The sequence below is a fragment of the Salmo salar genome, chromosome 07, assembly GCF_965601325.2.
Source record: "Salmo salar chromosome 07, fSalSal1, whole genome shotgun sequence".
NCBI lineage: Eukaryota > Metazoa > Chordata > Actinopteri > Salmoniformes > Salmonidae > Salmo > Salmo salar.
This window is the reverse complement of record NC_138297.1, coordinates 29,469,340-29,528,715: the sequence shown is the minus strand read 5'-3', so window position 1 is coordinate 29,528,715 and position 59,376 is coordinate 29,469,340. Positions and strand designations below refer to the sequence as shown.

Here is a 59,376-nt window from a genome sequence, read left to right as displayed (position 1 = left end):
TGGGAAATCACACTTTGCAATAAACGACGTGGTATGCCCAGAAAAGAAGTCTATGTTGGAGCCATCTTGGAACGATCAACCATCAAAAATACTATTGTAAATAATCCCTTACCTTTGATTATCTTTATCAGAAGGCACTTCTAGGGATCTCAGGTCCAATAATTTATGTCCCAATAGTGTTAGCGCGCTCCGAAGGCTAGTAAAAATGTACCGTGTGCGTCTGACTTGTCGTCAGGAATGAGCAAAAAAAATATATTTAAGTTCGTTCAAACATGTCAAACGTTGTATAACATAAATCTTTAGGGGCTTTTTCAACCAGGGCTTCAATAATATTCCATTGGGACGGTTGCATTGTTTTTCAAAACGTTTCGAAAAGGGAGAGTACCCATGGGCGCCGACGTCACAATGGTAATGGCCCATCCCCTGTGACCAAGGTAAACATCCTCTCTTTCAGTCAATTTTGATGGTAGGAGGCTCAAACCACTTTGTAAAGACTGGGGACATCTAGTGGAAGCCATAGGAAGTGCTAAATGAATTGCAAGCCCCTGTGTGTTTCAATGGCAAATGTTTGAAGTGATATCCACACATCAGATTTCAGTTTCCTGTCAGGATTTGTCTCAGGGTTTTGACTGCTATATGAGTTCTGTTATACTCACAGACACCATTCAAACAGTTTTAGAAACTTTAGGATGTTTTCTATCCAAAGCCAATAATTATATGCACATTCTAGTTACTGGGCAGGAGTAGTAACCAGATTAAATTGGGTACGTTTTTTATCCGGCTGTGCAAATACTGCCCCCTAGCCCTAACAGGTTAAAGTGGCCAGAGATTTGAGTCTGTATGTTGGCAGCAGCCTCTCTATGTTAGTGATGGCTATTTAACAGTCTGATGGCCTTGAGATAGAAGCTGTTTTGATGCACCTGTACTGACCTCGCCTTCTGGATGATAGCGGGGTGAGCAGGCAGTGACTCGGGTGGTTGTTTTCCTTGATGATCTTTTTGGCCTTCGTGTGACATCGGGTGCTGTAGGTGTCCTGGAGGGCGGGTAGTTTGCCCCCGGTGATGCGTTTTGCCTTGCAGTTTAGGGCGGTGCAGTTGCCGTACCAGGCGGTGATACAGCCCGACAGGATGCTTTCGATTGTGCATCTGTAAAAGTTTGTGAGTGTTTTAGGTGACAAGCCAAATTTCTTCAGCCTCCTGAGGTTGAAGAGGCGCTGATGGACCACTTCAGTTTGTCCGTGATGTGTACACCGAGGAACTTAAAACGTTTCACCTTCTCCTCTACTGTCCTGTCGATGTGGATGGGGGGTGCTCCCTCTGCTGTTTCCTGAAGTCCACGATCATCTCCTTTGTTTTGTTGACGTTGAGTGAGAGGTTATTTTCCTGACACCACACTTCGAGGGCCCTCACCTCCTCCCTGTAGGCCGTCTCATCGTTGTTGGTAATCAAGCCTACCACTGTAGTGTCGTCTGCAAACTTGATGATTGAGTTGGAAGCGTGCATGGCCACGCAGTCATGGGTGAACAGGGAGTACAGGAGAGGGCTGAGAACGCACCCTTGTGGGGCCCCAGTGTTGAGGATTAGCGGGGTGGAGATGTTGTTTCCTACCTTCCCCACCTGGGGATGGCCCGTCAGAAAGTTCAGAACCCAGTTGCACAGGGTGGGGTCGAGACCCAGGGTCTCGAGCTTAATAACGAGTTTGGAGGGTACTATGGTGTTAAATGCTGAGCTGTAGTCAGTGAACAGCATTCTTACATAGGTATTCCTCTTGTCCAGATCGGTTAGGGCAGTGTGCAGTTTGCAGTGTTATGGCAATTGCATCGTCAGTGGACCTATTGGGGCGGTAATCAAATTGGAGTGGGTCTAGGGTATCAGGTAGGGTGGATGTGATATGATCCTTGACTAATCTCTCAAAGCACTTTGTGATAACAAAAGTGAATGCAACGGGGCGATAGACATTTATTTCTGTTACCTTAGCTTTCTTGGGAACAGGAACAATGGTGGCCATCTTGAAGCATGTGGGGACAGCAGACTGGGATAGGGATTGATTGAATATGTCCGTAAACACACCAGCCAGCTGGTCTGCGCATGCTCTGAGGACGTGGCTAGGGATGCCGTCTGGGCCGGCAGCCTTGTGAGGGTTAACACATTTAAATGTTTTCCTCACGTTGGCCACGGAGAAGGAGAGAACACAGGCTTTGGTAGCGGGCCATGTCAGTGGCACTGTATTGTCCTCAAAGCAAGCAAAGAAATTGTTAAATTTGTCTGGATGAAGACGTTGACGGGGCTGGTTTTCTTTTTGTAATCCGTGATTGATTGTAGACCCTGCCACATATGTCTCGTGTTTGAGCCATTGAATTGCGACTCTATTTTGTCTCTATACTGACGCTTTGCTTGTTTGATAGCCTTGCAGAAGGAATAGCTGCACTGTTTGTATTCGGTCATGTTTCCAGTCACCTTGCCATGAACTTCTTACGACAACAATCCCGTCACCGGGACTGAGTTTGACAATAGCCAGTGAAAAATCAGAGCGCCAGATTCAAAACCACAAATCTAATCATTTCAATTTCTCAAACATAGGACTATTTTACACCATTTTATAGATACACTTCTCCTGAATCGAACCACGTTGTCCGATTTCAAAAAGGCTTTACAGCAAAAGCAAAACATTAGATTATGTTAGGAGAGTACATAGACACAAATAACCACACAGCCATTTTCCAAGCAACTAGATGCATCACAAATACCCAAAACACAGCTAAATGAAGCACTAACCTTTAACGATCTTCATCAGATGACACTCCTAGGACATCATGTTACACAATACATGCATTTTTGTTCGATAAAGTTCATATTTATATCTAAAAACAGCATTTTACATTGGCGCGTGACGTTCAGAAAATATTTTCCCTCAAATACTGCCGGTGAATCAGTACAACAATTTACAAAAATACTCGTCATAAACGTTGATAAAATATTAAACTGTCATTCAAAGAATTATAGATGAACATCTCCTTTATGCTAACGCTGTGAAAGATTTCAAAATAACTTTACTGGGAAAGCACACTTTGCAATAATCTGAGTACTGCACTCAGAAAAATACACTACGCAATACCGATAGCCGCCACTTTGGAGTCATCTAAAATATTAAATAGCATTAGAAATATTCACTTACCTTTGATGATCTTCATCAGAAGGCACTTCCAGGTATCCCAGGTCCACAACAAATGTTGGTTTCTTCAATAAACTACATAATTTATGTCCAAATAGCTCCTTGTTGTTTGCGTGTTCAGTTCAGCTACTCCAAATGTAGGAAGCGCGTGGAAAATGTCACGACAAAAAGTAAAAAAAAGTTATATTTACGTTCGTTCAAAAAAAAGGTGTAATACAAATATTTCCATAATTGCACATTAAAACATGTTTCATTTAAAAGGGTCATCAGGAAGAACATTTCACCATCCAGTGGCTTCATTATTGGGCAGACACACAAGCACGCACGCACGCACTCACGCACGCACGCACGCACGCACACGCACACACACACACACACACACACACACACACACACACACACACACACACACACACACACACACACACACCTTGTGGTGTCATCTATGAGAATGTGTGCACTCAACACTCAAGACAAATATTTAAACACACTCACACTCTCTCACACACTTACACCAACAAACACAGGCAAAGTTAAGACTTCTTTCATAATGCTACGTCAGCAAAGAGTAAATAAAACAAAAATCCTTGGGCACAAATAAATATGTAGGGGATGACATGGGTGTGACATGGTGAGGTAGGACCCAGGAGCAGAGAAGAGAAAGAGAGGAGGAAGCAGTGGTTAGAATAAACGTAAACACTTTACTGGAAAAAGTTCAACAGTAGGTACAAAGTAGAACTTTTGAAAACAACAAACACTCGATTACTCACTCAGGAGACAAATGCACATGTCAATGAAATCAAACTTCTGCAAAGAGTGACAGAAAACACATCTCTCTAAAAGGAAATCATAATTAGTAACAGAAAACTCTTTAGCGGCATTATAGTTTCTAGGAAGGTCTCTGCCGCCCTCTGGTGACAGGTGGAACCATGACAGTAACCCACCCCCTTCTAGGAGCGGCTCTAGCCGCGGAGTCAGGGCAACCACCACGTAGTTGGTTGAAGTCCCGAACAAGTCCCGGGTCCAGGATGTCCCGGGCAGGCACCCACGCCTGCTCCTAGGGGGCCGTAGCCCTACCCAGTCCATCAGGTACTGTAGGTTTCCCAGGACCTGACGAGCCTCCAGCAGACGCCGGACGGTGTTGGCCGGGCGGCCATTAACAAGTCGAGGTGGCGAAGGGGCAGGTGTGGGGGGGAGAAGGGACTGGTCCTTACCAGCTTGAGATGGTAGACATGGAAGGGTGGACAGACTTTCATTGACCTGGGGAGCTGGAGACGATAGGTGACCGGGTTGATGCGACTCAGGATCTTGAATAGTCCTACGTAGAGCGGGGCGAGCTTCCGAGAGTCCACTTTTAAGGGGAGATCACTGGTGGACAGCTACACCCGTTGAGCTGGTCGAAGGAGCCGAAGGGGCCTTTGGTGCCAGTTAGCCTGGTGTTGTTGTTGGACAGAGGAGCGAAGCAAGGAGGATCGCGCTCTGGTCCAGGTGTAGCGACATCGTCGAATGAACACCTCTGCTGAGGGCACCCCACTTCGGCCTATTGTTCAGGAAACAAGGGGGGGCGAACCCGAACTGATACTCAAATGGAGACAGTCTGGTAGACGAATTCGGCAGTGTGTTGTGAGCATATTCGGCCCAGACGAGGAACTTGCTCCAGTTGGTGTCCTAAATGGAGACAAAACAGCGGAGTAACTTCTTCAGCTCCTGGTAGACTGTGGGTGGAACCCAGAGGAGAGACTGACCGATGCCCCCAGTCGCGCGATGAACTGGGTGCCATGGTCCGAGACAGCGTCCCAGGGGAGTCCTTGTAGTCGAAAGACATGGACAATCATGAGATCGGCTTTCTCCTTGGCCGAGGCAAGTTGGGTAGGGCGAAGAATGAGAATAAAGATAGATAACATCAAAAGAGAATGAAGGTAGATAACTAACTAATCAAATAGCCAACAATTACAACGTGGGTAACAAATTGATTTAGCGCAAACTACTGGAAAATAGTGTGTGAAAACATATGCATGCCCTATTCTTCACTGTGAAAATGTTAATTTTGAATAACCAAATCAAATTCCCAGACACAGATTAAACCAAGTCCTGGATTAAAAAGTGCTGTCAATTGATAAACTCCACCACACTTAATCTGTGTCTAGAAAACTGGCCCAAAATGTTCAGTTGGCATTGACCCTGATTGCCTCTTTAACCGTTACTATTTCTCATAGACATACCAAAGATTGCGTTTACAGCAGAACTAGGAGGAGATGGCTATATACCGCCCTCTGTGAGAGAAACCAACCTGGCATTTAGCAATGTCTTCACAATTGTTGTCGACGCCTACAACCCTACATCAGGTAAAGAGTTGGAAGATACTATGGAAGAACTCTCAAAGTGGTTGCGAAAAGATTCACTACTCCCCACAAATGTAAAACCATTGGATTGGTGTAGGCATAGGCTAGAGGGAGTTTCCATATATTATTCTTATCCTTTCAAATCCATGAAAGGAAGTGAACAAGAGTACACTTTGGGAGAAAGAAGAGATTATTGGGATGCACCCAGTGTCTCATACTAACCACTAACAATACAACCCCTCCTTAGCACTATCAACATTGCGTGCTTAAGTTAACAACCACATGTTGACACTGACGCACTGAATGACATATCTACAGTAACAAAAGGCATACATCAGTTGCAAAGTTTTAATTACACCCATGCACAGTATAATGTATGTTTCTTGTTATAGTTGCTTCTGACCTCATCTCTCCCTGCTACTCCTCTGATACAGGTATCTTCTGACCTCATCTCTTCCTGCTTCCCCTCTGATACAGGTGTTTTCTGACCTCATCTCTCCCTGCTTCCCCTCTGATACAGGTGTCTTCTGACCTCATCTCTCCCTGCATACCCTCTGATACAGGTGTCTTCTGACCTCATCTCTCTTTGCTTCCCCTCAGATAGAGGTGTTATCTGACCTCATCTCTCCCTGCTTCCCCTCTGATACAGCTGTCTTCTGACCTCATCTCTCCCTGCTACTCCTCTGATACAGGTGTCTTCTGATCTCATCTCTCCCTGCTACTCCTCTGATACAGGTGTCCTCTGACCCCATCTCTCCTTGCTACTCCTCTGATACAGGTGTCTTCTGACCTCATCTCTCCCTGCTACTCCTCTGATACGGGTATCTTCGATGCACCAGTGAGACGAGTGTGCTACTTCATCTTCTCATCATTTGCCGAAAGAAGAACAATAGGCGCATGTTGTCTGAGTGTGATCATCAAATAGAGAATGACAGATCCAACAGCTACAGTAGGGTAATCCCCATATTGTTATTTTTTTGTTGTTGCTCCTTTGCACCCCAGTATTTCTACTTGCACATCATCATCTGCTCATCTATCATTCCAGTGTTAATTTGCTAAATTGTATTGTAAATTGAAAATTGGCCACTACCGCCAATTTATTGCCTTACCTCCCTAATCTTACTTCATTTGCACACACTGTATATAGACTTTTCTTTTGTGTTATTGACTGCATGTTTGTTTATTCCATGTGTAACTCTGTGTTGTTGTTTGTGTCACACTGCTTTGCTTTATCTTGGCCAGGTCGCAGTTGTAAATGAGAACTTGTTCTCAACTGGCCTACCTGGTTAAATAAAGGTGAAATTAAAAAAATAAATAAAAAATGTAGGGACTCTACATCTAGAACAGGGATATCACCAGCGACAAAAAACACAGCACATTCAGGAGCTTCTTGCTTTTTAGAGCATGAGGATAAATCCCACTAAAAAATGCTTAGGCTGTGTCTCAAATGGCACACTACTCCCTATATAGTGCATGACTTTTTACCACCTCCCATAGGGCTCTGGGCAGAAGTAATGCACTATATAAGGAATAGCAGGGTGCCATTTGGGATGCAGACATACTGTGTCAGCACTTTTCTACTATAATGATCAAATCAGTAGAACTAATAATAAATGATGACTTTATTTTGTCAGAAAATTGACAAGCAAATTTTTTCTAAATAACTTTGATGCTAATTAACTATTTGTTTAATACAGTTGCAATAAGAGTTCGGTTGTGAAAGTTATGTGGGGAAAAAAAGGATTTTAACTCTGTCCAAACCTTCGTCTGAGGAATGCTGTGTAATGTTTTAGATAGTAAGATTATACAAATTGTGTGACATAAAATATGGAATTTAACTCAAAACATGATGGAATAAATCAGAGTCCTAAAGGTTTGTGGGTATAATACTTTACACTACCCATGATGCAGGCCTTTTTACTAATCTTACAAATTGACATAGGCATTGTAGATGTATAGATTGGTCTTTGTCTTCGTTGATCATTTTGGTTGGGTAATTTTTTCTATACACTAGACAAGAGCAACTTGTTTCTCATGGTGGCTGCTGAGTTCCTATTTCACTGTCAAGGCCCTAATTATATGATATTTTATTTCAGAGAGCAGAGTTCCTTGGTTTCTAGGTCACTTAGTAGGTGTGGTTGGTAATGGTGCTTGAGACTAGCCCTTGATCATGACTCTCAGTTCCATTACATTACACATAAGTCATTGGACGAAGCCTCTTCTGTACTGGGGAGTTTTGTGAAGATCTCCGACGCTCGGTCTGAACATTAACATGCATCGCTTGTGGAATGATTTTGGAAGCATAAGGACCTTGTCTTTCATATCAGTGAAAAATATATATTTTTTAAACAAAAGGTTAAATTGATACCCACCTTTATAGGGTTAGGGTTTAGTGTTCCCACACGGCCATATCTCCATGTTACAGTGCTTGTTTACAGAAGACAGACGGAAGACAGAGGGACCACCTGTGCTAATTAGCATGCTCTATCTAGCATGCTCTGAACACCTGTGTGTAACGGAAGAAGGCCACCAGAAACGCGTTGTCACTGAAAGATTCTGTCGACCTGCAACTGTAATAAAGCCGATTAAAACAGTATACAGTAAGTGTATATTTTGCATTTGTGGAATTATTTGATGTGACATGAAAGTAACAGGCTTTATTTTTCTAGAATCGTATCGAAATTGAGAATCGATTCACTTTTAGATGGAGTATTTGGCTGTTTTGGCTGCCAGAGCCAGTCTACCTCTGAAAATAACATATGAGATCATTGGATCATTGGAGTAATGGTAGGCTCCTTAAGAGTACATCTTGGACTAGCCCCAGACATTAAAGAGCTAGGTATCAAGTCCCTACCATAAAGTAGGTGAGGCTATAAATCGGCATGAACACTAACAGCAACTATTGTTCTGTGATCCGATATCAAGTCCCTACCATAAAGAAGGAGAGGCTTTAAATCAGTGTACACTATACATCATCATGCACAGAGCTCAGTATCTTTGCTGTATCCGCAACTATTGTTCTGGGTACTCATCCTGCTTCATATTGAGAACTACCTCATAGGTACGTACATGTTTTTATTGATCAATTTTAAAATGCTTCTGCCGCAGGTGCAGCATGCCTTATTGATTACAGAGGGATGTTTTAGCTGTGACTGACAGATATTTAAAAAAGTGCAGATGCAACGCTTGCAGAGTGGTTTACCCGTAACTCTGGCCCCATCCAGAAACAACCTCTAGCCCCTACACTAGGCACTTCATGGATCTGACATAAATGGGTGAAGGCAAAATGCCCTCTAAAACACTATAAAGGGGTTGCCATGATTTTGACTTACAGGCAGCTCAGTGGAAAGTACAATTCAGTATTTTATGTTACAGTACACTTACTGCAATATCAATACGGTATCAAAGCAAGTACTGTGTAATGACACACAGTACAATACAGTAAAATGTATTGCATTTTACAGTATCAAATCAAATCAAATGTATATAGCCCTTCTTACATTAGCTGATATCTCAAAGTGCTGTACAGAAACCCAGTCTAAATCCCCAAACAGCAAGCAATGCAGGTGTAGAAGCACAGTATAAAAAAAGATCAATGCTAGCGTTATCAGAATGAATTAATGAGCGAATTAATTAATGAAATTCATTAAGGGTAGGACAATGGATTGGTGCAAGCAGGTTGCCTGCTAGGTAAAGTGTTTACGCATTACAACATATTCATTCATATTTGGTGTTTTATATCACTTGCACTTCTAGAGGCCTTAACAAAGGATTCCAAACTGGCAGCGACTACAAGGCAAAACAGACCCAAAGGACATAGTAAAATGCTTAACCATTTAATCACCTAGAGTCAATTGATGCACCGGTGCATCAACATAGGGAACATAATAAAAAAAATACCCATCAACCCCTCCTCCAACAGCTTAGACTTAGAGTGGTTGATAATTACTGCGATGGGGCACAATAACCACGTAGGATCTAAATTGTTACAGCATTCTCACTCACCGGTGCAACAAATATAGCCTCTTGCAAGCCACGCCTCAAAATATGTTAATGAGCCAGAAACAACAATAACATGTACCCACTAGTGGTCAAAAGATTTGTTGAGCTCCAAAGATACAGTATGTTACTGTATTCTGTGGGGTGGAATAACAGTACCATTCGAAACACAGCAATTCTTTCCCTGCCCAAAACATGTTCCCACTATGCACCTTAATTTACAGTATGATGCATTAAAACATTACAGAGTATTTTACTGTTGATAATACCCAGAATTACTCTATAAATGACAGTTTCCCATTACAGTGTAGGCTATGTGGAACTTTGGCCGTACCTATCCCATCCTTTCAGATCTACACAGATCCTAGGGGCTAGAGGTTGTTTCTGGATGGAAACTCTGTGTTCTGATTATAAGCAATAGATGAAAACGAGCCCAGGGCAAGAGGTTGGGTTGATGTAAGCTCCCCGCCATGCAAGCCCAATGAGTCTGAGCTTGTTCTCCTCACAGAGACCACTAGATGGCACTGCCCAGGTTGTCTCTCAGCATTCTGCTGACCTCACAGTTGACTCTAAATGCCGGGGGAAGCCTAGTAAATACATTAAAGAATGTTAGTAAATACATTCAAGAATGTATTGACTTACATCAAAGCATTGTAGAATTTCCAGTAGAAACAAAAATAGACCCAGTTTGGGGAATGAACTGTACAAAATTAAATGTTTGTTGTTTGTGTTCTTTAAGGAGGGATAGGGGCACAGGGACCCCCTGGTAATGTGGGGACAGCCAGACCTAAAGGGGAGATAGAGGAGTCGGGAGGTAAGCAGCAGCCCTTGACCTGTTGGGATAGTTCTTGTTGAGATGCAATCCAAAACATAGACAGTGACAGAGAAAGGTGTCGTGTTCTTTGAAATGCAGGCAGCAACTCCAGTGTGATCAGCCATTTACTCTCTGATATTCAGCAGCTCAAAACCAGACAGGCCAAGCTTGAGAGAGGTCAGACTTTCTCTTTTGCAAAATAGTGTTACGCAAATGTATGAATCGTTCAGACCACTTGACTTTTTCCACATTCTGTTACGATACAGAGATGTTCGGTTGGGTTCAAGTCTGGGTTCTGACTTGTCCTAAAGCCACTCCTGCGTTGTCTCGGCTGTGTGTTAGGGTTGTTGTCCAGTTGGAAGGTGAACCTTCGCCCCCAGTCTGAGGTCCTGAGCACTCTGGAGCAGGTTTTCATCAAGGATCTCTCTGTATTTTGCTCAGTTCATTTTTCCCTCAAACCTGACTAGTCTCACAGGCCCTGCCACTGAAAAACATCCCCACAGCATGATGCTGCCACCACCATGCTTCACTGTATGGATGGTGCCAGGTTTCCTTCAGACGTGACGCTTGGCATTCAGGTCAAAAAGTTCAATCTTGGTTTCATCAGACCAGAGAATCTTGTTTCTCAAGGTCTGAGAGTCCTTTAGGTGCCTTATGGCAAACTCCAAGCGGGCTGTCATGTGCCTTTTACTGAGGAGTGGCTTCCGTCTGGCCAATCTACCATAAAGTTCTGATTGGTGGAGTGCTGCAGAGATGGTTGTCCTTCTGGCAGGTTCTCCCATCTCCACAGAGGAACTCTGGAGCTCTGTCAGAGTGACCATTTGGGTTCTTAATCACCTCGCTGACCAAGGCCCTTTTCCCCTGATTGCTTGGTTTGGCTGGGCGGCTTGCTCTCGGAAAAGTCTTGGTGGTTCCAAACTTCTTCCATTTAACAACGATGGAGGCCATTGTGTTCTTGGGGACCTTCAATGCTGCAGACATTTTTTGGTACCCTTCCCCAGATCTCTGCCTCGACACAATCCTGTCTCACAGCTGGAAACATCGGCTTTTCAGGTGCATCACAGGACAATAGGGTTGAAACACATACAGTTGATCATATTTAATCCCTTTATATGTAGAATTACAACACATATTTGTTGAAATACCACAGTTAGAAAAATGTTTTATTTTGATCACAAATGATGACACATTTTGTTTTGGATTCAGAGGAAATAGTGAATGAAGACAGTGAATATGCTGGCAGGTACCCTAGCAGTTTGAGCATTGGCACAGGAATAGAAAGCCGCTTGTTTGAATAACTTAGCCGACAAGGTGAATACTCTGTTGATCTGCCCTTAACTAAGGCACTTATGCTTTTGCCGCCTGATGTTACATACACATAACAGTGTCTTTAAACACCTGCTAACGTGTCTGTAAACCATCAAAATATAAAATAACATCACTCTCTTCTAGATGAAATCCCAATAAACACCTTCGCCACCATCTGGTGGCGGATCTTTGTAAATACCAAACTGGAAATCTTCATTCCAAATGGCACGCCTCTGCAGCTTGGCAACACGGTAGTTCTTCTTTTCTGAAATTCAATGGATGCAAAACGCTCATTAGATGTCCAGAGATGCTTGAGTAAAATTTCGAATAAAAACATTCATTTTTGGCTAAGTATAGACGCTCTAAAAATTCACATTGTGTAAATGTAACATCAGGCGTTAAGTGATGCAAACCACACATTTTATGATGCTTTATATACAATTACATTGTTTTTATATCACGTAAATTTATGAAAACTTACATTCAGAGTCTGGATCTCTTTATTAAACATATATATCAGTGTTAACTGCCTATGGGTGTCACGTTCTGACCATAGTAAGTGGTTATTTTCTACGGTAGAGTAGGTCAGGGCGTGACAGGGGGTGTTTGTCTATGTTTTGTATTTCTATGTTCAGTTTCTAGTTTTGTATTTCTATGTTGGTTTTGTTTGGTATGATCTCCAATTAGAGGCAGCTGGTCATCGTTGTCTCTAATTGGAGGTCATATTTAAGCTGATGTTTGTCCCACCTGTTTTTGTGGGTGATTATATATTTTGAGTAGTGTTTGATTCTCTCTGCGTCACGGTTTGTTGTTTTGTCATTTTCAGTTATTTATGTCTTGCAAAGTTTCACGGATTTAATAAAATGTGGAACTACAACCACGCTGCACTTTGGTCCGCTCCTTTCGACAGCCGTGACAGAATCACCCACCACCAAAGGACCAAGCAGCTTGGTATGGATTAGCAGGACAAATGGACTTGGGAGGAGATATTGGACGGGAAAGGACCCTGGAGGCAGGCTGGGGAGTATCGCCGTCCTAAGGAGGAGATCGAGGCAGCAAGAGCGGAGCGGCGATACTACGAGGCGCTATATCCACCAAGAGGCAAGTGCAAGAGGCACCCCCCCCAAAAAATGTTTTGGGGGGCACACGGGGAGATTGGCAGAGTCAGGTTGGAGACCTGAGCCAACTCCCCGTACTTACCGTGGGGAGCGAGTGACCGAGCAAGCGCAGTGTTATGCGGTGATGCGCATTGTGTCACCAGTGCGCACTCACAGCCCGTTGCGCTCGGTGCAAGCTCCTCACCGTTGTCGTGCTAGAGTTGGCCATCAGCCAGGAAGAAGTGCGCCGGCTCAGCGTATCTGGTCTCCAGTGCGTCTCTTCGGCCCAGGTTATCCTGCGCCTGCTCTAAGCACAGTACCCCCCGTTCACCAGCACAGCCCAGTTCATCCTGTGCCAGCGCTCCGCCCTTGCTGGGCTCAAATAACCATCCAGCCAGGATGGGGTGCCAGCCCTAAGCTCCAGACCTCCAGTGCGCCTCCACGGCCCAGTATACCCTGTGCCTGCTCTGCGCACCCAGTCTCCTGTGCATCTCCCCAGTCCGGTGAGACCGGTTCCAGCTCCACGTAGGAAGCCTCCAGTGATGATCAATGGTCCGAAGCCTCCAGTGATGATTCATGGCCCGGAGCCTGTAGTGATAATCCATGGCACGAAGCCTCCAGTGATGGTCCATGGCTCGGAGCCTGTAGGGATGATCCATGGCACGAAGCCTCCAGTGATGATCCATGGCCCGGAGCCTGTAGGGATGATCCATGGCACGAAGCCTCCAGTGATGATCCATGGCGTGGAACCTGTAGTGATGATCCATGGCACGGAGCCTGCCGCGACAGTCCCCAGTCCGGAACCTACAGAGAGGCTCTCCAGTCCGGAGCCTCCAGCGACGCTCCCCAGTCCGGAGCCTCCAGCGACGCTCCCCAGTCCGGAGCCTCCAGCGACGCTCCCCAGTCCGGAGCCTCCAGCGACGCTCCTCAGTCCGGAGGCTCCAGCGACGCTCCCCAGTCCGGAGCCTCCGGCGATGATCTACAGTCTGGTGGTACAGAAGCAGAGGGATCAGCGGGTGGAGCGGGGGTTACGCCCCGAACCCGAGCCGCCTCCTCCACGGGGGGTTGCGCTGGATAAGAAGGTTCTGGGTACTGCACCTGAGCCGCCATAGACATTAGTCACCCACCCTACCCTCCGTTTGTGTCTTTGTTTTTTGGGGGGGTTGTTGTTTGGGGGAGTTTTGTTGTTGTTTTGTGTAGGAGCAGTCGGAGTCCGCACATTTGGGGGGGGGTACTGTCACGTCCTGACCATAGTAAGTGGTCATTTTCTACGGTAGAGTAGGTCAGGGCGTGACAGGGGGTGTTTGTCTATGTTTTGTATTTCTATGTTCAGTTTCTATATTTGTATTTCTGTTGGTTTTGTTTGGTATGATCTCCAATTAGAGGCAGCTGGTCGTCGTTGTCTCTAATTGGAGGTCATATTTAAGCTGATGTTTGTCCCACCTGTTTTTGTGGGTGATTATATATTTTGAGTAGTGTTTGTTTCTCTCTGCGTCATGGTTTGTTGTTTTGTCATTTTCAGTTATTTTGTCTTGCAAAGTTTCACGGATTTAATAAAATGTGGAACTACAAGGTCCTGTGTGGTTCAGTTGGTAGAGCATGGTGTTTGCAACGCTAGGGTTGTGGGTTTGATTCCCATGGGGGACCAGTACGGATAAAAAAAAAATATGAAATGTATGCATTCACTACTGTATGTCGCTCTGGATAAGAGTGGCTGCAAAACGACTAAAATGTACAACCACGCTGCACTTTGGTCTGTTCCTTTCGACAGTTGTGACAATGGGTCCCAATTTGCTTATGCAAAATAGCAAACTGCCCACCTTAACTGTATCTAATCACAAGAGGCTAGTGGCACCTTAATTGGGCATAACGGGCTCATGGTAATGACCGGAGCAGAAATAGTGGAATGGTATCAAATACCTCAAACACATGATTTCCATGTGTTTGATGCCATTCCATTTGCTCTGTTCTGGCCAATATTATGAGCCGTTCTCCTCTCAGCAGCCTCTACTGTATCTAATAGACAGCAATGCAGTTGGGAGTTTTGAATACAGCAACTAGCATTTGCATGATATGCAATGCATTTTCAGACTGGTTGAACAATGTTTGTGTACTAATATTTGCATGGAGTGAGCACTGTCTGTATACTCTGGCTGGCTGTATTTCATACATTATTCTGGTTCTCCTTGGGCAGTATTAATCACTGCTAAGTTTTAATGCAAAGAAAACTGTGTCCCTGTTTCTAAGGGCTAATTTGCTCCAGGGGTGCCACACTACTATGTCTGACCCTGTAAAACCACACATTTCACTGCACCTATCTGGTTGGTGTATGTGACAAAAAAATAATCTTTTTTTTTTTACTTGTATGTTATAGAGCCCCACAGTGGAGGTGTCATAAGACCCAGAGGTCAAACAGGGAAATAATTCCAATAGTTTTTCCACCATTCATTTTTCCCATGCGGGATTTTAGAAACACTTAAAATAAGGGATGTGTTTCGTGTAGGCTAACCCTGGAGTGACATTTTGATAACCATGTAAATCTCTTTCGGACAAGGTGACTTTTATCCCTTAGAAGGCTGAAGAAATTTGGCTTGTCACCTTAAACCCTGATACATTTTACAGATGCACAATTGAGAGCATTCTCTCGGGCTGTATCACCGCCTGGTACGGAAACTGCACCAATGCAGAAGGTGGTACGGTCTGCCCAACGCATCACTGGGAGCAAACTACCTGCCCTCCAGGACACCTACAGCACCCGATGTCACAGGAAGGCCAAAAAGATAATCAAGGACAACAACCACCCGAGCCACTGCCTCTTCACCCTGCTGTCATCCAGAAGGTGAGGTCATTACAGGTGCATCAAAGCTGGGACTGAGAGACTGAAAAACAGCTTTTATCTCAAGGCCATCAGACTGTTAATTACTATTAAATAGCCATCACTAGCACATTAGAGGCTGCTGCCCTTTAATAATGAACGGCGCTCTCTTTAATAATGTTAACATATTTTGCATTACTCATCTCATATGTATATACTGTTTTCAATACTTTTCTACTGTATCTTAGTCTATGCCACTCATACATTGCTCGCCCAAATATTTAAATATTCTTCATTCCATTCCTTTACTTTAGATTTGTGTGTATTGTTGTGAAATTGTTAGATATTACTGTTAGACATTACTGCACTGTTAGAGCTAGAAACACAAGCATTTCGTTACACCAGCAGTAACATCTGCTAAACACGTGTATGTGACAAATACAATTTGATTTCATTGTTTTTCTCCATTGTTGATGTGATTGTAACCTAGTAGCTACCCATAGTGGTGACCTGGAATAACCTCAACTTTCTGAGACCACACCTTAGCACAGGTGGCTATTGAATTGTTTGTCTACCTTACATGGCTGCGTTTCCGATTCTCTTCCCTTTTCCAGAAGGGTGCGCTTTACATTCCCTCATGCATTTAAAATAATTGGATTGGGGCAAGATTGGCTGAAGGGAGTTTCCACCATTTTCCTCCCACCAGTACATTCCTTATTATGCTGAAACACGTCGATTTAAAAAAAATATACGCTATAGGCCCAGTAAATAAAGCTGTTTTCAACATTTTCAACTTTAAACCCACGAGTGCCTGGACCGTGGATTCTTCAAACTATTTCACACTGTTATTTTTAATGATAAGAGCAACGGTGGAGTTATTTTTTTTTTCCATACCTGTAGCGCTCCCGGTACATTGTTATCTCACGCTGACGTGGCCTTTTTACTTTCTCCGCTATTGCCACTCTCTCAGCTGAAACGGACATGGGTGTTTATATAACACGAAGTAAGTAGGTGCACTTGTGTGTGGCACTCTGGCTCATATGAGTGGAGATCATATTTACTGGAAGACAGGCCAGCTAAGTTAAGCTTACACACATTCAAAAAGAGAAGTCCTGCGTTTCATGAACAATATAATGTATACAGTTTGTAGACTGCATTCCAAAACAATACATTTTCTAATGGGCATAATGTCTGTAGTTACAAGATAGGTTTTGAACATGACACATATCAACTCTTTATTTATGATTAAAATAGTACTGTAGATTAAATATTTGACATTGGAGTTGCCAATGACACCATAGTGAAAACCAAAGATGGGGAAAACACATAGTGTCCTTGAGAAGAAATATTTGTATTTATTATTTTTCAGTTTAGGGGGGAAGATGTTAGGGATGGTTTCCCAGACACAGATTTAAACTCCATTGAGAATGCTTTTTAGTCCAGGACTAGGATTAATATGTGTCTGGAACATTATCCCAATATGTTTGCAAGTTACCACAGTATGAACATAAAAACATTTTAAACAGAGGAGCTATTATGCTATAATAATATATCTCACAATATCATAAACTATGCATTTTTACAGATGATATAAGTTACTATGTAGTGATGGACCATTGTGAGGGCGGGAATCTCGCACAGAAGATCAAAGATGGGAAGGAGACAGGGAACCCGTTCTTGGAAGAACAGGTTTCTGAACAAATAATCTATTGGTTGCGTTCCAGGCTGACTACATTACAGAAGTTGCATTGAATCAACCAATGGTTGCATGCCAAGTCATCGACTGTACAGTTGGGCATCAGATTGCTGTATCATATCTTAGCTGATATGTTCACCTATCCAGGCATTGTGACATCTGGCAGGCGTCTGCAATGTAGTCAGCCTGGAACGAAGCTATTTATATTCATGACTCCATCAAAACTGTTTTGTTTCAGACTAAACTTAAATGATGCACTGGAATTCTTCCCAGATCATGGACTGGCTTGTTGAGATCTGCATGGCCCTGAAGCATGTACACGACCAGGGCCTTCTTCACAGAGACCTGAGACCACAGGTACACACTGGTCTGCTAAGTGGTTTTCAACCCTCTCCTCAGGGACCCCCAGCCATTCCATGTTTTGATCTATTCCAGAACTGCATTATGCAACGTCTGGGGGTCTCTGAGGAAAGGTTTGAGAATACTAATGAACTGGCGGATTTAATTAAATGTTGTACATATTAATTATCTACTTGAAAAAAGAAGTGTTAAAGGTCCAATGCAGCCATTTTTGTCTCAATATCAAATAATTTCTGGATAACAATTAAGCACCTTACTGTGATTGCTTTCAATTTAAATGATCAAAAATAAACAAAAATTGCTTCTAAGCAAAAAGCGATTTCTCAAGCAAGAATGGTGCTAGTACTATCTGGAAGTGGTCTGAGTGGGCAGTGGAAAACTGAAAACTAACTGTTATTGGCAGAGAGGTTTGGAACTCTTTCTTATTGGTCTATGATGTCACCAGACAGGCCAAAACTCCATCCCACCAAAACAGGCTGAAATTTCAGGCAGTCTTTTTAAACAGCTCTTACACAAAAAGGGCATTCTCATAATTTTCACAATTTCACAGTATTATTCCAACGTCATAGTGTGAAAATATATATAAAACACAGTGGAAGTTTTCCAGAATATAGCCTTTAGGTGGGACAATTAGCTGTTATTTGATGTGATATAAATAGTTAATTTCTTGTTTCTTTCACTCAACTAAATATTTTTTTTTTTTTCTACACTAGAATATATTCCTCACAAAATTTGGGACACTTTGTTTGGGACATTTTGGAAGAGTCAATGAAAAGCATGGTACTTTTTTGATAATAATAAACTGGTCAAAATGTATTTTAATACATGATAGAGTTACATCCTGTTTGATGACCGTGTGCTAATGTGTTTATTTCCTGCCAGTGCTACCGGTTCTTCAGGGGATGGAGCAGTGGCTTATTTAGGCCCAGAGACTCTGACAGGGGGACTTTATGAAACCACAAGGTAAATTCAAAATTACAACAAACAAACATATATTAAAGGGGAACTTCAACCCTGCGACGTCAAATGGTTGACAGAAGCGAAGACTCAATTTCTAATAGTGTTAGACATTTGCCTTCAATGTGAAATTACGATGGATAATGATTTATCAATGTACTTTGTTTCCTTTGCAGTGATATTTTGTCCTTGTGTGCTGTATGAGTTGTGCATGCTTCAGTGTGCAGTAAGTAACACCTCTATCTCCATATTTGCCTCTTGATAATGCTAAATGCTGTGTAATATTAACCAGTGTTTCTGGACAGTTTGCTGCAGCAAGCACAATCAAGCTCATCCCCAAAATATTGGAAGGTTCTTATCCATCTCTACCAGAGAGCTTCTCATCTGAGTTCTACGACCTCCTGTGTGACATCTTCCAACAAGACCCGACCATTAGGCCTTCAGCTGGTGACATCATGGCAAAACCCTTCATTATCAGTTTCCTCACAAAAAAGGTTTGTTATGCAAGACCATATGAACTTTTCATATAATTTGTTTGTTAATTAATTCATTAATCCATTCATCCATAAGTTCATTCATTCAATCAAATGATCTGTCTAAATAAATTTTCTATAGAGTGAGAAAACTATGGAGGAACTCCAGATCACCTTGTACAAGTTGAGAACTCTGGCAGATGGCTTGGAGAGTATGCACAAAGGCACCACCATAGGCAGTCTGACGGGAGGTGTTATTGGAGCAGCTGGAGGAATCACCTCTATAGTCAGCCTCATCCTGGCTCCCTTCACTCTGGGCGCCTCCCTGATCTTCACTGGGGTTGGCGTTGGGGTGGCTGTCGCTGTCGCTGGTGGAGCCACAGCAGGAGTATCGAACATCACCAACATGGTCAGTCAGTCCACCGACCGCCAAGGCGTCAAAAACATTAAACAGTCATATACACTGAGTGTACAAAACATTAGGAACGCCTTCCTAATATTGAGTTGCACCCCCTTTTGCCCTCAGAACAGCCTCAATTCGTCTGGGCATGGACTCTACAAGGTGTCAAAGGAGTTCCACAGGGATGCTGGCCTATGTTGACTCCAATGCTTCCCACAGTTTTGTCATGTTGGCTGGATGTCCTTTGTTGATGGACCATTCTTGTTACACACGGGAAACTGTTGAGCGTGGAAAAACACAGCAGCGATGCAGTTCTTGACACACTCAAACTGGTGCGCCTGGCACCTACTACCATACCCCATTCAAAGTCATTTAAATATTTTGTCTTACCCATTCACCCTCCGAATGGCACGCATACACAATCCATGTCTCAATTGTCTCAAGGTTTAAAATAACATTTTTTAACCTGTCTCCTCCCCTTCATCTACACTGATTGATGTGACTTTAACAAGTGACATCAATAAGGGATCATAGCTTTCACCTGGATTCACCTGGTCAGTTGATGTCATGGAAAGAGCAAGTGTTAGAAATGTTTGGTACACTCAGATTATATACAGATCTAGGTAAAAAAATTATATAATATTGCAAGTTGAATCAATTTGAAACTTTGCTTAAACAACCTGCATTATAATCAGTTTACTAAATTTACGAATTAAATCACACTGCCAGATTACAATGAGTTGTACTGTATTTTTGCACAGACTTAAACTATTTTACTCCATAAAAGTGTCTCCTGAGATGTTCTGTATACAGCTATTTCTGTAAACTCTTTCTTATTCAGTATCCCTTGTCCCTTACTCTCAATTTGTCTTCTCAGTTCATCCAGCAGGATTTGCTGTTGTTCCTCTCTGAACTCTGTAGTGTTGATCCTCAATGTCAAATCGTGAAGCTTCCTCTCCTGAAACGTAAAAAAAGGAATTTCAACAAATATGTAATAACATTTTTTTAGGCAGATCATATTTCATATTGCACAACAGCTGATGAAAAAAAAAATTGGATCAGTGTTGTTTTTTCCTGTCTACACAGGACCTTCTAATCAGCAGATTTGCATGGGCAAGAGTTTTGGTTTTCCATTGTGAAATCACCATACAGTAAATTTGTTAATAGACCAATACAAAAGTTGTTGGTTCGAATCCCTGAGCCAACAAGGTGAAATGTGCCCTTTACCCTAATTACTCCTATAAGTCGCTCTGGATAAGAGTTTCTGCTAAAAGACTAAACATGTAAATGTCAAATAACAAAGACAGTTTCAAACCTATCAACCAATAACAGCTAGTTTTCAGTTTTCCTCTCCCAACTCAGACCACTAGAAAAGCAATTTTTTGACCACTTTATTGGACATCTATTACAGTAAGGTACTTAATTGTTTGACCTACTGGTCAATGATGATGGCACTTTAAAATGTAGACAGGTGAAAATACAATGCACATTTCACCTTTATGCTCAGTTTCCACTCTCCATCCTCTCCATCAGGCTCTCACTGGTGCCCAGTCTGCTCTCCATGGCTGTCAGCTGTGCTACTTGAGCTATGACAATACATATGACATTCTGTATTTTAGCAGCTGTTGATTATCATTCTGAACAATTTAATATACTGCTCAAAAAAATAAAGGGAACACTTAACAACACAATGTAACTCCAAGTCAATCACACTTCTGTGAAATCAAACTGTCCACTTAGGAAGCAACACTGATTGACAATAAATTTCACATGCTGTTGTGCAAATGGAATAGACAACAGGTGGAAATTATAGGCAATTAGCAAGACACCTCCAATAAAGGAGTGGTTCTGCAGGTGGGGACCACAGACCACTTCTCAGTTCCTATGCTTCCTGGCTGATGTTTTGGTCACTTTTGAATGCTGGCGATGCTTTCACTCTAGTGGTATCATGAGACGGAGTCTACAACCCACACAAGTGGCTCAGGTAGTGCAGCTCATCCAGGATGGCACATCAATGCGAGCTGTGGCAAGAAGGTTTGCTGTGTCTGTCAGCGTAGTGTCCAGAGCATGGAGGCGCTACCATGAGACAGGCCAGTACATCAGGAGACATGGAGGAGGCCGTAGGAGGGCAACAACCCAGCAGCAGGACCGCTACCTCCGCCTTTGTGCAAGGAGGAGCAGGAGGAGCACTGCCAGAGCCCTGCAAAATGACCTCCAGCAGGCCACAAATGTGCATGTGTCTGCTCAAACGGTCAGAAACAGACTCCATGAGGGTGGTATGAGGGCCCGACGTCCACAGGTGGGGGTTGTGCTTACAGCCCAACACCTTGCAGGACGTTTGGCATTTGCCAGAGAACACCAAGATTGGCAAATTCGCCACTGGCGCCCTGTGCTCTTCACAGATGAAAGCAGGTTCACACTGAGCACATGTGACAGAGTCTGGAGATGCCGTGGAGAACGTTCTGCTGCCTGCAACATCCTCCAGCATGACCGGTTTGGCGGTGGGTCAGTCATGGTGTGGGGTGGCATTTCTTTGGGGGGCCGCACAGCCCTCCATGTGCTCGCCAGAGGTAGCCTGACTGCCATTAGGTACCGAGATGAGATCCTCAGACCCCTTGTGAGACCATATGCTGGTGCGGTTGGCCCTGGGTTCCTCCTAATGTAAGACATTGCTAGACCTCATGTGGCTGGAGTGTGTCAGCAGTTCCTGCAAGAGGAAGGCATTGATGCTATGGACTGGCCCGCCCGTTCCCCAGACCTGAATCCAATTGAACACATCTGGGACATCTTGTCTCGCTCCATCCACCAACGCCACGTTGCACCACAGACTGTCCAGGAGTTGGCGGATGCTTTAGTCCAGGTCTGGGAGGAGATCCCTCAGGAGACCATCCGCCACCTCATCAGGAGCATGCCCAGGCGTTGTAGGGAGGTCATAAAGACACGTGGAGGCCACACACACTACTGAGCCTCATTTTGACTTGTTTTAAGGACATTACATCAAAGTTGGATCAGCCTGTAGTGTGGTTTTCCACTTTAATTTTGAGTGTGACTCCAAATCCAGACCTCCATGGGTTGATAAATTGGATTTCCATTGATTATTTTTGTGTGATTTTGTTGTCAGCACATTCAACTATGTAAAGAAAAAAGTATTTAATAAGATTATTTCATTCATTCAGATCTAGGATGTGTTATTTTAGTGTTCCCTTTATTTTTTGAGCAGTGTATATTCACAAAAATAAGTGATTGTTCAAAAGATTTTGATTACATTGGTTCTCTCTGTGTTGGAGAGCAACATTCACCTTCATGTTCCTCAGTCTTTCCACTTGGCTCTCTGCAGCTGACAGTCTGGTCTCCATGATTGTGAGCTGTGCTGCTTGATCAAACAACAGTATCATTGACATTTTCTTTGTTAGCAGCTGATTCCCAAGTTTCAAGGGGAAGTTCACACATTTTTACATGTGACCTTTTTTCACTCTTTCTGTGCTTCTAGTTAATCCCCCCCAAAAAGTTTTTGTTCATATTTATCCAGACAGAGATTCTGATGTAATATTAGTTGGGTTGGAATGTTTTATAACATGTTTTAGACACATTTTAATAATGTATTGTAACCTATGGCAAGTGATGACTCTGTAACTAAACCAAATATACAAATAATTTTAAAAACAGTTTGGGGGAACAACTACAAGCACAGAAAGAGTGAAAATAAGGCCACATATAAAAATGGCCGAACTTCCCCTTTAAGTTCAAAACTTTATCTTCAGCTTACAGGCATGTGGCTCAAAAACAAACACATTCTCATTCTGAACCCTTGAATACATGATATAGAAATATATCTGTTTAAACATTTTATTTGGATTACTTTCGTTACCCCTGTTGGAGTCAACAACAGCCTCAATGTTTTTCAGTTCCTCCAACTGTTCTCTGTAGCTGTCAGTCGGGCCTTCATGGCTCCTAGTTCCATCAGTAGGTTACACATGTCTGGCTGTCAGCCGCTGATTGTCTTGGCTAGGGCTGGTGCTTGGATCTGAGAAGAACTTCACTCTACGCCCTGTGCCTGTTCAAGCCGAATCTGTACCGTGATGTCATTCAGGTTGACTTCTCCAGCATCTTCACTGGGCGTTTGAGTCCCACACAGGCACGGCAGCACCAGGGTCTGAGTCAGTCCTTCATTCTACAACTTGTACGCAAATAGTATCAAAATTCACACAAAACCTCTCGGCTACCTGGGTAGCTCGTTGTGCTGTCTCTTTCCTTTATATACCTTTCCATGTGAAACATTACGCAATGTTACAGTGTCGTTAGGACGCAGGGAAAAAAAGAGACATGTTCAAGGACTCCATGAAAAATGTATAAAATGGAACTATTCAAACAGAGTATTCTTAGGCAGCATGGATGTTGTCATTTAGCTTGATGCTTTTATGCAGCGTCTTACAGAACAATTTGTGACTCCAATGGGAATTGAACTCACGACTCTGAAGTCTTACCGACTGAGTCACACAGGACCACATCGAGAATGTGTACACGGTTAATGTGATTCTTTGGGTTCACCTGAGGTCAAGTCTTTCCTTGTGTGTGTTTACAGATGGCCATTCACAGACATGTCCATTTTCCAGGATACAGGTGCAACACAAACAAGTACCGGATACTAACAGGCTGCTAAATATGAACGTTTTTGAAATATATCTGTTGTTTGTACTTCAACAGGGTTTACCAGTGTGTATTTTGCCATGAAAAATGCTACCATCAGGCCAAAAGACAGATTTGGTGCATTGTACTGATCTTTATTATTTTACCATGAAGAAACGTTCATGCATAATGTTTCAGAAACATTTCAGTCAATGTTTTATTAACATAATTCCATACATTCATCATGCACCTTCATGTATTAATAGATTGAAACTGATCATTTTGCAGTTACTTACTATTTTAATACAATTTGTTTCATGAAAATAATATACAGATCAAATCAATCCCGACAGTTATGATATAAAATGAATCATTTCAGAAGTAGAAATGTCTGTGATATAGATTTTGATCTGTACCACTTAGTTATCATAACTGAGTTGTACAAGCCATGTCTTAAGGATGAAAGTGAGTTTCTGGCTATCAAAAAGGACATCTGCCCATACCGGTCTATTACAGAGAAGTTCAATATTAAAGTATGATTGGATCTGTTGTTTATGCATCTCGTACCATCACTGACTAGGTCAGTCGTCTAAGTAACAGTCCTCTATCTTAGGAATGAATGAGATGACATCACTCAGTTCATCCAGGCTCTCCTGTAGCTGTTCAGCTGTCTGTCTGATCGTCTGGATGAACTTCATGGTCTCTGACTTGACCTCAGCCTTTGGTTCTTCACATGCAGGGTTCAGCTCAGTGGTGGAGTCTGTGTCCATCACTTCTAACTTACTGGTGTCACCCGGCTGTTCATTCGCCTTCGCCTGTCGGATGTTGTGGATCTCTCTGGCATCCATGGCGATGAAGAAGATATCAACCGCTACAAAAAAAGCTGAAAATATTCCTGTCGCCACCTCTGCCACACGCACTGCCCTGGCAGTTTGGGCTGCCACCTTGCCAATATTGGCCACCCGGAGTAGTCTGAAGAGCTCTATTGTGCCCGCAAGGCCTTTCCCAGCCCTCACCCCAGCTCTAGCAGCGGCCTCTACATTGAAACCGGCACGTCTTATCTGAGAAGAGCTACTTTGCATGAGTGTCTCCAAACCCTCAGCGATGTCTTGTAGAGATGTCACCACAGAGTTCATCTTCTCCTGGAACTCCTTGATGATGTTCTTGATGGCTAGGCGGTCGGTGGACTGATTGACCATGTTGGTGATGTTTGATACTCCGGCTGTGGCTCCACCAGCGACAGCCACCCCAATACCTACCCCAGTGACGATCAGGGAGGCGCCCAGAGTGAAGGGAGCCAGGATGAGCCCCACTATAGAGGTGATTCCTCCAGCTGCCCCAATGACACCTCCCGTCAGACTGCCTATGGTGGTGCCTTTGTGCATACTCTCCAAGCCGTCTGCCAGAGTTCTCAACTTTTCCAAGGTGGTCTGGAGTTCCGCCACAGTTTTCTCACTCTATAGAAATGCATGAATACATTTAGATTAATGAATGAATGGAAATGTAGATGGTTGGATGGATAAACATACATATTGAACAATTGATTGATTGATTGATTGATTGATTGATTGATTGATTGATTGATTGATTGATTGATTGCAATTGCATAGCAAACCTTTTTTGTGATGAAACTGATAATGAAGGGTTTTGCCATGATGTCACCAGCTGAAGGCCTAATGGTCGGGTTTTGTTGGAAGATGTCACACAGGAGGTCGCGGAGCTCAGATGAGAAGCTCTCTGGGAGAGAGGGGTAAGAACCTCCCAATATTTGGGGGATGAGGTTGATTGTGTTCTCCGCAGTGAACTGTGAAGAAAGAACTGTCTATGATCACCCAATATCCTTTAGCTAGGTGGTGGACAGGCAACATAGAATGCATTCAATATGTGTCGGAATAATTGGATGTTGATTCACCCTTCAAGTCAGAATTTTGCAACCCGAGTTTACAACTTTTGGTATATGATCTTTTAACTTTTCAGCTGAAAAGTGACTATACAGAGCAATCTTACAATCTTAATAATTTTGATAAAATACAGGTAGTTAGTTTAACTTTGTCAATGTTAGCTATCTTAAGATAGCTGGGTAGATGCTATTATTTCATTCGTTGAAGAATTATTCCTACTTTACAACCATTTGACTACACTCAACTTCACCAACTGGAAAATGCGAAATTACAATGGGCATTTGAATGCAGGATTACTTACTGCACCCTGAAGCATACACAACTCATACAGCACACATCCCAAGGACCAAATATCACTGCAAATGATGGAAAATAAATACATTAATTCTCATGTAATTCTCATTATTTTACACTGCATAACCCTCACACTTATATTTTAACACTTATAACCCCATTATAAAGCCTTCATAGATATGTCATGAACATATCCTGTGTGTGTGTGTGTGTGTGTGTGTGTGTGTGTGTGTGTGTGTGTGTGTGTGTGTGTGTGTGTGTGTGTGTGTGTGTGTGTGTGTGTGTGTGTGTGTGTGTGTGTGTGTGTGTGTGTGTGTTTGTGTGGGTGTGTGGGTAGTAACAGCCATGACAGCTGATCTCTGCAAATGCAAATGTCAACTTATTTTACATTTTCCTTATTGTCTTGGTCATCTTATTGGCCTGGCTTACCTAACATACAGTATGGCTTGTGACATCACTTTGACACATTTTATGTCATTTTATGATACCATATCATAGGCCTTGTGACAGAAGGTTCAAGTTATAGTAAATGATTGATTATCCACCCTGAAATGTTTTGTTAGCTTTAGTGATTTCATTCTCACCTCACTATACCTTCAACATTTTGGGTAATTACTAACTATTTAATCAATATCTTTTAAAAAAAAATCTGGAATATATATTTAAATATACATCTAAAATATTTTCTACCTTTTGGTGTCATACATTTCACCAGTTAGAATCTCTGGGCCTAAATAACCCACCATTCCATCCTCGTTGGTAGTCCTAATAAAAAAAATTGGAACATGAACACAAAAAAATACTCAAATACTCATTTATGTAATCAAAAATGCTAAACTATTAATGTATTTAACTATTAATATATGTTGTGTAAATTCATCATGTGCCAAGTAACATACTTTTCATTGACACTTCCAAACGCTCCCAAACGAAGTGTTTCAAATTCTGTGAGGAGTATGCTCTAGTATAGATAATAAAATATAATTGTACAGTTGAGGCATTAAGCAACAGTTTATGACATTCCATTATTTCATTTTTTCACTGACATGAATCATATCATAAGTTTTTGCAATCATTTCTATTTGTATTGCTGTGAATTCCAAGTCAACAATCCCACCCAAATCATAACGTGCAGTTGATTGTTTAAGAAGGCTTTACATGTGTAGGCAGTCATTGTAAATACGAAATTGTTCTTAAGTTCTTAACTAACTTGCCTAGTTAAATAAAGGTTACATTTTAATAAAATAAAAAAATAATAACAAGGCTTTACATAAAACCTGACATTTTATCAACCCTCCTTTTTCTTAAAAAAAAATTCCAGGCTATCTTTAAACTAATTGCCTTTGCATGATGTTTTATTAGCATTACCTGGGGTCTCAGTTCTCTGTGAAGAAGGCCCTGGTCATGCACATGCTTCAGGGCCATGCAGATCTTGACAAACCAGTCCATAATCTGTGAAGGTATCAAAGTATATTTAGCCTAAAATAAAAACAGTTGCGGTGTGGAATTTTCTAGTTATTACTTCAGCTACCTTCTCAGAGTACTCTTCTGTAGGGTTAGTCATCTGCTCTTGTATCTTCTGAGAGAGATTTCCCTTTGCACAATGGTCTGTCACTATATAGTAGCAGTTATCCTCTGTGAAAATGTATTAGTAGTTTGTGTGTGAATACTACTTGAGAATACTAATTGTGAAACATATTAATACTGTAGTAGTTCACTTGTTGAAGTTGCTGATACTGTATTACCTTGTAATTCCAATACATTGTCTCTGAAACAAATAAAATACATTTAAATACAAATGTAACGACAACGATAATGATGTAGTTACCTAGAAATGAGTTTTTGTAGCTTACAATGTGGGGGTGACTAATCTGTCTGAGGCTTTCAACCACTGAGACAATTTCTTCAGCACTGGAGTTCGAGACAGATGTCTGTCAAAACAAATGATATGTGACTTATTGAAAGATATAGGCATGTTCATTATTTAGTTTATCTTTATGAATACATGTCATTATTGTTGCATCTGCAGAGTTGCCTATAATTGAAAACCAATAATGTATCCTATCCCTCTGTGATCATTCCAAAAAACTCTAAGATGTAATCAATTCAGAAATAACAAATAGTTCTCACTTACCTCATTCAATTTGATCTCTTTAATGACGAACTGGTCACCATGTTTGTCAGTAGCGATAACACCATTCTCTACCTCCTTCTGGGTAGTGTATCCTTTCTTCTCAAGGACACTCTGTGTTTTCCCCATCTTTAAATTTCACTGGAATCTGTGTCTCACTCATGTCAATTAGCAATGCAATATTATTTGAAAAGCAATAAAATAAATTGCAATATACACTAAGTGTACAAAACATTAGGAACACCTTCCTAATATTGAGTTGCACCCCCTTTTGCCCTCAGAACAGCCTCAATTTGTCTGGGCATGGACTCTACAAGGTGTTGAAAGTGATTCACATGGATGCTGGCCTATGTTGTCACCAATGCTTCCCACAGTTGTGTCAAGATGGCTGGATGTCTTTTGGGTGGTGGACCATTCTTGATACACAGGGGAAGCTGTTGAGCGTGAAAAATCCAGCAGCGTTGCAGTTCTTGACACACTCAAACCGATGCACCTGGCACCTACTACCATACCCCGTTCAAAGGCACTTACTGTAAATCTTTGGTCTTTCCCATTCACCCCCTGAATGGCACACATACACAATCCGTGTCTCAATTGTCTCAAGGCTTAAAATTCTTCTTTAAGCTGTCTCTTTCCCTTCATCTACACTGACTGAAGTGGTTTAAAGAAGTGACATCAGCAAGGGATCATAGCTTTCACCTGGATTCACCTGGTCAGTCTATGTCATGGAAAGATCAGGTGTTCCTAATATTTTGTACACTCAGTGTATAAACACATTTGTTTGCCGTAATACAAACCAGTAAGGTGTATATGTTATTTACACAGGCTTACCTTTGCTTGTTTGTCTGCTGGTTGTGCTCTTGGTTTACCTAGTCTATGATTTGATAAGGAGTTCCAGTCTTATATGCAGGGCTCCTCTGCTTCCGTGGCATGATCAAACTAACCCACCCACACCCATATCCGCATTACATGTTCAGCAATGCTGGATCAACTATCAGCCATTGTGTCCGCTGGGAGGGACTATAGAGAAGCATTCAGATCATGTGATTTACAAGAACTCATAAATGCCTTTAGGCTGAAGTGAAAGCATTCACATGTTCGAGTGTCGAAACAAGAGCTGTATACTGTCGTCAACTTGTTTATTTTGACATGCTTTTTATCGTCCTCTGTACCTGAAACACATGCGTTTTATCAGTTGAACAGTTTAACAGGGTGAAATAATTCTGTGTTTTCCTTTTTGGCACACTGCTAAAAAGAAATTACAAATTCATATTAAAAAGTTAACAGATTTGAGAAAACGGTTTAACATACTGTACATGCATCAGTTTGCTATTTTTTTAATCTTTTGTTTCATTAAAACAGTTTGCTAGCTGCTTGGCTCTGCTTACTAGCTGGCAGATGTGGTAGAGTAGTATTGCTTTGGGAATTGTCTTTGGTTAAAGGTGAAAAGGAATTCAAAGGTAGGCTGTCCAGCTCTACCTCTGAGTGATTATGTGGGGAAAAATATCATAGTCTTGTTTAAATTTCACATACTGTAACAATATTTGCATCACAAGTAATATCAACCTAGCTTTGAGTTAATGGTTCTAAGAGAGCGAATGGCTGATCAAACTGGAGTCTTGTATGTGAAAGAACATGACACTAGACTCATTTGTATCTTCAACCTTGGTAACTGAAATAACATGATCATTTATATTCCAATAATGTTTCTCAGATGGACTGCTGCTTACCTCCAGTCTCCCCTATCTCGCCTTTAGGTCCGGCTGGTCCCACATCACCAGGTGGTCCTTGTGACCCTTTTCTTCCTAAAAACACGACAAACATGATAGCTCTCACCAATCTGGGACAGTCTGTAAAAGGCGGCATATAAAGTCATATCACAGTTGTATCACACACTACACTGCCGTGTGGAGGTACTGTTGTCTACTCTACAGTCTCCTACAAACACTCTCAGGTTCTTTATTGGTTGTTTATTGGTTAAAGCTCTATTCAATCAGGTTAAGTGCCGAGAGCAGTGTGTTAGAGAAGTTACTACTAGTTTATTCTTGAAGTAACATGCAACTGAAGCCACTACAATGAATTAACCCATTGACAACAAATACATTTTTCAAGACAGACCTTGGGTCCTATGTGGATGACACTCAACTACTTTTCTCCTCCCCCCCCCTTCGGACACAGAGGTGGCGACATGCATCTATGTGGACACCTGCTCATCGGACAATTCATTCCAAAATCATGGGCATTAATATGGAGTTCCCTTCAGCCACAAGAGCATTAGTGAGTTCAGGCACTGATGTTGGGCGATTAGGCCTGGCTCGCAGTTGGCGTTCCAATTCATCCCAAAGGTGTTCGATGGGGTTGAGGTCAGGTCTCTGTGTAGGTAAGTCAAGTTCTTCCACATCGATCTCGACAAACCGTTTCTGTATGGACCTCGCTTTGTGCACGGAGGCATTGTCATGCTGAAACAGGAAAGGGCCTTCCCCAAACAGTTGCCACAAAGTTGGAAAAACAGAATCATCTAGAATGTCATTGTATGCTGTAGCATTAAGATTTCCCTTCACTGGAACTAAGGGGCCTAGCCCGAACCATGAAAAACAGCCCCAGATCGTAATTTTATCCTCCACCAAACTTTACAGTAGGCACTATGCATTCGGGCAGGTAGCATTCTCGATTTATCACTCCAGAGAACGCATTTCCACTGCTCCAGAGTCCAATGCTGGCGAGCTTTACACCACTCCAGCTGACGTATGGCATTGAGCATGGTGATCTTAGGCTTGTGTGCGGCTGGTTGTTCATGGAAACCTATTTCATGATGCTCCAGACGAACAGTTCTTGTGCTGATGTTGCTTCCAGAGGCAGTTTGGAACTCAGTAGTGAGTGTTCGAAACCTCTCTGTCAATAACAGCAACAAAAAAATCCCCTTCCCACTCAGACCACTCGCAGACAGTCCTAGCAAATGTCTTGCTTGAGCTATTTCCCTTTGCGAAGAAGCAATTATTGTTTATTTTGACCATTTTAATTGAAAACAGTCACAGTAAGGTAATTCATTGTTACCCAGAAGTGATTTGAGATTGAGATAAAAACGGCTGCGTTGGACCTTTAAAAATAGCATGTTACACAACAAACAGACTCTTAGTAAGCTGTATAATAACAGTACCTCAATATGTGTTCCCTATTCTGAAGTGTAACCTAGGAAACACATATTGAGGTACTACGCCCTTATTAGTCCCCTCCTTGAGACAGCTTGCTAAGAGTTTGTTTCTTGTGTAACTTGCTCTTTATTAAATATGAATTATGCCAAAGGGGTTATTAAGATTGGCCAGTAATGCATTACTTATAACTAAGGCCTAATATATGGCTAATGAGACGTAATAAAGGCCTTATAAGATACTTATGAACACTTATAAACTACAAATGAGTGGCTAATATTTGTACCTTCAAATAAAGTGTTATCTACTTTTCTTTCTACAGACCAGTGGCGACCCGTCATATATTATATTATATTTTTTTTTAATGGGGGGGGGGGCTTGCCTGTTTTGCATGTTATTTTGGCATTAATACGTGTCACATATCAGTTTGCAAACAATATTAAAACAAATATATATCATTCCCTTAATAAAGCTGCGTACACACAGGGTCTCTTTTTTGTTTTGTTGAGTAAGGCAGCTCCAAAATGCAGGTGTTTCAGCCTAGCTCAGTGCTTTCTGTGGTGGTGGGGTGAGCCAGCAGAAAATAGGAGCGTTGCGCCGTGACTGGCTCAGTATTCTGTCACTCATGGGGACAGTACGTCATCGCCAAGTTTAAGTGCTTAGTAAGGGTAGACATCCAAAATTTCAGCCCTTTGGGTCCTGCCATAGAGTTATATTACAAGTGCACTTCCAAGAAAGTTCAAGGTCATTGGCTACAGATAAAATTACGTCAAATTACATTATACACAGTCAACATCTTACTTTCAAAGTCTTAGCTAGCAGTCATCATCATGAATCAAGTCGACAATCTACTGGCAAATCCTTTTTAATCCTTGTCATATGAAGATAAATAATGAAGAGAAATTATAGATAAAATGTATCGGTGCTCATCAGCCATTGGACATAAAGATTATACAACAAGTTGGAAATCGCAAATTCAACAATGAGTCGTTTGGAAGGAATCAGTGGCTATCAGCAAGCATTGCAAAGCAACTACTAACTTTAGCCTGCTATCCAATGGAGTGGCTGTGAGTTTTTTTCCCCGAATTCCCACCATAAATCCAGATAATGCCACACTTCTGGCCAAATCTGGCCACAAAGGACCGCTGCGTCACCTTCACAAGGTGAGTCCAAAAATGTCTTGTATGCTGCTGCATAAATGATGTAATATGCAAGGGCGATATGTATACTGTAGCTAAGAAAGTAATACTAAGTGTATGTTGTGTAGTAAGCTGTTAGTAGCCCATGTGCCTCACCCTAACAATTTGGTCTATTTTCACCAACGCGGTATTGTAAACACATCGTTTGTGACCCGGTCTGTGCTTGTTTGCCAACTTTTTTTGTACAGGTTTGACAGTGCTACTGATAGTAGTGGTGGAGCTTGGCTTGCACGTGCAAATTCAACACACACAACATTCTATAATAGAATTGTGTTATTTGACGTGTCAAATTAAAAGCTTATTTAACGGGTCAAATAGTGTTATATAACGTATCTTTTTTGACACGCAAAGACCCAAACGGCGTTCAATGTGCCTCATCCTAATAATTTGGTCTATTTTCACCTCTTAATTTCGCCTACTGTTCTAACTTGGTGGTGCACATGTTGCCTATAACCTGTTTAAGAGAAATGTAATCATTGAATATTATAAGAGCTTTCATTGTCTGTTTATATGCCCCCTTTTATTTATCCTACGGTTCTGACTTGTTGTACAGGGAGTACACTGTAAGAACAGCCCGTGTTCTGAATTCTGTCACTGTACATTTCAAAAGTTCTGTCTCAATCAAAATTATGGATTGCCTCTTATCCGCTTGTCATCCCTTTATGCCATAGTTTGTACATCTCAATTGTCAGTAGAAACCACATTTGTTTGAGCAAGTCAGCCATATCAGCTATGTTTTTTTAAAAGGCAGTAAATGAGGCTGAATGAACTGTTTTGCTGCCAGACAAGGCTCCGCTGAAAGCTAGGTGTAGCAGTGGTAAGGTGTTGGGACTCTGCTGTTGGCTTTATGTAGGCCCTAACAGTTTGTGGGCACCGTTTGTCAATGTTATAGTGCAATTCATGTATTGTTTAGTGTTGTGTTGTGGCTTTGCTGGCATGCATCCCACATTTTTGTTTTGCCCCACCAAGATTTACACGCTAAAATCGCCACTGCTACAGACATCTCTACAACATTGCATACGGTAACATTACATCTAGAACTTTGAATTACCCACAATCCTCTAAAGTCACATGGCAACTTTTCAGTGACTTTAGTAACTTAAACAACATTTTGTATTTCCCTTGTAGTTGTGTGTACACACACATACTTATTTAGGTTATTGTACATTGAATGAATTCAATTGAATGTTATGTCAAAATAACTGTATTTTTATCTATGATTTATTAACTCCCTGAATATTTCTCTCACAGTGAGACCATAAAGTAGGGCACTGATTACATCCTGACCATGTGACATTGTCAAGTGTGCTCCCTCTCCGGCCTCTAGGTCACCAGGCTGCTCATTATGGCGCACACCTGTCACCATCGTTAAGCGCACCTGCGCATCATCAGACTCACCTGGACTCCATCACTTCCCTGATTACCTTCCCTATATATGTCACTCCCTTTGGTTCCTTCCCCAGGCGTTATTGTTTCTGTTTCAGGTTCATGTCTGTGCGTTGTTAGTGTTTCTTGTTTTGTATTATGTTGTGTTTATTTATTAAAACACTCACTCCCTGAACTTGCTTCCCGACTTTCAGCACACATCGTTAGCCATGACCAGGAATAAATTCCTGTTGGCCTATAAGAGTTCTGATATGCTCCTGGTCAAGCTGCACAGCTAGGAGTCAAGGCCCAAAGTATGGAAGAAAAAAGTTAAAGGGACTTTTTGTTGTTGTTTTTTTTAACCACAGAGTTTGAGACAAAGAAAGCACTTGAGGACTGCAATCATAGGAACGACCCCAGGAACTGCACTTACATCTCTGTCACAACCAGCCCGCCTTACATAGTGAAGATTAATTAATGCAACTTCTCAGGGCTACGTGGGACGCTAGCGTCCCACCTGCGGGACACAGCCAGTGAAATATCAGGGCGGCAAATTCAAAAACAACAAAATGTCATAATTCAACTTTCTCAAACATACAACTATTTTACATTTTAAAGATACACTTCTCCTTGATGTAACGACATTGTCTGATTTCAAAAAGGCTTTACAGCGAAGGCAAAACATTAGATTATGTTAGGGGAGTACATAGACAAAAATAATCACACAGCCATTTTCCAAGCAAGGACATGTGTCAATAAAACCCAAAACACAGCTAAATGAAGCACTAACCTTTGACGATCTTCATCAGATGACACTCCTAGGACATTATGTTACACAATACATGTATGTTTTGTTCGATAAAGTTCATATTTATATCCAAAAACAGCATTTTACATTGGCGCGTGATGTTCAGAAAATGTATTCCCACCAAAACGTCCGGTGAATGTGCACATCAATTTACATAAATACTCATCATAAACGTTGACAAAATATATAACAATTATTTAAAGAATTATAGATAGATTACTCCTGGATGCAACCGCTGTGTCAGATTTTAAAATAGCTTTACGGAGAAAGCACATTTTTCAATATTCTGAGTACATAGCTCGCCATCACAGCGAGCTATACAGACACCCGCCAAGTTCAGGGCCACCTAAACTCAGAATTAGTATTAGAAATATTATCTTACCTTTGCTGATCTTCGTCAGAATGCACTCCCAGGACTGCTACTTCCACAAGAAATGTTGTTTTTGTTCGAAATAATCCATATTTATGTCCAAATACCTCCGTTTTGTTCGTGCGTTCAGAGCACTATCCAAAGGCATAACGCGCGAGCACGGTTCCAAAGACGAAAAGTCAAAATGTTCCATTACCGTACTTAGAAGCATGTCAAACGCTGTTTAAAATCAATCTTTATGGTATTTTTAACGTAAATTGCGATAATATTCCAACCGGACAATAGCGTATTCATTCAAGGAGAAAGAGAAGGAACAGCATGCTCGCGGGACCGCGCATATCCAATCCCTTTGTTGCCAGGCAGTCCACTCAGTAACTGAGCTCCTATTATCTGCCCAGTGACGGGAGAATGCTGAAACAACTTTCTGAAGGCTTTTGACAGCCAATGGAAGCCTTAGGAAGTGCAAAGTAAACCCACAGATACTGTAGTTTCAAAAGGAACTAGAAAGAACTACAATTCGCAGATCCTCCACTTCCTGGTTGACTTTTTCTCCGGTTTTTGCCTGCCATATGAGTTCTGTTATACTCACAGACACCATTCAAACAGTTTTAGAAACTTCAGAGGGTTTTCTATCCACATCTACTAATAACATGCATATTCTAGTTTCTGGGCCAGAGTAGTAACCTGTTTAAATTGGGTACGTTTTTCATCCGGCCGTGAAAATACTGCCTCCTACACCCCAACAGGTTAATGCAACCCCAGAGAGACTATGGGAATACCTGCGGATCATCAGGGAAATACAAAACTAATCAAAGCACGGTAATGCAAAGTATCCAGCAGATTGTGTTTTCTTTCATCTTGTTCTAAGGGCGGCTTTGCCTTGAGGGCAGAAACTAATGCAATGAAGTGGTAAAGTTTAGGCAAGTAAGTTTAGATATTGTTTACGTTTAGGCAAGTAATTCCAATTGGTTAAGTTTAGGATGGGATTCAAACCAGTGACCTTGTGTATGGCAACCCACTTGGACATTTTTATGAATCAGATGCTTAGACATTACCAGAACCTCTCAATTCAACACCAATTATTAAAACATACTTAATTCATTCATAACAAACAGATTAACATGCTGATGTTAAAATTGTAAAAAAATAAAATCCTAATATGTAATGAATGTCAACTTTGTATTAAACCTTTTTCTTGCCAATGAGTCAATGATTGTGTTATATGAAAATTAGACATTGTTTTAAAAAAATCACCTTGTACAATGGAACAACAATGGAATTGATCAACAAAACACCAGTAAGTGGTATTACCAAAATTGGTACAGTGGATTCATCCTCCTCAGGTGTATACCGTCCTGTGTAAACTTCCATTATTTAATATTTTGATTATTTATTTCAGATGAAGGTGATGAAAAATGTAATTGCCTATGATCCTCATATAAAAATAATCCAATTGCACTTGTCTCTACTTTTACTTAACTTGACCCTGAGGTCCAGACATTGGCCTTCAAAAAGTTTTCTATTTCCAGGGTTCCGTTGAGGATGATGGTAAGCTTCAGAAAACCGTATTTGAAATGTAAATGTTTTGACTATGCTGACACCAATTGTTGCACGTATACTAGCATGCTCACGCGCACACACACACACACACACAAACACACACACACACACACACACACTCACACACACACACACACACACACACACACACACACACACACACACACACACACACACACACACACACACACACACACACACACACACAGAGCACACACATACAGACACACAAACACACACACACACACACACACACTCACACACACACACACACACACACACACACACACACACACACACACACACAGAGCACACACATACAGACACACAAACACACAAACAGGAACGAGGATGTGTTCTAAAGGATTGTGTTTTTTTAATGTAATTTTTTTATTTTGCCTTATTCTTCTCCTGCTGGTGAATTTGTCTGTACCTCCACCACACTTTAGACAGATTTCTCAATTCAACTTCCCTCAAGCCCTGTGAAGCCATTGATTCGCGGTGAGTAATGTCAACATTTTGTCATTTATCATGCACTGTGGTCATTGTTGACTGTGGTCCTCTACAGCAGGTATTCCCAAACTGGGGTACACGCGCAATGCTGTCGGGGGTACACCAAATAAAAATGTGATTCACATTTAAAAAATGCACTTAAAAAAATAAAAATTGTAACTTTTTTCTTCTTCACATTTTCAAACAGTCCATTTATATTTTCCAACAGGGCTATGCTTTTGGGTGAGGTTTTTTTCTCACCTGAGTAGCCTCGTTTCACTGCCAAAAATAAAATTAAACCATCTAGCATTCAGCGAAGTAACAACACAATGTCAAATACAGGTAGCCTAGTCAAATAATTAACATCCAATCACATTAACCGTTACTCTCTCGCAGGAATTTCACTAACGGTTCGTATGTAGCCAAAAGTAGCTGTGGCTCATGTTGGTATCTGTGCTGACGGTGCAAAAGCCATGACAGGGAGACATAGTGGAGTGGTAACACGCGTGCAAGCAGTTGGGTACACTGCAGCATACACCTTGAAAGACGTTTTGGACACTACAGTGAAAACGATTAACTTTGTTAAAGCATGGCCCCTGAACTCTTGTGTATTTTCTGCACTATGCAATGATGTGGCTCAGCAACCATGTAACACTTTTTTTAGTTGAGAGATGAGCTTAAAGTTTTCTTTACTGACCATAATTTTCACTTGTCTGACCACTTGCATGATGATGAGTTTCTCACACGACTGGTCTATCTGGGCGATGTTTTTTCTCGCCTGAATGATCTGAATCTAGGATTACAGGGACTCTCCGCAACTATATTCAATGTGCGGGACAAAATTGAGGCTATGATTAAGAAGTTAGAGCTCTTCTCTGTCTGCATTAACAAGGACAACACACAGGTCTTTCCATCATTGTATGATTTTTTTGTGTGCAAATGAACTCAAGCTTACGGACAATGTCAAATGTGATATAGTGAAGCACCTGATTGAGTTGGGTGCGCAATTATGCAGGTACTTGCCCAAAACGGATGACACAAACAACTGGATTCATCATCCCTTTAATTCCCTGCCTCCAGTCCACTTACTGATATTCTTGACAAGAGAGATTGCAACAAGAGGTTCTGTGAAAATTGAATTTAATCGGAAGCCACTGCCAGATTTCTGGATTGGGCTGCGCTCAGAGTATTCGGCCTTGTCAAATCGCGCTGTTAAGACACTGATGTCCTTTGCAACCACTTACCTATTTGAGAGTGGATTCTCAGCCCTTACTAGCATGAAAACTAAATACAGGCACAGAGTGTGTGTGGAAAATGATTTAAGACTGAGACTCTCTCCAATACAACCCAACATGGCAGAGTTATGTGCATCCTTTCAAGCACACCCTTCTCATTAACCTGTGGTGAGTTAGTCACAATTTTCAATGAACAAATAAGGTTTTATATGTAAGATGGTTAAATAAAGAGCAAAATTATTGAATATTATAATATTATTATTTGTGCCCTGGTCCTATAAGAGCTCTTTGTCACTTCCCACGAGCCGGATGGTGACAAAAACTCACACTCATTCTTATGTTTAATAAATGTATTGTATAGTGTGTGTGTGTGTGGCAGGCTTACAATGATGGCAAAAAAACAACATTTGAGAGTGAGCTGACCCTGGTGCTAGAGGGGGTACACAGCTGGAGGTTGAATGTTTGGACTATAAATAATTTGGGATCCACTGATCTAATGCTGTTGAGCCCGTTGATTATTACTTAATTCAACCAGTAGGTGGCCGTGTCGAACAGTCATGTTGAAAAATCACTTGATATTTTTTACTTGTGTGTGTTTTTCCAGGCCTGTTGATACTGTTGATCTGCTCAAACCTCTTCTACCAACCTGAAACCTGGTGTGCTACCAAAGGAGTGCTCTACAGCCAAGTTAAACATTGAACCAGCTTCATATTCTCTGTATCGTGAGCAATTTGTGTTTTTTTTTTTTTATATACGGTAGTCTGGGCTGTTTATTCAAATGTATGTGTATCTTTTCTCCTGTCAAAGAGTATTTTTTTGAAGAATTGCTTTTATTTGTTGAAATGTACATATAACACAAAACAAACATCATAAACTATACCAATAATATACCATTCCAATACCAGAGTATACTTCTCAATGCTAATGTTAAAACTGTAATATATGTTTTTGTGTTCTGAAAATATGATTTATAAGGATGTTTAACACATGCTCTTTATCTAATGTTTGAGGCCCTTGCTCTACTAGGAGCTGAAAGGAATACGTTAAGTCAAGTACCTGACATAAAACAGTGTTTTGGTTTTGGTTGCTTCCAATGCTGAGCCAATGAAGTGAAGAGGTGTAAAAATTATATTTTGGGGTATTTTATTCATGAATAGAGATGTATATTTAACTGCCAAAATAATGGAAATGTTTGAGTAAATGAGGAATAGAAAGTGCATGGAAAGCAGGTGCTTCCACACAGGTGTCGTTCCTGAGTTAATTAAACAGTTAACGTCCCATCATGCTTAGGGTCATGTATAAAAATGCTGGGCAAACCATTATTTTGGCAAACATGGCTATGCACCCATGGGGTGACAATGCCCCATCCACTGTGCACGAGTGGTCACTGAATGGTTTGATGAGCATGAAAACGATGTAAACCATATGCCATGGCCATTTCAGTCACGAGATCGCAACCCAATTGAACACTTATAGGATAATCTGGAGCGGCGATTTCCACTAACATCAACAAAACACCAAATTATGGAATTTCTCATGGAAGAATGGTGTCGAATCCCTCCAATAGAGCTCCAGAAATTTGTAGAATATATGCAAAGTTTAATTGAAGCTGTTCTGGCTTGTGGTGACCTAATGACCTATTAAGACACTTTATGTTGGTGTTTCCTTTATTTTGGCACTTACCTGTAGGCAGCTCTTCATTCATTCATTCATTCATTCATTCATTCATTCATTCATTCATTCATTCATCGATACTATACTAATATTATTTGTAAAGCACTTTTCATATATTGTGTTGAAATTGCTACAGTCTATGTGTATTTATATATTTTGTTGTAAGTTCGTTGTTTATGCTTTTTAAATGTTATGCTTTTGGTTCCAAACATGGCCACCTTTACCAACTGTCTGATGACACACCCTACAAAAGACATGACTCATACAACAGTATGCAATCCGAACTAACCCTGAGTGATTCTGTGTCAGCTTTTGAGTGTACAGTACATTAAAAGTTGTCAGTTTGAGTATCAACATTAAGCAAATATACCCATGAAAGGGTAAAAACGTTGTTGTTTAAAAAAAAAAATGTATACAAATATTTCCATAATTGCACATTAAAACATATTTCATTTAAAAGGGTCATCAGGAAGAACAGTTCACCATCCAGTGGCTTCATTATTGGACAGACACACAAGCTCGCACGCACACACACATTTCTGCCAACTTGTGGTGTCATCTATGAGAATGTGTGCCAACACTCAAGACAAATATTTAAACACACACTCACACCAACATAAAACCACATCAGCAAAGAGAAAATAAATAGATTCTAAATGTATAGGGGATGACATGGGAAATACCAACCTCATGTTCATCATCTGAAGCAACACCCGAACCAACATCAAACACCTGGAAACCATGTATTTGATACTATTCCACTCATGCCGCTCCAGCCGTTACCATGAGCCCGTCTTCCCCAATTAAGGTGCCACCAACCTCCTGAGACATAAATATATGTGAAAACGGCGGGTTCGACGTTTTGTGGTCAACAAAATAGAAGAAGACGTGTTGATGTTGATGTTAGGAGTGGTGCTGGAGATGATGAATATGAGGTTGAAATTGTGAAAATGTTAGCATTGGGCCTTGTATCACCGGATTCATTCTGTACGCTATCGTCTTACTACCCCCAACTAGAAAGTGTTTCACTATGTATGTTGAATAACATGCATTTCGAAGCATATAACTTCAGATCTTACATGGCCTTTTAACCCAGTACCAGTGCGTCTGAAAAGGCACCCTACGGTATTCAAAACATAGTGAAAGTAGTGCACTATGTAGGGAATAGGGTGTCATTTGGGGATGCAGCCTGGCCAGTGTCAGAGGCAGTAAAGGTATGGATGCAGGATTTCTGAGTTCTTGGTGTGTCACCTTCAGATCATCATTACAGCACCATCATACCTAGCACACCAAGCAGGATCAGCAGAGCTGCGAAGGAGAGAGAGAGAGGAAGATTGGTTGTCTACTCAAGATTATATGGGATATTATGAGATATGGTACTACGGTAACACTTTTTGAGTCATTTAGCAGACGCTCTTATCCAGAGCGACTTACAGTAGTGAATGCATACATTTCATTTTTTTTTTTTCATTTCATACATTTTTTTCGTACTTGGCCCCCCGTGGGAATCGAACCCACAACCCTGGCGTTGCAAACACCATGCTCTACCAACTGAGCTACGGGGAAGGCTTTATAATAACTTCCATGAATATACCGTTATAAATGGTCATACATGTTTATAAATGCTTTATCAATTAATATAAATAATTTATTGATAAATGATATTAATTGTTTAGAAATGACACAAGTGCTCATGACTTGTAGTGCTTTCAATCCTTAGAAATGGTTAGACATTTTTACAAATATTGAAATACTAACATTTAATCAATCATGTTATCAGTTATTATTATAAAGTGTTAGCAGTAGCTTTTTCCAATGGGGTTGTTACCTTGAGACAGGGTGTGCTGCAGGCCCAAGGCGTGGCTGGAGGCAGTGGTGGGAGTAGCAGTAGTGCTGGAAGTAGCAGTAGTGGTGGAAGTGTTAGTTGTGGAGGAAGTAGAATTAGTGGGAGTGGCGTTCAAAGAGTTGATCACAGTACTGTTGGGGTTAGCCAGGTTCACGGCTGCATTGCTGACCAGGAAAACCTGAGGAGTACCCAGGGTTCCTGGGGGAGGAGAAAAAGATGAGCAAGAGAGAGAGACAGAATGTCACGTTCTGACCAGTAAAGGGGTTATTTGTTCTTATAGTTTGGTCAGGACGTGGCAGGGGGTATTTGTTTTATGTGGTTCAGGGTGTGTTTGTGTATGTGTTCATGTAGAGGGGGTATTTGGTTTATATGGTTCGGGGTGGTTGTGTATGTAGAGGGGTATTTGATTTATTAGTCCAGGGTTTTGGTTATTGTTCTATGTTAGTTTATTTCTATGTTCAGTCTAGTCGTTTGTATTTCTATGTTTAGCTAATTGGTGTTGGGGCCTTCAGTTGGAGGCAGCTGTCTATCGTTGCCTCTGATTTAAGGTCCTATAAATAGGAATGTGTTTATCATGGGATTTTGTGGGAGATTGTTTCTTGTTTTGCTGTGTGCCTGACGAGACTGTCTAGTTCGTTTGTTTTTGTATACGTTGTTTGTGTTTTCCTTCTTCACTAAAAAAAAGAAGATGAGTATACATTTTCCCGCTGTGTTTTGGTCTACACCCTATGACACCTGTGACACAGAAAGAGTTAGATGGCCCAGAAATAGGGGATACAATGTCCACAGGGTGTTTGGAGGTGTAGGGTGAAGTTGCTCGTATACGCTGATCTGGGGTCAGTTGAGCATTTCCCCCACTAACCGTTAAGGTTGGGATTGGGGAAGAGGAAGCTGATCCTAGGTCTGTATCTAGAGGAAGCTTCTCCCTGGAGCGTGTTTGGATGAGTGCCTCACCGTTAATTACGGTCCCGTTGGAAACGGAGAGGACGAAGCTGGTGCCAGTGTTCCTGGGGAGAGTAGCAGAGAAGGTGCACTGGATGATCTGACCTTTGACTGAGCCCTTCACAGAGTCAACAGGCAGCTACACAACACAAGAGTTACAATGTTATTAGTCAAAATGGACATTAGCCAAATGTCAGTAGGCCTAGAATTAGTCAGCTACATTGTTATTCTCCATGGCCTTGTCCCAAATGGCACCCATGTGTATATGCAGCATTGGGATCAAATTGAACTTAAATAACAACTCAGAAAATGTTTTAATTCAAGTTCATGAATTACTCTTACTCTTGGCTCTAAATCTTGTTCAACTCAAAAAAATCATTGGGTGAATATCAGTTAACTGCTGGAATTTGCCTGAAATCAAACCTAGCTCCTGAAAGGCGTTCCAGGAAGGCAGAAGTGAAACAATTGTTTCTGATTGGTTCAACTCACCGTGCCAGTGACAGTCAGAACTTTATTTAGGAGGAGAGTGGTGAAGAACTTCACAGTGCCATTGTTGTTGGCACACACGTAGGTGGTGTCATTAACGCCCTACAGAGGAGAGGGAGAGGATGAATTCAAATAACTAGAAATAAATAATATATCTTTTTTAAAGTCATTAACTAAATATCAATCTCAACACCCCAAATTTACAAAATCCAGAATTTCCTGAAGTTAAATAAGTGACCTGTGTGTCAATCTAAGTAACAGAATAAAAAAAGTAGCATCAAAATCTGTCCGTTTTTGCATGAGCTGCTTCTCTATCCACTGCATCCGCCTATGTCGGCCTTCCACATCTGCGGTGGAAGGTGGCCGAACTACATTACAACGTTGTCAGACCATGAGACATCCCAAAAATCGGTCTATTCACGAAAACATCTGTAGCGTTCAAACTAATATGGCCGCTCTATGGAAAGATGAGACTCTCAAGAACACAATAGTGTTCTCGGTTTTGCTCTACGACCCCCACGAGACTCGTCTGAAATTGGTACCGCCGATGTGCCAATTTCTGTCTATAGCGTCCGAACCGTTTGGGCTACAAACTAATATAACCCCGCTATGGAAAGGGAAGATTCTCACGAACACAATGGTATTCTCCGTTTTGTTCTACAAGTGTCATGGGTCTTGTCTGAAGGTAACTGGTACCTGTAAAAAGAAACTAATGGAAGTATGGAGGTAGTTTTGTGAAAACAAAAAAAAGGGTTAAACATGTGTCCAAAAAACACAAATATTTCATTAGCTTTCTTATATCTCCAAGATAGAAACCTTATGATTTATTTTTTGACTGTTGTGCCTTTTTTTTATTTGCCTACTGGGGTCATAACATTTCAAATGAAATAACTAAATGAGACATGGTATGACCATCTTAAAACAATGTCATATGTTAGCTTAGTAGACTTTTAGATGTTAAAATTACTTTCCTCCAATCACAAATCACAACTCACTTTTCCTGGGTATTCTAAAATGTATCCTAATTTCAAGGCAGTTTTCCATACCTGTGTGGTGTTTTTGGACAAGCCTACAGCGATGTAGCCTCTGGACTCTCCTTGTAGCTGGAGGGAGAAAGTCTGTCCCGAGGACTGCTGCGTGGAGACGAAGAAACATGAACCAGCTATGGCCGGCTCACAGTCTGATGGCTCAGCAGCACAGAACTGAGTCTTTCCACAATCCGCCCTTGAGATGCTTTGCTGTGTATGAAGAGTCCCTCATTAGTTGCTGTTGTGTTTGTCATTCATTTTAGCTTAAAGGGTCAATATGCAATTGGTAGACAATTTTTTTTATTTTTAAATCAATGATATTGATTCTTGACGAATATCAAGAATAAAGCTTGTTTTACTCCATTGTTTGCCTCATTGCTGTAAAATGCGTTTTTTGGGCTTTCAAAAAGGCCTACATGAATGCTATGTGAGATAGTGTAATTGAAACTCCCAAACAGGCACTCTATTGCTTGATCTACTTCCTGTTTACATGTCAGTCTGTGAGGTTTATTGTTGAGGAAAGAAAGAGATAAGATTAGAGAGGAAAAACAGAAAGAGTGAGAGAAAATTGTTTTTTTTTTGTAGTCTGAGACTGTGAGACATGTAGCCTAGGCAACTCACCGTGAGAATTGAGACGGTGGTGTTGATAACAGTGGGGGCTATTGCCGTGTTGGGTGTCATTGTCGGTTTGGGTGCCATTGTAGTGGTGGGTGCCATTGTAGCATTGGGTGTCATTGTGGCGTTGGGTGCCATTGTAGTGGTGGGTGCCATTGTAGCGGTGGGTGCCATTGTGGCATTGGGTGCCATTGTAGTGGTGGGTACCATTGTAGCATTGGTTGTCATTGTCGGTTTGGGTGCCATTGTAGTGGTGGGTGCCACTGTGGCGTTGGGTGCCATTGTAGTGGTGGGTGCCATTGTAGCGTTGGGTGCCATTGTAGTGGTGGGTGCCATTGTAGCGTTGGGTGCCACTGTGGCGTTGGGTGCCATTGTAGTGGTGGGTGCCATTGTAGCGTTGGGTGCCATTGTGGCGGTGGGTGCCATTGTAGCGTTGGTTGTCATTGTCGGTTTGGGTGCCATTGTAGCGGTGGGTGCCATTGTAGCGTTGGGTGCCATTGTGGCGGTGGGTGCCATTGTGGCGGTGGGTGCCATTGTGGCGGTGGGTGCCATTGTGGCGGTGGGTGCCATTGTAGCGTTGGGTGCCATTGTGGCGGTGGGTGCCATTGTGGCGGTGGGTGCCATTGTGGCGGTGGGTGCCATTGTGGCGTTGGGTGCCACTGTGGCGTTGGGTGCCATTGTGGCGGTGGGTGCCACTGTGGCGGTGGGTGCCACTGTGGCGGTGGGTGCCACTGTGGCGGTGGGTGCCATTGTGGCGGTGGGTGCCATTGTAGTGGTGGGTGCCACTGTGGCGTTGGGTGCCACTGTAGCGGTGGGTGCCATTGTAGCGTTGGGTGCCATTGTGGCGGTGGGTGCCATTGTAGCGTTGGGTGCCATTGTGGCGGTGGGTGCCATTGTGGCGGTGGGTGCCACTGTGGCGGTGGGTGCCATTGTGGCGGTGGGTGCCATTGTGGCGGTGGGTGCCATTGTGGCGTTGGGTGCCACTGTGGCGTTGGGTGCCATTGTGGTGGTGGGTGCCATTGTGGCGTTGGGTGACATTGTGGCGGTGGGTGCCATTGTGGCGGTGGGTGCCATTGTGGCATTGGGTGCCATAGTGGCGTTCAGAGCCATTGAAAAGTTCTGTGCCTCGGTTCCCATCGCCATGCACGCCATTACCATGATGACTGCGATCATTAGTCTGCTGCTATTGTCCATTCCTGATACAGTAACAGAGATCCAGGCGATTAGGATATGTAATAATAATATAATATTAACAATAATGAATAACAAGGACAGCTACAATTAAACATTTACAAGTGTTATCATCAACAGTCAGATGCATTGCACCATCATGTTGATCATGATACTAAACCTATTTCAAAAGCTTTGAGATGTATTCATGGGAATATAAAATGATCATACCAGTTTGAATAAAGACATTAACATACATTGGTCATTAAAGATCCCATGGCACTTATCATAAGGATAGGGGTGTTAACCCCAGTGGCAAATTTTCTTGCCCGCATACAATCATGGCAACCTAACCATTCCCAGCTTCCAATAGGCTCATTCACCCCCCCCCCCCCCCCCCCCCCCGTAACTATTCCCGAGGTCGTTGCTGTAAATGAGAATGTGTTCTCAGTCAACTCAACTGCTAAAATAAGGGTTAAATAAAAAGAAAAGAAAATACCAGTGAATAAACATAGGCCTGCCATTATTGTGGTGATTGGTAATTAATTGTTAATATCATGGGTGGTGAATTTGACAACAACAAAACACTGCATAGTGAATGGGTAAGCTTGTTGAATTAAGACTAGACTGTTATTATTTTTACATTATTAATTAGTAGCCTAGATCCACGAATTAAATTAAATAATGTGACAAAAACAACGAAAAACGTCCGTAGGCTATTCCAGGGAGAAAAGGTTAATAAGTTATAATCTGATAGTGTTTATACAACTAACCAGCTCCAAATAAATCAAGAAACGTAATAGAATTTGATTTTAAAACAAAGAATGAGTTGTTGTTTTAAAACATCCACATGATTAGATAAAAGTGCTGGAAACTTTACCTGTGATTTTGAGACTTGCAAGATTCCGTGAGGTAAAAAGCGTCGCACCACACCTTGAACAAGTTGTGCTCACAGCTACTGTAAATCCAGCTTTACTATTTAAACAGTGGCATCGAGAAAGAGATACTCTCAATCACCCGCTATTTAAACAGCATTTGCGAGGGGAGGAGGGACAAAGGATGGAGAAACCTGCTTCTCTCCTCAGGTGCTGCCTTTCGGGGAGGGTGTACTGAGTGGAAACAATTGTTGGACATACGCCTGATACTCAGACAATAGATTGTGTCGAGTCACTGCACCCTTTTCATGGATCCGATTTCTTCTATTCCCTTGCGTATTAAATATGCTGGGAAATTATATTGCAAAGAAAAATAAAAAATAATAATACAATGAAGTTAGATACAATAGATACAATTTAGGCCTAAATATAATCCACTGCTAACTCCAAATAACATTTTAATTGTATTTTTACTGATTCTATGATTAATTCCAGGTAAATAACTGTGTCATTCAGATCTGGCTCAGTTTGATTGAGCATTCAACATTACACAGTGGAGGGCAGTCTTTTGAGTACAGTCTTGATTGTGTCAAGTGGCCAAAAGGGTTAGACACCAGTTTTTGTGAAGGAAAAAAAAAATACGCTGGCTTTAGTTTCAATGGCCCAAATTAATACATTTAATTTGTCTGAAGATGACACAAGTTTATGTATGTGTCACAGGCGTCGTATTGATGAGACCAAGACGCAGTGTGTTGAATGTGCATCTTTTACTTTATTTAAACTTTTTAAGGTATAGGGGGCAGTATTTTCATTTTCGGATGAAAAGCGTGCCCAGAGTAAACTGCCTAATACTTGGGCCCAGAGTCAAATATTTGCATATTATTAGTAGATTTGGATAGAAAACACTGAAGTTTCTAAAACTGTTTGAATGATGTCTGTGAGTATAACAGAACTCATATGGCAGGCAAAAACCTGAGAAAAATCCAACCAGGAAGTGGGAAATCTGATGCTTGTAGTCTTTTCAAGTCATTGCCTATCTAACACATAGTGACTTAGGGTTCATTTTGCACTTCCTAAGGCTTCCACTAGATGTCAACAGTCTTTAGAGCCTTGTTTCAGGATTTTGCAGTGAACAAAGAGCGAACAAGAAGGCCGGGAAGTTGGTGACTCAGAAAATGACATGCCTTCAGTGGCGCGCATTCACGTGAGAGTTAACTGTGTTCCATACCATTTTTCAAGACATTGGAATCGTCCGGTTGGAATATTATTGAAGTTTAATGTTAACCTGTTGGGGATAGGGGGCAGTATTTGCACGACCGGATAAAAAACATACCCGATTTAATCTGGTTACTACTCCTGCCCAGTAACTAGAATATGCATATAATTGATTGATTTGGATAGAAACCACCCTAAAGTTTCTAAAACTGTTTGAATGGTGTCTGTGAGTATAACAGAACTCATTTGGCAGGCCAAAACCTGAGAAGATTCCAAACAGGAAGTGCCCTCTCTGACCATTTCTTGGCCTTCTTTGCCATCTCTATCCAAAACAGGGCATCTCTGCTGTAACGTGACATTTTCTAACGCTCCCATAGGCTCTCAGAAGGCGCCAGAACGTTGAATGATGACTTTGCAGGCCATGGCTGAAAAACAGTAGCGCATTTGGTAAGTGGTCGATCTGAGAACAATGAGACTGGCGCACGCGTGCTCGAGACGACTCCATGTTTACATTTTCAGTCTTTGAACGAAAACAACGACTCCCAGTCGGAATATTATCGCTTTTTTACGAGAAAAATCTCATAAGAATTGATTTTAAACAGCGTTTGACATGCTTCGAAGTACGGTAATGGAATATTTTGACATTTTTTGTCACGAAACGAGCCGGGCGCATCACCCTTCTTTACCCTTCGGATAGTGTCTTGAACGCACGAACAAAACGCCGCTATTTGGATATAACTATGGATTATTTTGAACCAAACCAACATTTGTTATTGAAGTAGAAGTCCTGTGAGTGCATTCTGACGAAGAACAGCAAAGGTAATCCAATTTTTCTTATAGTAAATCTGAGTTTGGAGAGTACCAAACTTGGTGGGTGTCAAAATAGCTAGCCTGTGATGGCCGGGCTATCTACTCAGAATATTGCAAAATGTGCTTTCACCGAAAAGCTATTTTAAAATCGGACACCGCGATTGCATAAAGGAGTTCTGTATCTATAATTCTTAAAATGATTGTTATGTTTTTTGTGAACGTTTATCGTGAGTAATTTAGTAAATTCACCGTAAGTGTTCGGTGGGAATGCTAGTCACATGCTAGTCACATGCTAATGTAAAAAGCTGTTTTTTGATATAAATATGAACTTGATTGAACAAAACATGCATGTATTGTATAACATAATGTCCTAGGAGTGTCATCTGATGAAGATCATCAAAGGTTAGTGCTGCATTTAGCTGTGGTTTTGGTTTTTGTGACATTATATGCGAGCTTGAAAAATGGGTGTCTGATTATTTCTGGCTGTGTACTCTGCTGACATAATCTAATGTTTTGCTTTCGTTGTAAAGCCTTTTTGAAATCGGACAGTGTGGTTAGATTAACGAGAGTCTTGTCTTTAAAATGGTGTAAAATAGTAATATGTTTGAGAAATTGAAGTAATAGCATTTCTAAGGTATTTGAATATCGCGCCACGGGATTCCACTGGCTGTTGACTAGGGTGGGACGCAAACGTCCCACCTAGCCCATAGAGGTTAAATGGCACAGCCGTCCTTGGGACGTTCCCCTCAGGACTTGAGCAAATCCACGGATGTCTCTGCCGTCCCCACTGAGTATCATGACCTCCTGGAGGTTTTCAGTAAGGCACAGGCTACTTTCTTCCTCTGCACCGTCCTTATGATTGTGCCATTGATCTCTTCCCAGGCACCACACCCCCAGTGGTCATCTATATTCTCTATCCGGCCCAGAGACCAAGGCCATGGAAGAGTATATTGAGGAATCTCTGGCTACTGGAGGCATCCGTCCATCTGCATCTCCTGCCGGCACAGGGTTTTTCTTTGTGGAGAAGGACAATACCCTGAGTCTGTGCATTGACTACCGTGGTCTTAATGATATAACAATCAAGAATCGTTATCCCCTACCACTCATCTCCTCGGCCTTTGAACCTCTCCAGGGAGCCACCATTTTTTCCAAACTGAAACTTCAGAATGCCTACCACCTGGTTTGGATACGCGAAGGAGATGAATGGAAGACAGCCTTTAATACAGCCAGCGTACTGTCTCCCAAAGTACTGTTCACATGGTCTCCAGCGGTTGACAAAGCCTTCGTGGACCTGAAACATCGGTTCACCACAGCACCCATCCTCGTCCATCTGGATCCATCCCGTCAATTTGTGGTAAAGGTTGATGCTTCTGCTGTTGGAGTGGGGGCCATCCTGTCCCAGCGATCTGCACAGGACCAGAAGCCTCATCTTTGTGCCTTCCTGTCTCATCATCTCAGTCCGGCAGAGAGGAACTATGACGTTGGCAACAGAGAACTCCTGGCTGTCAAGTTGATGCTGGAGGAGTGGATGAAGGAGCGGAAGGAGCAAAATAGCCCTTTGTGGTCTGGACCGACCTTACAAATTTGGAATATCACCGTACAGCCAAGCGCCTTAATGCCAGGGAGGCCCGGTGGGCTTTATTGTTCACCAGATTCAACTTCACCATTTACTAACGCACAGGGTTCAAAAATGTGAAGCTGGACGCCCTCTTCCGCATATACAGTTCCTCTACCACACCCTCGGTCTCTGAAACCATTCTCCCTACCTCATGCCTTGCTGCTTCAGTGGATTGGGGTATTGAAACCTTGGGTCGCAAGGCCCAACGTTCCCAGCCTGAACCTGAAGGGGGCCAGGCTAACCGATTATTTGTTCCTAACTCAGTCCTATCCCGGGAACTGGAATGGGCTCATTCCTCAAGGCTGACCTGTCATCCAGGTTCCCGTCATACCCTAGCCTTCATCCGACAACGTTTCTGGTGGCCCACCGCGTGCACAGCTTGTGCTCAGAACAAGACTCCACGGCAAGCTCCTTCTGGCCTCCTTCAGCCACTACCTGTCCCTCATCGTCCCTGGTCCCATATCTCTCTGGACTTTGTCACTGGGCTCCCTTCATCTGATGGCAACACTGTCATTCTGACGGTAGTGGATCGATTCTCCAAGGCCGCCCATGTCATCCCTCTTCCCAAACTACCCTTTACCAAGGAGACGGCCCAGCTTATGGTGCAGCACGTCTTCCGGATCCATGGACTCCCGGTGGACATGGTCTCCGACCGGGGTCCTCAGTTCTCGTCACAGTTCTGGAAGGCATTCTGCGCCCTTATTGGGCCGTCGACCAGCCTGTCCCCTGGATTTCATCTCCAATCCAATGGCCAGTCTGAGCGAGCCAACCAGGACCTAGAAACCACTACCTGGAGCCGGCAACTGGTCTGGGTGGAGAAGGCCCGGAACACCCTTCCCTGTTCGGCCACAGGACTCTCTCCTTTTGAGTGCTCTTTGGGGTATCAACCTCCACTCTTCCCGGAACAAGAGCAGGAGGTCAGCGTACCCTCGGCTCAGATGTTTGTCCGCCGCTGTCGATGTACCTGGAGAAGAGCTCGGGGGGCAATTCTCAAGACCAACTCCAGGTATCGTCGACAAGTTGACCGTCGTCAGACCCCAGCTCCCCGCTACCGCATTGGACATGGCTTTCCACTCGGGACCTGCCCCTTCGGGTGGAGTCCCGCAAACTGTTCCCCTGTTTCATTGGTCCTTTTCCCATCTCTAGAGTCCTTAGTTCCACTGCTGTCCATCTTGTGTTACCCAGTACCCTCCATATTCACCCTACCTTCCATGTGTCTAGGATTAAACCCATGTCTCACAGTCCTTTGTCTTGTTTTCCCTCCCCCCGGGTCATCGATGACCAGCCAGAATATACGGTGAGATGCCCTTGAGGGTTCGACCATGGGGTAGGTGTTTCCAGTACCTGGTTGACTGGGAGGGTTATGGCCCGGAGGAGACGTGCTGAGTCCCTGCTAAAGACATCCTGGACCCGGCCCTCATTGCCGATTTTCAACGCCGACACCCCAGTCAGCCAGGTATGCGCCCAGGTAGGACACCCCTGGGGGGGGGGGGGGGGGGGGGGGGGGGGCTACTGTCACACCCTGATCTGTTTCACCTGTCGTTGTTGTGACTGCCTCCACCGCCTCCAGGTGTCGCTTGTTTTCCCCAGTGTATTTATCCCTGTGTTTCCTGTCGCTCTGTGCCAGTTCGTCTTGTACGTCCAAATCAACCAGAGTGTTTTTCCCGTGCTCCTGCCTTCAATAATCTCTTTTTGCTAGTCCTCCTGATAAACCCGATGGTCACTCTGACAGAGCTCTAGAGTTCCTCTGTAGAGATCGGCGAACGTTCCAGAAGGACAACCATCTCTGCAGCACTCCACCAAACAGGCCTTTCTGGTAGAGTGGCCAGACTGAAGCCACTCCTCAGTAAAAGGCACAAGATTCTCTGGTCTGATGAAACCAAGATTGAACTCTTTGGCCTGAATGCCAAAGAGAAACCTGGCACCATTCCTACAGTGAAGCATGGTGGTGGCAGCATCATACTGTGGGGATGTTTTTCAGCGGCAGGGACTGGGAGACTAGTCAGGATCAAGGCAAAGATGAACGGAGAAAAGTACAGGGAGATCCTTGACAAAAACCTGCTCCAGAGCACTCAGGACCTCAGATTGGGGCAAAGGTTCACCTTCCAAGAGGACAATGACGACAAAGCCTATTCCCCCTCAGAAAACGAAAAAGATTTGGCATTGGTCCTGAGATCCGCATAAGGTTCTACAGCTGCAACATCGAGAGCATCCTAACTCGTTGCATCACTGCCTGGTACGGCAATTGCTCTGCCTCTGACCGCAAGGCACTACAGAGGGTAGTGCGTACGGCCCAGTACATCACTGGGGCTAAGCTGCCTGCCATCCAGGACCTCTACACCAGGCGGTGTCAGAGGAAGGCCCTAAAAATTGTCAAAGACCCCAGCCACCCCAGTCATAGACTGTTCTCTCTACTACCACATGGCAAGCGGTACCGGAGTGCCAAGTCTAGGACAAAAAGGCTTCTCAACAGTTTTTACCCCCAAGACATTAGACTCCTGAACAGGTAATCAAAGGGCTATCCGGACTATTTGCATTGTGTGCCCCCCCCACATTGACTAACCGGGCTATCTGCATTGTGTCCCACCACCCACCACCCGCCAACCCCTCTTTTACGCTACTACTACTCTCTGTTCATCATATATGCATAGTCACTTTAACTATATCTACATGTACATACTACCTCAATCAGCCGGACTAACCGGTGTCTGTATGTAGCCTCGCTACTTTTATAGCCTCGCTACTGTATATAGCCTGTCTTTTCACTGTTGTTTATTTCTTTACTTACCTATTGTTCACCAAATACCTTTATTGCGCTACTGGTTAGAGCCTGTAAGTAAGCATTTTACTGTAAGGTCTACACCTGTTGTATTTGGCGCACGTGACAAATAAACTTTGATTTGATTTGAAGCAAACAGCCAAGATAACGCAGGATTGGCTTTGGGACAAGTGAATATCCTTGAGTGGCCAAGCCAGAGCCCGGATCGAACATCTCTAGTGAAACATGAAAATAGCTGTGCAGCAACGCTCCCCATTCAACCTGACAGAGCTTGAGAGGATCTGCAAAGAAGAATGGGAGAAACTCCTCAAATACATGTGTGCCAAGCTTGTGGCATCATACCCAAGAAGACTTGATTCTGTAATCGCTGCCAAACATGCTTCAAAAAAATACTGAGTAAAGGGTCTGAATACTTATGTAAATGTGATATATTTTTTATAGATATTTTTTATACATTTTCAAAAATGTCTAAAAGCCTGTTTTTGCTTTGTCATCATGGAGTATGATGTATAGATTGATGAGGGGGGAAAAACAACTTAATCCCCTTTCAGAATAAGGCTGTAATATAACAAAATGTGGAAAAAGCCAAGGGGTCTGAATACTTTCCAAATGCACTGTATTTTGTATTAGTTGTTGACACTGACGTGGATCATTTTGCCCAACCATTCTGGTGTCACTTTGTGTGTTTGACAAGACAAATGTCATGTGAGACACACGCACACACACACACTAACTGGTCCATCCATTGGAAAACGCCCAGTCGATCTCCTAGCTGCATTGTCTGAACTTCACTGTTGTGTTATTTGGTAGATCCTCCTCACAACCCCCTAACTAAGCTATAGTTACTGTAGTTAACTGTCATTAGAGTAGAAGAATAGACATGGTAAATTGAGTGTCCTTGTTGCTACCAATAGACAGAGACCTTAGATTCCACAGACCAGACAGACAGAGGGCATACTATAAGTTTAGAGAACTTGAATTAAACTTTTTGTTGTTGTTGAAATTATATGGTTTCTTATATTATTACATCATCAAACATGACTCATTGCTCAATATCACTTCATTCTCCAAAACATCTCATATCAACATCTTATCTAAAGTGAACTGGAATGTCACATCAGTAGCGTGCATACCTACCTAAGATATGCATTGTGTCTCTCATTTGTCATTTCCTATAAACAGGTGATTCCCTCACTTGACAATCTGATGTGAGTGAAAGTGAGTCGTTGTGCAAGCGTAATATAAAGAAAGTGAAGTTATTTCAACGCTATTAAGAACAAAAGGACACTGATACAGACAATAGAGGCAATCACAGCAAGTGTCAGTAATTCACTGTAAGTAGCGTTAAGAAATCTTTCCACACACATACTGTACTACTCCAGTTGTATTTCAGCTGGCATGGCAATACGGTACTGTGGCGACTTTTAATCTGCTATTGTGACATCCAGAAACTGAACAGTAGTCACGCACACTCACATGTGACACAGTATGTACATGCTTACAAACAAACTAATGTGCACACAAAAATGTGGACTTTTAATCTGCTATTGCACCATAAGTTGTGTTATGTGTACAGGTGCACAAACTCACTGATACGTACATACACATTATCATAGTGTAAACACACTTAACAGAGACCATGCACAAAACTAAATGGACAAAACATTATGAACACCTGCTCTTTCCTTGACGTGACGCCTGGTCAATCCAGGTTAAAGCTATGATTCCCTATTGATGTCGCTTGTTAAATCCACTTCAATCAGTGTAGATGAAGGAGAGGAGACAGGTTAAAGAAGGATTTTTAAGCCTTGAGACAATCTAGACATTGATTGTTTATGTGTGCTATTCGGAGGGTGAATAGACAAGGCTATAGATTTAAGTGCCTTTAAACAGGGTATGGTAGTAGGTGCTAGGGACACCGGTTTGAGTGTGTCAAGAACTGCAAGGCTAGGGTTTTCACTCTGAACAGTTTCCTGTGTGTATCAAGAATGGTCCGCCACCTAAAGGACATCCAGCCAACTTGACACAACTGTGGGAAGCATTGGAGTCAACATGTGGAATACTTTTGACACCTTGTAGAGTCTGAGGGCAAAATGGGGTGCAACTCAACATTAAGAAGGTGATCCTAATGTATTGTACACTCAGTGTATATGCAGGCAAACACCAACACCATCGCATGTCCACTTTCATTTCCATACCATGGCATGCTCTGACCAAGTACAGTTAAAGTCGGAGGTTAACATACAGTTAGGTTGGAGTCATTAAAACTCGTTTTTCAACCACTCCACAAATTTCTTGTTAACAAACTATAGTTTTCGGAAGTCGGTTAGGACATCTACTTTGTGCATGACACAAGCCATTTTTCCAACAATTGTTTACAGACAGATTATTTCACTTATAATTCACTGTATCACAATTCCAGTGGGTCAGAAGTTTACATACACTAAGTTGACTGTGCCTTTTAACAGCTTGGAAAATTCCAGAAAATCATGTCATGGCTTTAGATGCTTCTGATAGGCTAATTTACATAATTTGAGTCAATTGGAGGTGTACCTGTGGATGTATTTCAAGGCCTACCTTCAAACTCAGTGCCTCTTTGCTTGACATGATGGGAAAATCAAAAGATATCAGCCAAGACCTCAGAAAATAAATTGTAGACCTCCACAAGTCTGGTTCATCCTTGGGAGCAATTTCCAAAAGCCTGAAGGTACCACGTTCATCTGTACAAACAATAGTATGCAAGTATAAACACCATGGGACCACGCAGCCATCATACCGCTCAGGAAGGAGACACGTTCTGTCTCCTAGAGATGAACGTACTTTGGTGTGAAAAGTGCAAGTCAATCCCAGAACAATAGCAAAGGACCTTGTGAAGATGCTGGAGGAAACAGGTACAAAAGTATCTATATCCACAGTAACCTGAAGGGCCGCTCAGCAAGGAAGAAGCCACTGCTCCGAAACCGCCATTTAAAAAGCCAGACTACGGTTTGCAACTGCACATGGGGACAAAGATCGTACTTTTTGGAGAAATGTCTTCTGGTCAGATGAAACAAAAATATAACTGTTTGGCCATAATGACCTTCGTTATGTTTGGAGGAAAAAGGGGGAGGCTTGCAAGCCGAAGAACACCATCCCAACCATGAAGCACGGGGGCGGCAGCATCATGTTGTCGGGGTGCCCTGCTGCAGGAGGGACTAGTGCACTTCACAAAATAGATGGCATCATGAGGCAGGAAAATTATGTGGATATATTGAAGCACCATCTCAAGACATCAGTCAGGAAGTTAAAGCTTGGTTGCAAATAGGTCTTCCAAATGGACAATGACCCCAAGCATACTTCCAAAGTTGTGGCAAAATGGCTTAAGGACAACAAAGTAAATGTATTGGAGTGGCCATCACAAAGCTCTGACCTCACTCCTATAGAAAATTAGTGGGCAGAACTGAAAAAGTGTGTGCTAGCAAGGAGGCCTACAAACCTGACTCAGTTACACCAGGTCTGTCAGGAGGAATGGGCCTAAATTCACCCAACTTATTGTGGGAAGCTTGTGGAAGGCTACCCAAAATGTTTGACCCAAGTTAAACAATTTAAAAGCAATGCTACCAAATACTAATTGAGTGTATGTAAACTTCTGACCCACTGAGAATGTGATGAAATAAATAAAATCTGAAATAAATCATGCTCTCTACTATTATTCTGACATTTCACATTCTTAAAATAAAGTGGTGATCCTAACTGACCTAAGACAGCACATTTTTACAAGGATTACATGTCAGGAATTGTGAAAAACTGAGTTTAAATGTATTTGGCTAAGGTGTATGTAAACTTCCGACTTCAACTGTATATTAGACGTGATGGTATGACTGTGTGTGATAGTATGACTGACATAGTGTGATGGTATGACAGAGCTGTGATGTAATGTCTATGAGGTAAGGAGATCTACATGGGAAGGTAAGGTCAAATAGGGAGGGAACCACTGCACAAAAGCCGTCCATACAGTAGGAACCCCAAGCCTAGTTAAAATACCGACCTGAAAGGGTTGGGTTTGTACAAACATTATGGTGGGAGCCGTGCTCTCACGTATCCAATTATATACCAGCGATGGAAGTTGGGAAGGAAGAATTAATTTAGGACCACAATGAACTTGAAGAAAGTGGAACATTTATACAGTAGCAGTAAAAGTGGCATACATATTTAAGATGCAGGGCATGACAGATTTCTCACACACACACACACACACACCTCAAGTCTCATGATCTTATTTGCAAGGGTAAAACCAACTCCGCACGCACTAACACATGCACACACACACACACACACTCTGACAACACATAACTTTAGCTTGATAACAGTATGTAAAGTCAAATCATATTTATTGTCCATCTCTTTTGAGAAAACAGACCATTTCCACACATCCGTGTGACTAAGGAGGAGTGTTTTCCTTTCAGATGTCACCAAACAGAAGGACAGCATGAGGTTGTTCAAACCTGTCTATCTGCTTTGAGTGGGTACAGTGTCATTCTTATCCAGAATAACTAATATAGAGTAGCTTTCCTAGACAGTCCTAAATTGGAGTTTGAGATTGTGAGTATTTGAGCCAATAAGTGGTTAAACTAGTGGAAATTCTGATGGACAGAAAAACAGGAAACTTAAGAGCACTGTTAAAAACAGGTTACCCAAGGCATTCTGAAGAATTTTAAGCGTAATCAGCAGTAGAAACAATAACAAAGCCCACTCCAGCCCCTGGTTCCATAAAAAGCAGAGGGATGGGGCTGGAGAAATGTAACCACTCTCAAATTCATAAACAGAGCTATGGATGCAAGGTCTGACCATCCGTGATATCAAAATTATAGTTTGAAGCATGTTTTGAAGCTTTGTTTAGATTTTCTTTGTGTTAAGGGAATTTTGAATCCCAATGACAATAATTAACTATCAATAAGCTTTGACTAATCCCCAAGGTTTGTAAGACTCTGGGTTAAGAATAATCAGGCAAGGACTCAGCTTTCTGCAAAAGGTCTGTACTGTTTATTCAGAGAACGTTCTAAAGTCAAAAATTAGGACTCAGTCCTTTTATAATACACACCTACATTCCTACCTTTAGACCACTCCCTTCTCAAACAACCAGTACTTTTCCACTAACCACAAAGAACCATAAAAGTTGTCACATTCTTCAAGGCTTTCACCTCCACCCCCCGTTTGGACCCTCTTGGTTTGAAACCCTCTAATGGTTTTCTATTACCTACTCTACAACTTCACTCTGTTTACATCCCTACTAAAGGATATAACATCAAAGTATTACAATCCTAACCGATCTACCCATATCCTGGTTTTATCTTCCCATGAATCTCAAACATATCACCCTATCCTATAATTTCCTAACCCATACAAATTATTCTAACACTTTGTTTAGAAACATTGGAGTAAAATAAGCTTATATTTTGGATTCTGATGGGGCACAACAGTTGAACTGAGCTCATGAGGCATTTATAAGTTATATTCTTCATGAATCAATTGGTAAATATATTCCATTTATAAGTCCAAAAATGTATTGTGCCTTTAATCCTCCTGTTGTGTTAGTTTCTTGTGAATTAATTTTGTGTTCCTGGTCCAAAATGGCCACCCCATTATAGCTGATTATAAATCCATAATAATACATATATTATCACCTAATGTTGTGTTAGATCTATTTATCGACTTACGTTCTTGTGAACATTACAAGTTTTGAACTTCTATTTGCTATTTATGGCCTGTAGGCCTCA

At 42.1% G+C, this 59,376-nt stretch overlaps 2 protein-coding genes across 9 annotated transcripts; both read right to left on the bottom strand.

Annotated features, from left to right (window-relative positions):
- Positions 1-24,192: 24,192 nt before the first annotated feature.
- LOC106608982 (uncharacterized) lies at positions 24,193-30,237 on the bottom strand. Of its 8 annotated transcripts, none has more exons than XM_045721810.2 (11): positions 29,216-30,237; positions 28,388-28,542; positions 28,107-28,184; positions 27,999-28,021; positions 27,785-27,888; positions 27,622-27,705; positions 27,153-27,214; positions 26,944-27,018; positions 26,261-26,315; positions 25,674-25,862; positions 24,193-25,515 (listed from the first exon to the last, which is right to left on the bottom strand). In XM_045721810.2, the coding sequence occupies exons 2-11, from the start codon at positions 28,390-28,392 to the stop codon at positions 24,640-24,642; spliced, it is 1,551 nt and encodes a 516-aa protein (XP_045577766.2). In that variant the 5' UTR covers positions 28,393-28,542; positions 29,216-30,237; the 3' UTR covers positions 24,193-24,639. The 8 variants fall into 8 exon arrangements, with proteins under 8 accessions (XP_045577766.2, XP_045577767.2, XP_014062753.2 ...); XM_045721811.2 differs by having other exon boundaries at positions 28,388-28,538; XM_014207278.3 differs by having other exon boundaries at positions 28,388-28,532.
- A 9,451-nt stretch (positions 30,238-39,688) lies between these two features.
- Positions 39,689-47,341, bottom strand: LOC106608983 (uncharacterized). The gene is made up of 7 exons (XM_014207281.3): positions 47,204-47,341; positions 45,160-46,349; positions 44,557-44,748; positions 43,514-43,612; positions 43,037-43,163; positions 42,065-42,280; positions 39,689-41,544 (listed from the first exon to the last, which is right to left on the bottom strand). The coding sequence occupies exons 2-7, from the start codon at positions 46,345-46,347 to the stop codon at positions 41,501-41,503; spliced, it is 1,866 nt and encodes a 621-aa protein (XP_014062756.3). The 5' UTR covers positions 46,348-46,349; positions 47,204-47,341; the 3' UTR covers positions 39,689-41,500.
- Between the last annotated feature and the right edge of the window lie 12,035 nt (positions 47,342-59,376).

What these genes read in the sequence shown, in the direction of transcription:
- LOC106608983 (XM_014207281.3), bottom strand. Translation starts at nt 46,347, where the DNA reads ATGGACAATAGCAGCAGACTAATGATCGCAGTCATCATGGTAATGGCG. An exon ending in TGTCCAAAAACACCACACAG is followed by an intron (nt 43,613 to 44,556) that starts GTATGGAAAACT and finishes TCTCCTCTGTAG; the next exon opens with GGCGTTAATGACACCACCTA. An exon ending in TTCTGACTGTCACTGGCACG is followed by an intron (nt 43,164 to 43,513) that starts GTGAGTTGAACC and finishes TGTGTTGTGTAG; the next exon opens with CTGCCTGTTGACTCTGTGAA.
- LOC106608982 (XM_082977537.1), bottom strand. Translation starts at nt 28,513, where the DNA reads ATGGGGAAAACACAGAGTGTCCTTGAGAAGAAAGGATACACTACCCAG. An exon ending in ACAGAGAACTGAGACCCCAG is followed by an intron (nt 27,215 to 27,621) that starts GTAATGCTAATA and finishes TATCTATACTAG; the next exon opens with AGCATACTCCTCACAGAATT. An exon ending in TCAGTTTCATCACAAAAAAG is followed by an intron (nt 25,516 to 25,673) that starts GTTTGCTATGCA and finishes GCATTTCTATAG; the next exon opens with AGTGAGAAAACTGTGGCGGA.